The sequence below is a fragment of the Rattus norvegicus genome, chromosome 15, assembly GCF_036323735.1.
Source record: "Rattus norvegicus strain BN/NHsdMcwi chromosome 15, GRCr8, whole genome shotgun sequence".
Classification (NCBI taxonomy): domain Eukaryota; kingdom Metazoa; phylum Chordata; class Mammalia; order Rodentia; family Muridae; genus Rattus; species Rattus norvegicus.
This window is the reverse complement of record NC_086033.1, coordinates 25,852,491-25,924,579: the sequence shown is the minus strand read 5'-3', so window position 1 is coordinate 25,924,579 and position 72,089 is coordinate 25,852,491. Positions and strand designations below refer to the sequence as shown.

The following is a 72,089-nucleotide window of genomic DNA, read 5'->3' as shown; positions in this document are numbered from 1 at the left end:
GTAGCCTTCTCACATATCAAGGATAAACACTGAGAAAAAAAATCATGGAAACCTTTTTTTTATTTGAAGTTATTTCCTTTGGGGGGGGGATATTTTTTTATTTATATTTCAAATGTCATTCCCTTTCCCAATTTCCTGTCCATAAGCCCCTACTTCCTACCCCTTCCTCTATAGGGGTGCCCCCTCTCCAACCATCCCTCTTCCTGCCTCCCCACCCTGAAAGTTCCCTAAATTGGGGAGGGGTGTCCAGACTTGGCAAGACCTAAGACTTCTCCTTCCATTGGTGCCCAACAAAGTCATCCTCTGCTACATATGCAGCTGGAGTCATGGGTCTGTTCATGTGTACTCTTTGGATGGTGGTTTAGTCCCTGAGAACTCTGGTTGGTTGGTATTGTTATTCTTATAGGGTTGCAAACACATTCAGCTCCTTCAATTCTTTCTCTAACTCCTCCAATGGGGACCCTGTTCTCAGCTCAGTGGTTTGCCCTAGCATTCGCTTCTGTATTAGTCATGCTCTGGCAGAGCCTCTCAGGAGACATATATATGGGCTGGATCCCCAGATGGGACAGGCTCTGAGTGGGAATTCCTTCAGTCTCAGCTCCAAACTTTGTCTCCATATCCTGTCCTATGAATATTTTTGTTCCCCCTTTAAGAAGGACTGAAGCATCCACACTTTGGTCCTCCTTCTTGAGCTTCTTGTGGTCTGTAGATGATATCTTGAGTAATTTGAGCTTTAGGGCTAATATCCACTTATCAGTGAGTACATTCCATGTGTGTTTTTTTGTGATTGGTTTACCTCACTCAGGATAATATTTTCTAGTTCCATCAATTTGCCTAAGAATGTCATGAAGTAATTGTTTTTAATAGCTGAGTAGTACTACATTGTGTAAACCTACCACATTTTCTGTATCCATTCCTTTGTTGAAGGGCATCTGGGTTCTTTCCAGCTTCTGGCTATAATATGTAAGGCTGTTATGAACATAGTGGAGCATGTGTTTTTGTTGTATGTTGGAGCATCATTTGGGTATATGCCCAGGAGTGGTATAGCTGGGTCCTCAGGTAGTACAGTATCCAATTTTCTGAGGAATCTCCAGAATGATTTCCAGAGTTGTTGTAGCTTGCAATCCCAACAACAACAATGGAGGAGTGTTCCTCTTTCTCCACATCCTTGCCAGCATCTGTTGTCACATGAGGTTTTGATCTTAGCCATTCTGACTAGTGTGAGGTGCATTTCCCTGATGAATAAGGATGTTGAACATTTCTTTAGGTTCTTCTCAGCCAGTCGACATTCCTCAGCTGAGAATTCTTTGTTTAGCTCTGTACCCCATTTTTAATAGGGTTATTTGGCTCTTTGGAGTATAACTTCTTGAGTTCTTTGTATATATTTGATATTAGCCTTCTATTGGATGTATGATTCATAAAGATCTTTTCTCAATCTGTTGCTTGCCCTTTTTGTCTTAATACCATTATCCTTTGCCTTACAGGAGCTTTGCAGTTTTATTAGGTCTCAATTGTCAATTCTTGATCTTAGAGCATAAGCCCTTGGTGTTTTATTCAGGAAAATTTCCCCAGTGCCCATGCATTCCAGGTTCTTCCCCACTTTTCCTTCCATTAGTTGAGTGTATCTGGTTTTATGTGGAGGTCCTTGATCCATTTGGACTTAAGCTTTGTACAGGGTGATAAGAATGTATCAATTTGCATTCTTCTACATGCTGACCTCCAGTTGAACCAGCACCATTTGTTGAAAATGCTATCTTTTCTCCATTGGATGATTTTAGTTTCTTAGTGAAAGATCAAGTGACCATAGGTGTGTGGGTTCATTTCTGGGTCTTCAATTCTATTCCACTGATTTATCTGCCGTTCACTGTACCAAAACCATAGCGTTTTTTTGTTTTGTTTTGTTTTTATCACTATTGCTTTGCAATACTGCCTGAGGTCAGGGACAGTAATTCTGCCAGAAGTTCTTTTATTGTTAAGAATAGTTTTCGCTATCCTGGGTTTTTTATTATTCCAACTGAATTTGCAAATTGTTCTTTCTAACTCTATAAAGAATTGAGTTGGAATTTTGATGGGGACTGCATTGAATCTGTAGATTGCTTTTGACAAAATGGCCATTTTTACTATATTAATCCTGCCAATCCATGATCATGGTTAGTCTTTCCATCTTCTGAGATTTTCTTCAATTTATTTCTTCAGAGACTTTAAATTCTTGTCATACAGATATGTCACTTGCTTGGTTAGTCACACCAAAGTATTTTATGTTATTGGTGACTACTGTAAAGGGTGTCATTTCCCTAATTTCTTTCTTAGCCTGTTTATTCTTTGAGTAGAGGAGGACTAATGGTTTGTTTGAGTTAATTTTATACCCAGCCACTTTGCTGAAGGTGTTTATCAGCTTTAGTAGTTCTCTGGTGGAACTTTTGGGGTCACTTAAATATACTATCATATCATCTGCGAATAGTGATATTTTGACTTCTTCCCTTCCAATTTGTATCCCTTTGACTTCCTTTTGTTGTCTGATTGCTCTGGGTAGGACTTCAAGAACTATATTGAATAAGTAGGGAGAGAGTTGGCAGCCTTGTCTAGTCCCTGATTTAGTGGGATTGCTTCAAGTTTCTTTCCATTTAGTTTAATGTTAGCTGCTGGTTTGTTGTATATTGCTTTTACTGTTCAAATATGGGCCTTGACTTCCTGATCTTTGTAAGACTTTTAATATGAAGAAGTATTGGACTTTGTCAAATGCTTTCTCAGCATCTAATGAGATGATCATGTGGTTTTTTTTCTTTGAGTTTGTTTACATAGTGGATTACATTGATGGATTTCTGTGTATTGAACCGCACAATCCTATTGACAATAGAAAAATAGAACAATATTCCAAATAAATGTAACAAAGAGGTTGAAAGGCCTGTGTAATCTACAATGAAAACTGTTAAACAGTGAGTAAAGATATCGAATGAAACACTGGAAGACAGAGAGACCTCCTATGAACATGGGTTGGTAGGATTAATCTTGTAAAACATTTTCATTTTCCATAAAGCACTATACAGATGCAATATAATTTATAGGAAAAGTGAGGGAACTGGAAAAATACATTACTTCAGACAATGCTCTCTTGGGGTTGCGGATTTAACTCAGTGGTAGAGCACTTGCCTAGCAAGTGCAAGGCCCTGGTTTCGGTCCCCAGCTCTGAAAAAAAAAAAAAGACAATCCCCCCCCCTCTCTCTCACACACACACACACACACACACACACACACACACACACACACAAATCAAATGCAGCAAGCGGACCCTAGCATTGAGTCATTATCTTTGTGTGTTTAATTCTGAGTACTTTTAGCTACCAGCTAGGGGCCAGTGAGGGGTTCATCAGGGAAGGGAATTACAGAACACTGGTGATATGGAAGTGGCTTAGGCAAAGTTATCTTACCCTGACCTCCTCCTCTCTAGTCACATTTTCCTTTAAACAGTTTCCTTACTGTTTTTGATAGTAGTTTCATTACTGTTTTTTTTAAACATTTATTTATTTATTATGTATACATCACACAGCTTTCTGCCTGCATGTATGCCTGCAGGCCAGAAGAGGGCACCAGACCTGATTATAGATGGTTGTGAGCCACCATGTGGTTGCTGGGAATTGAACTTAGGACCTCTGGAAGAGCAGACAGTGCTCTCTTAACCTCTGAGCCATCTCTCCAGCCCCCTTACTGTTTTTGATAGTGCCCCCGCCCCCACTTTGACTGAGAAAGGGTCCTGATGAATACAAATTATTCTTCTGAAAGAGTGGCCTTCTCTGATATTTTACAAGACCCACTTCATACGTATGGTCTGATTTGATTGCAGTCTTTGGACTTAAAAACAAGTGAAATAAAACAAACAAACAAACAAACAAAATACAGACTTTTTTTCCCTAGGTGTGAGCATGCTCTTAGTCAGCAAGCTGACTGGTGATCTGCAATGTTCTAATATCAACTATTTCAATATGAAGGGATGAAAAGGAGGAATAATGGGGGGGTAGTTTACATGGAGAGGAAAGTAGAAACATAGAACAGAGGAATTTATAGGGGGAGAAATAGCTAACATTAATGATGTTTAAAAAGACCACATCATGGATGGAGAGATATTTCTGCAATTAAGAGCTTCTGATGGGGCTGGGGATTTAGCTCAGTGGTAGAGCACTTACCTAGGAAGCGCAAGGCCCTGGGTTCGGTCCCCAGCTTCGAAAAAAAGAACCAAAAAAAAAAAAAAAAGAGCTTCTGCTGCTCTTGCAGAGGACTTTTTCTAGCACCCTTGTGATCGATATCAATCACCTGGAACTCCAGTTCTAGAGGATCCGTTGCCCTCTTCTGGTCTCTGTCAACCACAAGTGGAACATACACAAGCAGGCACGTGTATCAAGTAAAATGAAATCAAAACATATTTTAAAAAAATTAAATTTTAAAAAAAGACAAGACCCTTGGAAACTTGTTTTACATGCTTCAAATACATATATACAAATATACACATATGTAAATTATATACACATATCATAGAAACACAAAAATTTTAGTTGAAATTAGTGTACCCAAAGTTCTTTGAGCTTTGCAATATCTTTTATATAGACTTTATCTATTCACAGAAACAGCCAACTTTATACATATTTGTTTTTGCTAAGTGTTTGCTCTCTTGTTCGATACTTCAATTCACTGGTCTTATAGTAACCATGTAACTTTGGGGATAAACTGGTGTGCCTTAAAGAATAGTTTCCAACTTTGATATTTTGAACACTGGAGTTAAATGGAAATATCTTTATGAATTTCTTTTGTCTTCCTCTTCTAGGAAGGGCCAGTCATTCCATTTTCTCTGAGGAACGCCACTTCATCATGAAAGTGCCTCCCAGTTTAAATAAAGGAGACACACAGAAAGTTCTCCTTGCAACTCTGAGAAAGATGTTCAGCATTTTAATAACTCCCACTGCAAGTAGATGGCAGGACCGAATCACTCACCTCCTAAATGTCACTGCCTTCTAGAGGCTTCTATATCAAGACGGGAGAAAATATATACTCAAGTTCCTGGCTATGAATGCTTGCCAAGACCATCATGATTTAAGAAGGCTTACACATTTTTAAGATGCGGTGAATCATATTCTGACTGCATAGCTGGTATGTAGATTAAAAATAAGCTATTATGGGGGGAGGGCCCAGGAGCGGCAGGACTTCTGCGCCTGAGACACCGCCGCCGGAACCTGAAAGAAACAGACCGGATAAACAGTTCTCTGCACCCAAATCCCGTGGGAGGGAGAGCTAAACCTTCAGAGAGGCAGACAAGCCTGGGAAACCAGAAGAGACTGCTCCCTGCACACACATCTCGGACGCCAGAGGAAAACACCAAAGACCATCTGGAACCCTGGTGCACTGAAGCTCCCGGAAGGGGCGGCACAGGTCTCCCTGGTTGCTGCCGCTGCAGAGAGCCCCTGGGCAGCACCCCACTAGCGAACCTGAGCCTCGGGACCACAGGTAAGACCAAATTCTCTGCTGCAAGAAAGCTGCCTGGTGAGCTTGGGACACGGAAGCAGAATTTCTCTAGGAGGCACGGTCTGTGTTTACCGGAAGTCCCACACCCGCGGATCCCGGCCTGCAGCAGCTCTCTGCTCCCAGACCCGGTGAGAGAGAGACCCAACCGCCTGGTCAGGTGGGCACTCCTGAGGCTGCAGAGCGGAAGAGACCACCAACACTGCTCACCCCTGCCCACATCCCTGGCCCAAGAGGAAACTGTATAAGGCCTCTGGGCTCCCGTGGGGGAGGGCCCAGGAGCGGCAGGACTTCTGCGCCTGAGACACCGCCGCCGGAACCTGAAAGAAACAGACCGGATAAACAGTTCTCTGCACCCAAATCCCGTGGGAGGGAGAGCTAAACCTTCAGAGAGGCAGACAAGCCTGGGAAACCAGAAGAGACTGCTCCCTGCACACACATCTCGGACGCCAGAGGAAAAAGCCAAAGACCATCTGGAACCCTGGTGCACTGAAGCTCCCGGAAGGGGCGGCACAGGTCTTCCTGGTTGCTGCCGCTGCAGAGAGCCCCTGGGCAGCACCCCACGAGCGAACCTGAGCCTCGGGACCACAGGTAAGACCAAATTTTCTGCTGCAAGAAAGCTGCCTGGTGAACTCAAGACACAGGCCCACAAGAACAGCTGAAGACCTGTAGAGAGGAAAAACTACACGCCGGAAAGCATAACACACTGTCCCCATAACTGACTGAAAGAGAGGAAAACAGGTCTACAGCACTCCTGACACACAGGCTTATAGGTCAGTCTAGCCACTGTCAGAAATAGCAGAACAAAGTAACACTAGAGATAATCTGATGGCGAGAGGCAAGCGCAGGAACCCAAGCAACAGAAACCAAGACTGCATGCCATCATCGGAGCCCAATTCTCCCGCCAAAACAAACATGGAATATCCAAACACACCAGAAAAGCAAGATCTAGTTTCAAAATCATATTTGATCATGATGCTGGAGGACTTCAAGAAAGACATGAACACACTTAGGGAAACACAGGAAATCATTAATAAACAAGTAGAGGCCTACAGAGAGGAATGGCAAAAATCCCTGAAAGAATTCCAGGAAAACACAATCAAACAGATGAAGGAATTAAAAATGGAAATAGAAGCAATCAAGAAAGAACACATGGAAACAACCCTGGATATAGAAAACCAAAAGAAGAGACAAGGAGCTGTAGATACAAGCTTCACCAACAGAATACAAGAGATGGAAGAGAGAATCTCAGGAGCGGAAGATTCCATAGAAATCATTGACTCAACTGTCAAAGATAATGTAAAGCGGAAAAAGCTACTGGTCCAAAACATACAGGAAATCCAGGACTCAATGAGAAGATCAAACCTAAGGATAATAGGTATAGAAGAGAGTGAAGACTCCCAGCTCAAAGGACCAGTAAATATCTTCAACAAAATCATAGAAGAAAACTTCCCTAACCTAAAAAAAGAGATACCCATAGGCATACAAGAAGCCTACAGAACTCCAAATAGATTGGACCAGAAAAGAAACACCTCCCGTCACATAATTGTCAAAACACCAAACGCACAAAATAAAGAAAGAATATTAAAAGCAGTAAGGGAAAAAGGTCAAGTAACATATAAAGGGAGACCTATCAGAATCACACCAGACTTCTCGCCAGAAACTATGAAGGCCAGAAGATCCTGGACTGATGTCATACAGACCCTAAGAGAACACAAATGCCAGCCCAGGTTACTGTATCCAGCAAAACTCTCAATTAACATTGATGGAGAAACCAAGATATTCCATGACAAAACGAAATTTACACAATATCTTTCTACAAATCCAGCACTACAAAGGATAATAAATGGTAAAGCCCAACATAAGGAGGCAAGCTATACCCTAGAAGAAGCAAGAAACTAATCGTCTTGGCAACAAAACAAAGAGAATGAAAGCACACAAACATAACCTCACATCCAAATATGAATATAAAGGGAAACAATAATCACTATTCCTTAATATCTCTCAATATCAATGGCCTCAACTCCCCAATAAAAAGACATAGATTAACAAACTGGATACACAACGAGGACCCTGCATTCTGCTGCCTACAGGAAACACACCTCAGAGACAAAGACAGACACTACCTCAGTGTGAAAGGCTGGAAAACAACTTTCCAAGCAAATGGTCAGAAGAAGCAAGCTGGAGTAGCCATTCTAATATCAAATAAAATCAATTTCCAACTAAAAGTCATCAAAAAAGATAAGGAAGGACACTTCATATTCATCAAAGGAAAAATCCACCAAGATGAACTCTCAATCCTAAATATCTATGCCCCAAATACAAGGGCACCTACATACGTAAAAGAAACCTTACTAAAGCTCAAAACACACATTGCACCTCACACAATAATAGTGGGAGATTTCAACACCCCACTCTCATCAATGGACAGATCATGGAAACAGAAATTAAACAGTGATGTCGACAGACTAAGAGAAGTCATGAGCCAAATGGACTTAACGGATATTTATAGAACATTCTATCCTAAAGCAAAAGGATATACCTTCTTCTCAGCTCCTCATGGTACTTTCTCCAAAATTGACCATATAATTGGTCAAAAAACGGGCCTCAACAGGTACAGAAAGATAGAAATAATCCCATGCGTGCTATCGGACCACCACGGCCTAAAACTGGTCTTCAATAACAATAAGGGAAGAATGCCCACATATACGTGGAAATTGAACAATGCTCAACTCAATGATAACCTGGTCAAGGAAGAAATAAAGAAAGAAATTAAAAACTTCTTAGAATTTAATGAAAATGAAGATACAACATACTCAAACTTATGGGACACAATGAAAGCTGTGCTAAGAGGAAAACTCATAGCGCTGAGTGCCTGCAGAAAGAAACAGGAAAGAGCATATGTCAGCAGCTTGACAGCACACCTAAAAGCTCTAGAAGAAAAAGAAGCAAATACACCCAGGAGGAGTAGAAGGCAGGAAATAATCAAACTCAGAGCTGAAATCAACCAAGTAGAAACAAAAAGGACCATAGAAAGAATCAACAGGACCAAAAGTTGGTTCTTTGAGAAAATCAACAAGATAGATAAACCCTTAGCCAGACTAACGAGAGGACACAGAGAGTGCGTCCAAATTAACAAAATCAGAAATGAAAAGGGAGACATAACTACAGATTCAGAGGAAATTCAAAAAATCATCAGATCTTACTATAAAAACCTATATTCAACAAAATTTGAAAATCTTCAGGAAATGGACTATTTCCTAGACAGATACCAGGTATCAAAGTTAAATCAGGAACAGATAAACCAGTTAAACAACCCCATAACTCCTAAGGAAATAGAAGCAGTCATTAAAGGTCTCCCAACCAAAAAGAGCCCAGGTCCAGATGGGTTTAGTGCAGAATTCTATCAAACCTTCATAGAAGACCTCATACCAATATTATCCAAACTATTCCACAAAATTGAAACAGATGGAGCCCTACCGAATTCCTTCTACGAATCTACAATTACTCTTATACCTAAACCACACAAAGACACAACAAAGAAAGAGAACTTCAGACCAATTTCCCTTATGAATATCGACGCAAAAATACTCAATAAAATTCTGGCAAACCGAATTCAAGAGCACATCAAAACAATCATCCACCATGATCAAGTAGGCTTCATCCCAGGCATGCAGGGATGGTTTAATATACGGAAAACCATCAACGTGATCCATTATATAAACAAACTGAAAGAACAGAACCACATGATCATTTCATTAGATGCTGAGAAAGCATTTGACAAAATTCAACACCCCTTCATGATAAAAGTCCTGGAAAGAATAGGAATTCAAGGCCCATACCTAAACATAGTAAAAGCCATATACAGCAAACCAGTTGCTAACATTAAACTAAATGGAGAGAAACTTGAAGCAATCCCACTAAAATCAGGGACTAGACAAGGCTGCCCACTCTCTCCCTACTTATTCAATATAGTTCTTGAAGTTCTAGCCAGAGCAATCAGACAACAAAAGGAGATCAAAGGGATACAGATCGGAAAAGAAGAGGTCAAAATATCACTATTTGCAGATGACATGATAGTATATTTAAGTGATCCCAAAAGTTCCACCAGAGAACTACTAAAGCTGATAAACAACTTCAGCAAAGTGGCTGGGTATAAAATTAACTCAAATAAATCAGTTGCCTTCCTCTATACAAAAGAGAAACAAGCCGAGAAAGAAATTAGGGAAACGACACCCTTCATAATAGACCCAAATAATATAAAGTACCTCGGTGTGACTTTAACCAAGCAAGTAAAAGATCTGTACAATAAGAACTTCAAGTCACTGAAGAAAGAAATTGAAGAAGACCTCAGAAGATGGAAAGATCTCCCATGCTCATGGATTGGCAGGATTAATATAGTAAAAATGGCCATTTTACCAAAAGCAATCTACAGATTCAATGCAATCCCCATCAAAATACCAATCCAATTCTTCAAAGAGTTAGACAGAACAATTTGCAAATTCATCTGGAATAACAAAAAACCCAGGATAGCTAAAGCTATCCTCAACAATAAAAGGACTTCAGGGGGAATCACTATCCCTGAACTCAAGCAGTATTACAGAGCAATAGTGATAAAAACTGCATGGTATTGGTACAGAGACAGACAGATAGACCAATGGAATAGAATTGAAGACCCAGAAATGAACCCACACACCTATGGTCACTTGATTTTTGACAAAGGAGCCAAAACCATCCAATGGAAAAAAGATAGCATTTTCAGCAAATGGTGCTGGTTCAACTGGAGGGCAACATGTAGAAGAATGCAGATCGATCCATGCTTATCACCCTGTACAAAGCTTAGGTCGAAGTGGATCAAGGACCTCCACATCAAACCAGACACACTCAAACTAATAGAAGAAAAACTAGGGAAGCATCTGGAACACATGGGCACTGGAAAAAATTTCCTGAACAAAACACCAATGGCTTATGCTCTAAGATCAAGAATTGACAAATGGGATCTCATAAAACTGCAAAGCTTCTGTAAGGCAAAGGACACTGTGGTTAGGACAAAACGGCAACCAACAGATTGGGAAAAGATCTTTACCAACCCTACAACAGATAGAGGCCTTATATCCAAAATATACAAAGAACTCAAGAAGTTAGACCGCAGGGAAACAAATAACCCTATTAAAAAATGGGGTTCAGAGCTAAACAAAGAATTCACAGCTGAGGAATGCCGAAGGGCTGAGAAACACCTAAAGAAATGTTCAACATCTTTAGTCATAAGGGAAATGCAAATCAAAACAACCCTGAGATTTCACCTCACACCAGTGCGATTGGCTAAGATCAAAAACTCAGGTGACAGCAGATGCTGGCGAGGTTGTGGAGAAAGAGGAACACTCCTCCATTGTTGGTGGGATTGCAGACTGGTAAAACCATTCTGGAAATCAGTCTGGAGGTTCCTCAGAAAATTGGACATTGAACTGCCTGAGGATCCAGCTATACCTCTCTTGGGCATATACCCAAAAGATGCCTCAACATATAAAAGAGACACGTGCTCCACTATGTTCATCGCAGCCTTATTTATAATAGCCAGAAAATGGAAAGAACCCAGATGCCCTTCAACAGAGGAATGGATACAGAAAATGTGGTACATCTACACAATGGAATACTACTCAGCTATCAAAAACAACGAGTTTATGAAATTTGTAGGCAAATGGTTGGAACTGGAAAATATCATCCTGAGTGAACTAACCCAATCACAGAAAGACATACATGGTATGCACTCATTGATAAGTGGCTATTAGCCCAAATGCTTGAATTACCCTAGATCCCTAGAACAAACGAAACTCAAGACGGATGATCAAAATGTGAATGCTTCACTCCTTCTTTAAATGAGGAAAAAGAATACCCTTGGCAGGGAAGGGAGAGGCAAAGATTAAAACAGAGACTGAAGGAACACCCATTCAGAGCCTGTCCCGCATTTGGCCCATACATATACAGCCACCCAATTGGACTAGATGGATGAAGCAAAGAAGTGCAGACCGACAGGAGCCGGATGTAGATCGCTCCTGAGAGACACAGCCAGAATACAGCAAATACAGAGGCGAATGCCAGCAGCAAACCACTGAACTGAGAATAGGTCCCCTATTGAAGGAATCAGAGAAAGAACTGGAAGAGCTTGAAGGGGCTCGAGACCCCAAAAGTACAACAATGCCAAGCAACCAGAGCTTCCAGGGACTAAGCCACTACCTAAAGACTATACATGGACTGACCCTGGACTCTGACCCCATAGGTAGCAATGAATATCCTAGTAAGAGCACCAGTGGAAGGGGAAGCCCTGGGTCCTGCTAAGACTGAACCCCCAGTGAACTAGTCTATGGGGGGAGGGCGGCAATGGTGGGAGGGTTGGGAGGGGAACACCCATAAGGAAGGGGAGGGGGGAGGGGGATGTTTGCCCGGAAACCGGGAAAGGGAATAACACTCGAAATGTATATAAGAAATACTCAAGTTAATAAAAAAAATAATTAAAAATAAGCTATTATGATAAAGATCTTGAGAGCAAATTGTGGCCTGTGTCTTCTGGAAACAAAGTGGCCACTTGTGTTTATTAACTCTATAAAGTATAATTGGACATATAATAAAGAAAAAGCATATATATCTAGAAGAAAAAAGAAGTCAGCCTATTCTACTGCAGAGTGATTAGAGTTGCCTGTCTAGAGATGAAGTGAATAAGAGTCCTCACTTACAGTGATTGTGAGCATAGTTTTCATCATAATTAAATTTTTGTCATGGAAGTATGAGAATGAGCAAAATGTGGCAGCCAAACCTTTTAAAAATAAATTAAATCATTTTGGATGGAAGAAAATTTAATTCCTCTGGTAGCATAGCATTGAATCGCTAAAAGCAAGATTAGAAAATTTTGTTGCATGATGTTGTATCAGTGGATACTTATAAAATTAAACAAAAGATCATTTCTGAGCAACATTTTTATTTTCAATTCCAGAAATGTCTTCAGCTGTTACTCAGGAGCTATGCTAAAAGCTTTAAATAAATCATCTGATTTAACTCTCACAGTTAAAGAGGTCAGCTAAGTAAAAAGGCTGCTGAGATATGATATTGGTCAAAAAACATTATTGCTACTTGTAACTATTGAGTGATGATTCCATTTTAAGAATTCTACAATTTTGTCATCTAAAAAATGTAACAATGTTTATTAATCATGAAAAGGCAAATTAAATATGTGCACTTAAACAATATGCAAGTATACTTTCTTTTTCATGAGAAAAGCGGAAGCTACTTACATAAAAAACAGTACTAACGGTAATGGCTTAAATTTGGGCATTGATAGTCCAGTAACAGTGAAAGACAAAACAGTGAGGAAGATTGTAGTTTGGAGAGTACAGATCTTTTATACAGCTATGTAAGATGTGAACTTGTGGCTTTATTCCCTTTTGTCATCTTCCTACTTCTGAATGGGTTATGGAGTAAGTCACAGCTACACCGGACATATTATTTCTTCTCTGAAGGCAGAAGATGTAGTGAATGGGAATTTTGTGTTAAGTGCTCAGAAGGGATGCCAAATATTTTGAGAGATTTGATTTAAATTTTATTAAGATTTATTCTTTGGCTAGACATCATAACACTACTTTAACTGTAGGCACATGGTTAAACTGGTAATTCAGATAGAGACCACTTTCAATGTTGTTCATTGAATTGATACATTGGTATTGGCAGAGGATTAAATCTCTCTCTCTCTCTCTCTCTCTCTCTCTCTCTCTCTCTCTCTCTCTGTTAATCTGCAATCAAAAGAGATTTCAATCCTAGTCTCAGATTTTCATGTTACGTTTGTAATATGTGTTTGCATTGCTTTTAAAAACAATTTTGAGAATTGTTAGAAGTAAATTAATGAAAGATAAATAAATAGTGAAATAGTTTAAAATTAATTTAAATTAATGAAAAAATTAATTTAAATTAATGAAAAATAAATAAATAGTTTATTGATTCTATTTCCATTTGAGCATATTCTGAGTTTATGACAAAGACTTCATTCTTTTCGAACTCTATTAATATCAAGAATAACTTAAATGTTACTATAGAAAGATATTTTAGCTTTCTTGGCACAGATCCACCTTGTTTCATATACATATTTAAATTTAAATCACTTTAGGTGAACTTAGAATATTTGTATATAAAATAAGTAAAAATCACATTTTTGAAGATGGATATTATATAAGATTAGATATCCTAATGTATCTATGAATAGACCATCAAAACTATAGATGAAACACACTGTAATTCTACAATGGTTTAATGTAGCAAATGACTCATAGTTTTACCTATAAACATACTGACTTAACTAAAAATGAAAAATTATATTGATGCCATGCAGATTTTTTTAGCTAATTGAACTGAAATAGCATTAGATTATTGTTTACTTGGCTAGTTTGTGACTGATCAATTTTTCTAATAAACAGGCACTTTACTAACAAGTAGGTTACACTTTCTTCAGTCAAAAACCCACAGTGCATTAGTTAGATAACTGGAGATCTGGACTCATTTCTCACATCAGCTTTCATCAACCAAGACCAATTTCTATTTTATTTTCACAACGTTTTTGACATAGACATTAGTAAACAATAAAGTTTTCAAAACCTAGGAGAACTATGAATGGAAAAAATTAACTTTAAAATTATCCAAGTCCTGAAAATATGGTTCTAAATCTCTTATCTTGGTTTAATTCAGTAACTTTGTGTTGCATAAACTGGACCAAAAGAGCAAAACTGGAATATTTTTATTTTTAAGTTTAAAAAGGTTTTGGGATTATAAAATCATGAAATTGAAATTACCTCTAGAGTGTTTACAAGTATACATTTTGATCAGTAATAATTTCATGAGATTAAAAATTTAAATTACTTAATTTATCACTCTCATAGGGACTAGGTGAATTTTCTTGATATCATCATATTCTTTAGATTGTTAATTAAACACACTGTCAGAATGATTGATTCAAAAATAATTCCACTTCTTGTGCATCACAAAAGTCTTTGAGAGCTCACTTTTATTTTCTTTATATGTATTGATTAGCCCATTCCATGAACTTACATGTTTTTATAAATTGCACCCTGAAGCATGGGCATAGTGAGACGAGACAGCTGTTATGAGAGCCTATAATGCTTAACCTGACACATACTGTGTTTGGCTGCTGGATAGATCCAAGAGGCTGTGCCTCTGAAGTGTTACCTATCACTAGTTGCTTAAGTGATCCTAAAAGGAAAGAAACATCTTGTGCCATTCTTGGATGGGCTCTAGGTAGTCAGTGAGTTAGAAAATTGCTAAATAATGTTTTCAGTTCTTCACATTATGTGTTCTCAGGACTGTATTTTTTTTTTGTCTTTTATGACTACAGAACAGAGTCTACAGATAGATGGAGAGGCTTAACCATTCCAGAGTCCCAGAATTTGTGCTACTTGGACTTACTGATTCTCCTGAGCTTCAGATATTCTTCTTTGTGGCATTTTCCATTTTTTACTTAATGACAATGCTTGGGAATTGCTTAATTCTGTTCACTGTCCTGTCTACCTCAAATCTCCACTCCCCCATGTTCTTCCTTCTCAGCAACCTTTCTCTGATTGACATATGCCTCTCCTCCTTTGCAACCCCAAAGATGATCATGGACTTCTTTGCTCACCACAAAACTATTTCTTTTGAGGGGTGTATTTCTCAAATCTTTCTTTTGCATCTTTTCACTGGAACTGAAATTGTCCTGCTGATTTCCATGTCTTTTGACAGGTATATCGCCATATGTAAACCTCTCTACTACTCAACCATTATGAGCCAAAAAGTGTGTGTTGGACTTGTGGTTACTTCTTGGATGGTAGGCTTCCTACACACAATGAGTCAACTAGTTTTTATCCTCTATTTACCCTTCTGTGGTCCAAATGTAGTAGACAGCTTCTTCTGTGACCTTCCTTTGGTAATCCAACTGGCTTGTATAGATACATATGTTCTTGGTATCTTTATGGTCTCAACCAGTGGTGTTATTGCTCTTATAAGTTTTCTGCTCTTGCTCACCTCCTACATTGTGGTGCTTGTCACCATCAGGGGCCACTCCTCAATTGGGTCATCTAAGGCTCTTTCCACCTGCACATCCCACTTCATAGTTGTGCTCATGTTCTTTGGACCATGCATTTTCATTTACATGTGGCCTTTTACAAACTTTCTGTTGGATAAAATTCTCTCTGTTTTCTACACCATCTTCACTCCTTTTCTGAATCCACTTATCTACACCTTGAGAAATCAAGAAGTGAGAACAGCGGTGAAGAAGAAAATAAGTAACCAGTATTTCTCTTTTGGGAAGATAAATCCACATTATACAGTGAAAGGACTGGAAAGATCCAGAGAGTAAGATCATGTTTTACAATAGAATAAGAAACAATTAACCTGTGATCTTCTTTCCATGAAATTTTATCTGAATTTATAATGCTAAGAAGTCAGCGTTGAGAGATACGACTGCTTACTTTAAAACTAATACTGGTTTGGTAGTTTTGTAATCATGGATCAATGTGATAATGTGTTGAAGTTTATAATATATTTTCACAGAAAAGTTATGTTGCCATAATTTCAAACATTGATTTATTTTCTTGTATACATGAAATCTACATACATATATACCATGGTTAATACTCTGCAAGAAGTTTAATACAAACTTTCTTATTATTTCTTATCCAGAGAACTTCTCTTTAACTGTATTGTGATATTTTATGGTGTCTACTTTAACCTAAAACTTTGATAAAGATTTCAAAACATGACAGGCTTTATTTTTAACATTAGAAATTTATTTGGAAATTGATATTATGAAATTATTTTACATAAAACTAAACAATCTTAATCACTGGGTCAAATTGTTGAATCCTAATATGAATTTGAACCTAATAGATTAATACTTTAACTATCTATATTCTCAGTCAGTATGAAGCTTACTGCTATCAGATGAGTAATATAGCAAATAATTAATAAATTGAAGATCTGTGATATTTAAGTCAGAGAAAGTAGATTACTTAAATAGACTGGCCTTAGAACATAGCTATAAATAATAGGTATAACAGACCCATTTACTATTAATTTTTGTGTGAGAATACTATTAGCTGCCAAATTCATGATATACTTTATTTTTTAAATTAAATAGTTCAAATTGGTTTTTAATTTTTACAAAGCTTGCATTTAGTTTTCAATATCATATGATTTGTGAGAAGGCAAATAAAATTAATTTTTAAAATATATGGTTTATTTCTACCCAACTTGGATTATTATCAATAATGTTAAGTAGATTTTTTATATAACATGATCTATTGATGTCAGATAGATGGTCCATTTTCTAAATGGCTGAAGAACCAAAGGCACCAAGAATTTATCCTAATGCAGGCTAACCCCTGATAAGAAGGAAAGCAGATCAGCAAGGCTCACTGGGTTATATCCTGGAAGACTCATTTTACCTTTTTAGCCCTTTTTATCTCTAATATGAGAATTATGAAAAGTATCTTAAAATGTTTAGGATAATGTTTTGTGTAAAGTAGACATGTGATTTCTATTTTCTTGAACTACCTCAACAATGTCTTAATTTATTCAATGTGTTTCTGAACAGTAGCTCTATTCTGGGAAAAGTACTAGCAAAATCACACTTAATGCTCTAATTTTGTTCTGTTTTTAAAACTATGGTCTGTTAAAACATTTTGGTTTTCATTTGTAATCTAGAATGTGTGATGAAGGCAGGTTTGAGTGCCTAATATTTTGATACACTATGAGATTGTTTCTCCCTGATTTAATGGATATAAAAGGAGTTATAAAAGCAAGCTGTTATCAGAGACTTAGAATCCTGCAAAAACATAAGCTTATGCCTTTCAAAGAAGCAAAAACTTCAAAAATACATTTCTAATATATGAAGTTTATTTGTGCCTAAAAGTTTACAAAGAAATGTATTAAGATTAGGTATAAAAATACACATTTAATTTGAGAGCCAGCTTATTTTTAAGTAAATCTATACTCCTTTTGTTAGCAAAACATATAAAAACGTTAGTATACCTTGCTTTATTCTTAAGCAAAAATATATTTATTTAAAATGTGGAATGTAGCTCTAAAGTTTTATTGTTTACTTCAGTAATTCATTGTTGAGCACCTATTGTATTACAAGTTCTTTTGGATGCTACAGGACCATTTAAGTATAAGATAGGCTTCTTTGACGTAGAGAGATGTCTGTTGTAAATCTGAATTGAAACCCCAGATGTTTGTTCTACTTTTAAAACTTTGAGCTACATTTTTAAGTTCTTACCCTTAGTTTCTTCACCTATATATTTGTAGTACTTGTGTGTAATCACTACTGATATTGAAACTAAACAAAAATATGTGTAAGGAATCTAGCAGTAATAAATACTAAGTAATAATATTGTTATTTTTGCTGTTGTGTTAAAAAAGCACAAAACTCAAGGAAGAAACAGAAGACCATTACTTGAACTTTCCTGACATAGTACTATATTAGTAAAAATATGTTATTTTATGTACTATTAGATATGCCAATTACTTTTGTCTGGGTTCATTTGTATATTTATTGTTATGTTTTACAGCTGTGTTTTTCTAAACAAGTATTATATTTTGCAACTTTACCTTAAATTGAAATACCTTCCATAACTGTATGGAAAAAGAAAATAAGTATAATATATCTGACAGGTCAGTATGTTTACAAAATTTTCTTTGTTTCCTTGTTTCTTTTCTTTTTTCTTTTCTTTACTTTTCCTTCTTTCTTCTCTCTTTCTTTTCTTTTCTCATATGTTATATTTCAACTGCAATTTCCATCCATCTAGTCTCTCCCTGCAACCTCTGCTCTTTTCCAAATCTACTCCCTTCTCCAGCTTTCCTCAGAAAAGTATAGGCCTTAGAGGACTAACAACCAAACGTGGCATAGCAAGCTACAATAAAACCAGGCATATACCATCACATCAAGGTTAGACAAAGCAAGCCAGTAGGAGGAAACATGTCCATTGAGTAGCCAAAAGAGTTAGGGACAGCACCTGATCCACTAAACTACTCAACCATAACACATATGCCCAATATTCAAACTATATAAAGAACTCAAGCAACTAGACACTCACAAATTAAATAACCCAATTAGAAAAGGGGACACATAGCTAAGACAGAGAATTCTCAACAGAGGAGCCTCTAATGACTGAGATGCACTTGAAGAGATGTTTAACAACCTTAGCCATCACAGCTGTCAGAATGGCTAAGATCAAAACACAAGTGACAACTGGCAAGGATATGGAGCCTGGGAACAGTCTACAGTGCTGGTGGTAGTGAACACTTCTACAGACACTTTGGAAGACAATATGGCAGTTTCTTAGACAACTGGAAATTAGTCTACATCAAGACCCAGCCATACCTCTCCTGGGCATACGTACCTGAAGAACACTCCATACTATCACAAGGTCAATTGCTCAACTGTCTTCACAGCAACTTTATTTGTACTAGGCAGAAACGGAAAACAATCTTGATGTCCCTTAACTGAAGAATGCATAGAAACTGTGGTACAATTGCACAATGGAGTATTACTCATCTGTTTAAAACAACCATATCATGAAATTTGCAGGTAAATAAATAGAACACAAAAAATTCTTCCCAAGTGGGATAACCCAGATCTAGAAAGACAAATATGGTATGTACTTACTTATAAACAGATATTATCTGTAAAGAAAAGGACAACCACTGAACCCCCAGTGAACAGGATTGTTGCAGGGAAGGCGGTAATGGGGGGAGGATGGGGAGGGGAATACCCATATAGAAGGGGAGGGGGAGGGGTTAGGGGGATGTTGGCCCAGAAAGCGGGAAAGGGAATAACAATCGAAATGTAAATAAGAAATACCCAAGTTAATAAAGATGGAGAAAAAGAAAAAAAATAAATTAAAAAAAAGGACAATCATGCTATAGCCCACAGACACAGAGGGGTTAAATAATAAAGAAGACTTAAGAGAGGATGCAAAGATCTTCCTGGGAATAGAATTCATTTTGTTGTTATTGTTTCAACTTGTACGTACGTACGTATGTATGTATGTATGTATGTATGTATGTATGTATGTATGTATGTATGCATGCATTCTTATATTATATCCTGACTGTAGTTTCACCTCTCTTTACTCTCTCTAGTCTCTATCCCTGACTTAACCCATTTCCCAGATCCACTCTGCCTCCTTTTCCCTTCAGGAAAGACCAGGCCTCCCAAAAATACTAAGTGAAAATAGTATAACGAGTTATAGCAAGACTAGGCACAAAGCCTTATATCAAGGCTTGATGAGGCAAGCCAGTAGGAGGAAAAGGGTCCTAATAAAAGCAACCATAGTGAAGAAGTTTCAAGTATGATTCATGCATTTTGTCTCTATTCACACAAGCAAAGATAGTAATGTAAATGATTTAAAGTTTATATAATATGATTTATTTAAATTTGAATAAGTGATGATTTGTTAGCTAATAACTTTATATCAAACACAAAAATTAAGTATAGGCATGGAGAATTTGAATTTTCAAGAGTATGAAAAAGTTGTTTGAGGAGGTGGTAGAAAGTACTTCGTAGGAAAACTTTAAAGTGGACATTTCTTTCTGAAAAGTAAGTCTCTGAATCCAGAGAATGAGTATGATGGAATATATAGCTTATTTCTGGGTAACAAATTCAGTTCTGAACATCACCTCACAACTGCACAGACTGGATATAGTAAATGGTCCAGCACTCACATGACATATCAGGGAAGCCATTCTTCAACATGTCACTTATTCAAATATATGAGGTTATTTTCTCTTTGAGCCATTATAGATTATTTTTTGTTGAAGTATGAAGGTGAATCAGAATTGGAAGAAGATATATATTGGAGAGAAAATAGATTTATAGTATAGATAGTTAATAAAAATATTCACAAACTTGTTCTATATTTTATTCTCATCCACCCCCCTTTACAATTCCTAGAGACCTCTAAATTTCTTCTTTCACTTTTGTTTTTACACATTTATTGTATTTAGTACTAAGTTTCATAAAATAAATTTGAGTGTATTATACATTTTGATCACACAATTATGTGTGTAAATGTATATATGTATATGAGTATATGTGTACAAGTGTATATGTATACACACATGTGTGTGTGTGCCTATACCCTAATCTTAATCCTAATACTAAAGGATAGCCTACTACTACCAGATTTGTAATTTTTAACTGCATTTTAAATAATAATCTTTATACACACAGATAATCATGACTCCCCTTCCTCATTGAAGAAACATATTTTTACAGAAGAGAAAAGCTACCACAGAAATGCAAACTGGTCCAAGGGCAGAGAACATCTAGCCCCAGGGTGTGCCACTTCATTCTATGCATCTACATTACATACACTAAACCTAAAGATCCGAGAACAACTTAGAAGTGAGGATGTAAAGGTATGAGGAGCCAGAGAAACATTACTGTTTTCAAGCATGACAGTGGAGTTATATCATGAAATTTAGATAATATTGATGCCTAAAGAAGACCAGAGTAATGACAAGACCAGTTGGCATATCAAAATGTTTGGAGTAAATCTACAGGGCTCTACCCTAGATGAAGAACTATAGACAATGGCTCACAAGAGATAAAGAATTAGCCTTTTCTAAGGTTTAGCTCTCTTATACAAATACAGTCCCAACTGATCATCATTCTTAATATTCTCTCATTCTCTCTCTCTCTCTCTCTATATATATATATATATATTATATAAGTATATATATACTTAATATTCTCTGTATATTATATATTATATATATATATAATTATATAATTATCTGTATATATATACTTAATATTCTCTCATTCTCTCTCTATATATATATTATATAATACATATATATATATATATATATCATTTCTTCACCCTTACTTTGCTTCCTTATACCCTAGTCAACTCTCTAACACTAACTCTCCTCCCACCAAGTCCCCAATTCTATGACTTTTCTTTTTTTGTGTGATAAAGTGAAAGTGGGATTAACCAAATCCATTCAATGGACAGTGATATGAAACTACTGATTGCAGTATGAGTGACTTAGCAAAGGTTACAGAACTTAGCACAACTCCCCAGTTTCCAGCAGCTCTCCACTGCCATTAACATTCTTGACAGAGTGATGTCCCATCAATATCCTCCTCCTCCCTCATGACTAAATATTACTTGCTCAATGTTATGCAGATGCTATGAAGGGAACTGAAGATATATGAGTTTATGAGTGCTATGGCCATGTTGTGTTCATAAAAATATAAAGAGATTGGGTTATGTTCTATGGAGGTGTAATGAGGTAAGGGAAAGGGTGTGCTTCAGTGGGCCCATGCTTAGACATCCCTTCCCCACTGAGGGAACAGCCATACAACTGTATAGTATAGAATAGAGTTTATTTAGGGCATGGGGAGGAGATTTTAGAGGGTAGTTGGGGCAGAGAGAGAGAGAGAGAGAGAGAGAGAGAGAGAGAGAGAGAAGCAGAGGAGGAGAGGCCAGCCATAAACACTTGGACAGAAGGGGGAAGTGAATGGGGGAGAAAGGGGACAAAGGGGGAAGAGGGTAAGAACAAGAGAGCAAGAAAAAAGGAGCAAGAGAGTGAGGAGGGGGCAAGCAGCCCCTTTAATAGTGTCAGGCATACCTGGATGTTGGCAAGTAACTGTTGGGCAGAGCATATACAGAATGCTAACATTCCCCAATTTTGGTTTAATTAAAAAATAAAAATTAGAGGTGATGGTGGAGAGAAATAGGGTCACTGTGATCTCTGACTGCTTCATGCTTGTTTTGGGGTGATGTATCTCTAGGGAACCAGGGTCTGTGGAACCACCTGAGGATAGGTCAGAAGGAACAGGTCCAATAGAAGCATCTGTGTCTGAGAGAGAAGATTGGAACAACTGGAGGTCACTTCTCTGGAGCTGTCCTAGATGTAGTAATTGTCTGAACTTGACAAGATGCTGAAACACACACACACACACACACACACACACACACACACACACACGTAAAGAATAAGTACATTTGGAAGAGAGAAAATTTGGCACTGGCCTTGAAAGTGTACCATGGAAGGAATGAGAAGGCTCATAGACAAAGGTACCATATACTGGCAAAGGCTGACCAACCCACTCCAGCTACTGCCCTAAATTACACAAGCCAAAGGGGCCATGTCCTAGGTGACATCAGGAGGGACATTAGGCTGTTGATTGCCTTCATGTCCTCATGTTGCACAGGACAGAGGGACATCACTTATGGAAAATCCTCCAGCTAATCTCCTAGGACTCCTAGACTCCTATGGATGACTGAAGGGACCCGATCTCCCTTGGCCCAACCACTGCCATCACCACCAGGGAGCCCCGGGTAGCCATTATGGTATGTGGGCAGCCCATCTCCTTCTCCTTGGACACTGAGGCCACTTACTCAGTCCTGATGGAGTTTTGGGGACCTACATCTCTCTCCCATTTTCCTAATGTTAGGGTAGGAGTACCACCTTACCTTTCTCACCAGACTCCACCACTTAGTTGCACATTTAGGGGTGTACTTCTCATCCATTCCTGTTTGGTAGTGCCAACATGCCCAGTCTCCTTATTGAGAAGGGATCTTCTAGCTAAACTGGGAGCCTCTATTTCCTTTGCTCCACTCATTCACCTAAACCCAAGCTTACCAACAGTCCCTCTGCTTCTTCTTCTAGGCAGTCAACCTACTAACACTAACATATTATTCCTTTACTTCTTGGGTACACCCCCAAGTCTGGGAGGTCCAGAACCCCTCTGTTGCTAAACAAACAGTCTTTCCAAATAGGGTCCGGAAACTGCACCATGGCTGGATACCAGGAATAGATCCAAATTGCTGTCATCCCTGTATCCATTATCCCATCTAAATGTTATGATCTCTTTACCTGCTTTCTCTTTGACCAGACAGATGATTGTGTAAAATGGCCAGATGAATATGGGGGCTGCCCATATTGGTCTTGTCAGATACATTTGCTAGGATCGCAGACCAATCACTTCTTCTATCAATAATGCAAGACACTCTCTTTTTACATACAAGACCCATAGACTCCCATGTGGGAGACAGGAGTTGTTGGTAAGCTCTACCACAAAAAATCAAGCAGGGTCCCCAAAAAGTACTATCTGCATTCAGAGAAAATATGTCTTAATTGCCCAACCTCTAGATATTGGAAAAGTAGGGGAAATAATAAAACACTCCTTTGAGGTCCTTACCTCTTTGACATCCTCCCTCATAAATGGCACTAACTTGTCATTTTGCCTTTTGCTTCAGATGCTGACCTCAGAGCACCAACTCCTTAATGTCACCTGACCTGGTGGCTTTAATAATTACTGGCTATGTGTACCCCTTAGAACTAGCTCACAACTGCCACTTACAGCCTTTCCGGGGATACTGCCAAGTAACCTTACCTCACCTTTGTCAGCTGCCCTCACTTTGATGTTGCCATGACTCCATACCTTTTCTCTATTCCTCTTTTTGGCATGGCAAACTATTTTAAGACATCTGCAACACATTCTGTAGGAAACACTAGACTCACTAGAGAGCAATAGAACCACAACTCTTGATATCTCATCTCTGCCAGAATGCCCTGCTATCCAAAACGTGTCAATTCTTTGTGGCACTCAGGTATATCATCTCCTACCTGCCAGCTGGTCAGGAGTTTGCACATTGGTACTCCTTTTCCCTGAACTAGAGGCAATCCAGGTAAACGAGTCACTGCAAATCCCAGTTGTAGATATGATAGCTGTCCAACATAAGAGGGCAGTTCAGGTCGTGCCACTCTTGGTCACTGAGGGAATAGCCATTGGCGTGGGCACTGGGATTGCAGGGATAACTACTTCCATGTCCCAATATAATGAGTTCACTTTTCAAGATTGAAAATAGTTTTCAAAAAATGTCTGAAACCATGCTTACTATTCAGAAACAGATTGATTCTTTGGCAGCAGTGGTGCTTCAGAACTGATAGGGGGCTGGATGTCCTGAGGGTTGAAGAAGGGGTCTCTGCTTGTTCCTTCGAGAACAATGCTGTTTCTATGCCAACCATTCTGGGATAGTGAGAAATAAAATACAGAAGCTACAATCAGACATGCAAAATTTCAAGGAATGTGAGGCCTCCAATTCCTGGATTTTTGAAAACCCTATATGTAAGTGGATACTCCCTTTCATAATGCCGTTCCTAGTCATCTTTCTGGAATTACTATTTGCTCCCTGCCTCATTAATCTTGTTTCTACATTCTTTCAAAGACAGATACAGGAAAATACCAACCAAACTATTAATCAGTTCCTATTACAGGATCACCAGCTGCTGTCCATGGAGGAGCCTGATATGAATGTTTACTAAGTCACCCTGATGTTGAAAGTCAGCCATACCCTGAAACTGACTGATGATACCCCAAGACAGCAGGAAGTAGCCTAAGAGACATGACACCTCTACTCCTCTTTCAACATGGGCTTCACCCTCCCCTTTTTCTTATTTTTATGATAAAGAAAAGGGAAGTATGTTGGTATCAGGAACCACTCTCACCTGAAGCAGTGATATTACCTGGTTACCTATGCATCTGTTGCCATGGCAACAATCATACTTACCCACCAAACTTTTCGTTCAGCTCCCACCTTCACCTGGGAGTAGTTATGTCATATTTCAAATAAAAGGCAGACTCTATATGCTCCTTCCTCTTCTCTTTCTTCTCCCTCTCTTGCCCCCTCCAGCTCCACTGTCACTGATCCCAATAAACCTCCTCCATGAGGGACCATGTTGGCCTGGTATTGTTTGTCCGAACACAAGCCGTGATTTCTATCCCAACACATGTAATGTTCATAAGACAACATTCCAGGCCTTAAAAACCAGGAGATCTACAGTAACCAAAGAGACAGGTGAGAATCTTGCCCAAATCCCCGTGCCATCCAGGACACCCACACAACCCAGCTGACACAGGACCTACCCCATCCCCCACCCCAAGAGCTACATCTTCCTTCCAGCCCCCTTCCTCACTATGGTCAAACCAGTGTCTATAGCCTGTGAGCCTCCCAGGAGGCCTGCGGTAAACAAGGACACAGGACGTCTATAGCAAAATGGGGTAGAAGAGGTCCATAGTAACCAAGGACACAGGAGGCCTGCTCTAACCAGAGACACAGGAGGCCCACCCTAACCAGAGATAGCATTGCCTGCCTCATTGGAACAGGGGAAAATTTTCCTTAACAGAACACCAATGGCTCAGGCTCTAAGATCAACAACTGGTAAATGGGATGTCGTGAAACTGTAAAGCTTCTGTAAGGCAAAAGGCACCATCAGTAGGACTAATCAGTAACCCCTACAAATTGGGAGAAAAATCTTTACTAATCTTACATCTGACAAAGAGGTAAAATCCAAAATATTTAAAGAACTCAAGAAGATAACCTCCAAACAACCCAATTAACAAATGGGGTACAGAGTTAAACAGAGAATTCTCAACAGAACTTCAAATAGACTAAAAGCACTTAAAGGAATGTTCAAGATCCGTACTCTTTAGAGAAACATAAATAAAAATGACCCTGAGATTCTACCTCACACCAATCAGAATGGCTAAGGTAAAAACTCAAGTGACAGCACATGCTGGTAGGGATGTGAAGAAAGAAGATCACTCCTCCATTGCTAGTGGGATTGCAAACTGGTACAACCACTCTGGAAATCAATCTGGTGATTCCTCAGAAATTTGGCAATAATTCTACCTAAAGTCCCAGCTATACCACTCTTGGGCATATACTCAAGTGATGCCCCACCATGCCATAAGGACACATGTTCCACTATGTTCATAATAGCTTTATTTGTCATAGTCAGATGCTGGACACAACCCAGATGTCCCTCAACTGAATAATAGGTACAGAAAATGTGGTTCATTTACATAGTGGAATATTGTTCACCTATTAAAAATATGAATATCATGAATTTTGCAGGCAAATGGATGGAACGAGAAAATATCATCCCAAGTGAGGTAACTCAGACTGAAAAAGACATGCATGGTATGTACTCACTGATAAGTGGCTATTAGCTACACAGTACAGAATACTTACAGGATACAACCTACAGACCATAAGAAGGGTAACCAGCAGAAAGGCTCAAGTGAGGAGGCTTTAATCCCACTTAGAAGTGAGAAGGAAATAATCACTGGGGGGCAGAGGGAGATAAATATAACCTGCACAGCCTGTATAATGTTACTTGCAAGAAAGTTTTCAGGTATGAACATTTGCTGTTTGGTAACCAGTTGGTATGCTCTCTTCTGGGGAAGATAATTTCTCCCATTGACAGCACTCAGCAGTTACTCAAATGTACTTGGTGTAGGGTGGAGGAATTGTCAGCTTTTCTCTATCCATTTTAGCATGTCTGTTGTTGTCCTTGTTCAAACAATGATGATTCTTTTATATGTAACTTGATGCTTTCTCTTGTTTTCAGATTATTTTTGGTTTCACTGTTTTAAAACAAAAAATATGGTTGACTATAACATACATTGAAGAAAACCTTTTTGTGGTCAACTATTTTAATGGTTTCAGGGGCTTCTCTGACCTGCATATCTTGTCTCTTCGTGAAGTTTACAGCTATCGTTTTATTTTTTATTGATTATTTAGAGATATTGTGGCAGCTATTAGGGACAGAAAGTGCTCCCTGGTTATTTTAATTTTGTAACTGATTTAAATGGACTCACCAAACAAAGATAGCTATTACAGAAAAGGAAGAATGATTCAGAGAACAGAATCTGAAATTAACTACAACTGCAAAGGAACCCAAATTCAGTCCTTCACTAATGAATAGGGATTTTGTAAATATACCCTTGGAGTATAGCAGTAGAATCAGAAGCCAATTATTTGGAGCATGCCTTTCAGTTCTTTGTTTGAACTAATGCAACTATCTGAATGTAGGGCGGTGGGCTATGAAAGGTAGGTACCCTGATTCCTGGTCGAGATAGGTCGAATCCCTGTGGACCCTAAAAAGGACAGCAGGTGCATTCCCAGTCTCCCAGGAGATCAGAACCCTCTCAGTTAGCTGCATCACCCTGTAGACAGATCAGTCACATAGGGCAATGCTCCAAGCCCCTACTCCACAGGTGAGGACAAGACCACAGGTTACATAGGTTCAAGATAGAGCAGATGGAGAAGCAGGACCACACCCCCAAATATGTAGATGACATCTTCCCAAGCTCTCAAGCCAAACCAATAGGAAGTACCTGCTGTCATACATGGACCCACCCCAAAACTATATTTAAGAATCGTGTTCAGAAGTATTAAAAGTGTGCACGCTTTATTCTGTCGTCTGAGAGCTTCTGTCATAAGAGCTGTTAACACCACTACTTGGGGAAGAGAACTGCTCTCCCAAAATCACCACCAGAAGCTCCCCAGCACCCCTTGCCAGCTAGTTAGTCTCCTGCTGGCTAAGCCCGGTCCAAGCAACCAAAGTGCTGAGGACCAGCTGTGGAGACATCAAAAGCTATTCTTCCCTGTCTGAGTTCTCTCCTCCTTGCCTGAACCCAAGCATCTAGCTGGGCCAGAGATCTCCATGGAAAGCCACAGGCACGAAGCTCCACATTTGAATATTGTTCCACTTGCATATATTGTGTGGTTGGGGGTAGAGTGGAGACTTTCTTCACCCAGAGGAATTTTATAAATATCTGGAGCTAATATGTAAAACATAATCCTTGAGATCTAGCTAAATTCTGATAGGATTAGATTTTTACAATACTTAAGTTGAACAGCTATATTCCTGCATAGTTAGAATATAAATAATTACATTCAATAATATATTCTATTGCTATAGTTGTAATCAGCATAATTTTAGTGATTGTATCTTTATTTACTTGTAAATTTATTGGCCAATATATGGATGAAATATGGGATGAGTACAGAGCTGAGTTCACGAAAGATTTCATTCTATTGGAATACTTCTCTATGTAAAGAAGGGTTAGATTAGTAAATGATAAAATAGCACTTTAAAATATAAAGTAGCAATACCATGGGGACTTCCATTCACCTGCTACCTCTCCTTCCCTTTCATCAAACACCTGAACAATGCAGGTTAGCTTCCCTTCTCCCACCCATCTTCTCTGTTCTCTAAGCCCCTTCAGCCAAGCCAAGCCAATCTACCCAAGCAGCCTGCCCTCACCGGGGGACCTCCATTCTCCTATTACTTCTCCTTTACCTTCATCAGACCTGAGGCCCCCTAAACCATACAGTGTCGATATCTGCACCAGCACAGCACCCAGATCCAGGTGTAAGCCTGCAGGATTAAAAAACACACATATACGGGTCATTCGTGTTAAGAGAGAATGTCAATTCTGTAGCTTTATTCACTGAATATATACCCCAAGTTCACTGGGTGGAAAATTCCAGGAAGCACAGTGGGAAAACCCAATTTAAGGCTTCAGGAACAAAAGACCAAACATGTGTCCCAAATTTACTGGGGAGAAATCCAGGAAAACCAGCCTAAATCTCAGGAACAAAGACTGAGATCAAAAGACAGGGATGAATGGATCATTGCCCAGGTATATGCCCAGGTGTGTCGCTACTGGGCTGGCATTCCTTTGTTAGGAACAAAAGGCTTCCACATGCATCAGCAGGGTTCAGCAGGGGCCAAACACTGCAGGGGACCCAGAATGGTCCAACAAGTGGGTCAAACACTGCAGGGGACACAGGAGAGTCCAACAATACAGGTTAGCTTCTTTTTTGCACCCATCTTCCCTGCTGGCTGACCCCTCTGTGCTAAGCCAAGCTGTACTGAGCAGCCTATTAGCCAGGTAGATTCTCCTGCCACTTCTCCACTCACCTTCATCAAATATGAGGCTCTTGAACCATACAGGCATACAAGTTTGGGACCATAGAGCCCAGAGCTGTCTATCAGAAACCTGCCATACTAGAACCATCGAGGTTGACGCCACCCTCACCCAAGTACCTACTACAACAAGAACATCCAGGGACCAAAGCCATACAGATACCTAAAGGCTCTCAAAAGAGCACAGTCAACAAGACCCAGAGTGATAAGACAACTCCAAAGCACAACTGCCCAACTTCAGCAACCTTGTATATCTTAACACAACTGAAACACAAGAATATGACCTTAAATCCAATATTATAAAGAGTATATAGACCTTTAAAGAAGAAATGAATAAGTCTCTTAAAGAAATATAGGAAAATATAATCAAGGAGATATAGGCCTTTAAAGAAGAAACAAATAAATTCTTTAAAGACATACAGGAAAATACAATTAAACAGGTTATGGAAATAAATAAAACTGCAAGACCTGAAAGTAGAAATAGAAGCAATAAAGAAAACACAAAGTGAGGCGATCCTGGAGATGGAAAACCTACGAAAGGGAAGAATAGCAACAGATACAAGCATCACCAATAAAATACCAGAGATTGAAGAGAGACTTTCAGGCATGAATCATATAATAGAAGAAATTGATACATCAGTCAAAGAAAATGTTAAATCTAAAGAAATTTCTGAACAAAACATCCCAGAAATCTGGGACACCATGAAAAGATCTAACCTAAAAATAATGGAAATAGACAAAGGTAAAGAGTCACAGATCCAAAGCCCAGAAAAAATTTTCAACAAAATCATAGAAGAAAACTTTCCCAACTGAAAAAAAAGTTATCAGTAAACATACAAGAGGCTTATAGACTGGACCAGAAAAGAAAATCCTCCTGATATATAATAATCAAAAAACAAAATCTACAAAACGAAGAAAAAATGTTAAAAGTGGCAAGAAAAATGGCCAGGTAACATACATAGGCATACCTATCAGAATTACACCTGACTTCTCAACAGAGACTCTAAAAGCTAGAAGGGCCTAGACAGATATTCTTGCAACATCTTAAAAAAATCACAGATGCCAATCTACTACTACATCCAGCAAAACTCTCAATCACTGTAGATGGAGAAAATAAGACATTTCAAGACAAATCCAAAGTCAAACAATATCTCTCCTCAAATCTAGTCCTACAGAAAAAAACTAGAAGGAAAGCGCCAACCTAAGATGGGTAACTATATCCAAAGGGGGGGGGAACAGAAAAAAAGTAGTTTCATATAAGCAAAAACAAGGAAACATATGCACACACATATGGGCACAATAACACTACTAACATCAAAATAACAGGAAATAACAATTACTGATAATCTCTCAACATCAATGGACTCAGTTCCCTATTAAAAAGACAAAAACTAATAGAATGGATTACAAAAACAGAATCCATCATTTGGCTGCATACAAGAAACACACCTCAGCAGTAAATATAGACATTACTTCAGAGTAAAGGGCTGGAAAAAAGTTTTCCAAGAAATGGAGCAAAAAACAAGCTGAAGTAGCCACTCTAGTACCTAATAAATAGACTTTCAACCAAAAGTAATCCGGAGAGACAGAAAAGGATACTTCATATGCATCAAAGAAAAAATATACCAAAATAAATCTTAATTCTGAACATCTATGCCCCAAACACAAGGGCACCCACATTTGTAAATGAAACATGCTAAATCTTAAATTGCACATCAAACCTCACACATTAATAGGGGGAGATTTTAATATCCTACTCTCACCAAATGCCAGGTCAACTAGATGAAAAACTAAACACAGAAATAATGGAACAAACAGATATTCTGAATCAAATAAACCTAAGAGACAGCTATAGAATATTTCACTCAAATGCAAAAGAATAAACCTTTTAAGCACTTTATTGATCCTTCTCCAAAATTGACCATGTAGTTGGTCATACTGCAAGCCTCAACAGACAGAAGAAAATTGAAGTAAAGCCATATATTTTACGAGATCACCATGGGTTATTTCTGGACTTCAGCAACAACAGAAACACTGGAAAACCTACAAACTCATGGAAATTTAACAACTCACTTCTCAATGATCTCTGGTTTAGGAAAGAAATTAAAGACTTTCTAGTATTCAATGAAAATGAAGGCACAACAGATCCAAACTTATGGGACAAAAGAAAAGCAGTGCTAAGAGGAAAGTTCAGAGCAATAAGTGCCTCCATAAAGAAATTAGAAAATTCTCATATAAGCAATTTAAAAGCACCTGAAAGTATTAGTAAAAAAGAAGCAAGAATAACAGTGAGGAGCAGAAGGCAGGAAATGATCAGAATCAGGGTTGAAATCAATCAGTAAGAAACAGAAAATTATACAAGAATTAATGAAACTGAGACCTGTCTCTTTGAGAAAATCAACAAGATAGACAAATCCTTAGCCAAATTAACCAAGGGACAGAGAGAAAGTACCCAAAATAAACAAAATTCGTAATGAAAAAGGAGGCATAACATCAGACACTGAGGAAATTCAAATCATTAGGTCTTACTTCAAAAGAGTGTACTCTACAAAATTGGAAAATATTTAATAAAATTGACTATTTCCTAGACAGATATCACTTACCAAAGTTAAATCAAGATCAGATAAACTATTTAAACAGCCCCATAACCTCCAAAAAATCGAATTAGCCATTAAAAAACTCTCTTTCTCTCTCAAAAAAAAAGAAAAGAAAAGAAAAGAAAAAAGACCAATGAATGATGCAGTACAAATGAAAGATCTACATGTCTAAGAAAAACTACATGTATTATCTTTTAGTACATTCATATGGTGAGTTACATTTATTTATTTACATGTGTTAAGTGAACTTTGCATCTCGGGGATGAAGCTAACTTGATCGTGATAATATTTTTGTGTCCATTAATTCAGTTTGCAAGTATTTATTGAGGATATTTTCATCTAAATACATACAGAAATAATGGTCTGCTTTTTGATTGGGTTTTGTGTGATTTTCATATCAAGGTAATCATGGCTTTATAAAAAAGAATTTAAATTTTTTCTTAAGTGTCTACTTTACAGAATAATTTAAGGAGTACTGTCACTAGTTTTTCTGTGAAGGTCTAGTATAATTCTAGGTGAAATCCATATTGGTTTCAATTTTCTGTTTGTTTGTTTTGATTAAAGAATTAGGAAATATTGATTTTATATAATATATTATGGGTCTGTTTGAATTGTTTATTTCATCTTGACTTAACTTTTGTTATATAAATCAAGGAATGTATTTATTTTAGTTTTTCTGGTTTGCTGGAATACAGATTTTTAAAGCATGTCCTTATGATTCTCTGAATTTTCTCAGTGTATGCTGAAATATCTCCATTTTAATTTCTAATTCTATTAATTTGGAAACTTCTTGATCTATCTTTTAGTTAGTTTGCCTAAAGCTTTGGAGTTGCTTTATTCATGATAGCCAGAAATGAAAAACAGCCGAGGTACACCAACTGATGAATAGATAATAAAAATGGTACATTTATACTGCAAGATGCTACTCAATCTATTGAGAAAAAGGATACTTTGAATTTTGTAGCTAAATGGATGAAGATGAGTGAAACAACCTAGGATCAAAAAGACAAACTACATTAGTCAGGGCTCTCTACAGTAACACTTCTGGTGGTACCTGCATAATATACAGAACCATTAGTAAGCAAAGCACTTGTCTTCTCTTCCTTCAATTAACCAATCATAGGACGCACCACATGAAGCTATAGATATATGTTTGGCAGCAGATGTTATTGTAATGGGAATAGAAACTGTAGGCACTTGGGCAACTCCATCAAGCAATTTGTTTGCTCTTTCAGGACCTGTTCTGTCCTGATCACATATATACTACTCCATTTGATAGTAGATTGCTGCTGTGCATGCTCTATTTTATGACTGACATGATGGGTTGGATAACATGTAGATTATGATAGGCAGCTCAGGTGGCATAGTAACTTGGTGGTCCATTGTCAAAAAATAGGTTTCCACAAAAGGGAGAGTAGTTGTCTGCAGATGAAGGCATAGCCTGGTTCCAAAATTCCAAAAATATTTTTCTAGTATTCACACAGAGGGGCCTGCCAATGACCCAAATCAGCAACCCTATGTTACCTCAAGTAACATCAAGTCTTCTGGATCACATGGTTCAAGTAATAGAGCAGCCTGCACAGCAGCCTGGACCTCTTTAAGAGCCTTCTTCTGTTCCTACCCTGTAGTGACTTGAATATGCTTGGTCCATGGAGCAACATTATTACAAGGTATGGCCTTATTGGAGAAAGGATGCCGCCGTTGAGCATGTGCATTAAGGCATTCATTATAGCTGCCTGGAAGCCAGTCTTTTTCTAGCAGTCTTCAGGTACCACGTAGAATTCCTAGTTCCTTCTGCACCATGACTGCCCGGGCACTGCCATGCTCTCACCTTGATGATAATGGACTGAACACCTGAACCTGTAAGCTAGCCCCAAATAAATGTTGTCCTTTTAAGAGTTGTCTTAGTCATGGTGTCTGTTCATAGCAGTAAAACTCTAATTAAGGCATACCCCTACACAAATCTGGCAGCTTTACTACTCACTTGGTTTATGGGCTGGAGTAACAAACCCAATGAAGAATGTGTTGTCTCCAGAATTCAAATAGATCCACTAAACATTGTGCTTTTTCCTTGATGGTGGGAGGAACCAGGTGCAATATTATATCCTTCACCTCAGAAGGAATATTGCTGCATGTCCCCATACCACTGAACTTCTAAGAATTTTATTGATGTAGAATGCTCTTGAGTTTGGTTGGACTACTCCCTCAACCTCTCTCTCATGTGCATATGTATTACCAATAGGTCAAAAGTGGTTGTTACTTCCTGCTCACTTGGTCCAATCAGTATAATGTTAGTGATATAGCGGACCAATATGAAATTTTGTGGAAGAGTCAGATGATCAAGATCCATTGAGAGTCTGTGTGTGTGTGTGTGTGGGTGTGTGTGTGTGTGTGTGTGTAGGCATGTATGTATGTGTGTATATGTATATATTTGTGTGTTATGCATGTCATGTATATATGTGGGTATGTGTGTGTGTGCATGTGTATGTATATATGTATGTATGTATGTATGTATATATTTATATCCTTGAAGTTAAACTGTAAAGGTATGCTTCTGGTCTTTTCCATTGAAATAAAAATGTTTCCTGTGGTCCTAATAGACAGGCCCTGTGAAAAATGAATTTGCTAGATCAATTTCTGCATACCATGTACTAAGAGGTGTGTTAATCTGTTCGAGTGAGGATGCCATATTTGCTTCAACATCTGTAATTAGAATCACTTCTTGATTGAGTTTTTGATAGTCAACTGTCATTCTCAACAATTCCTTCATCTTCTGCACTGGCCAGAGAGGAAAGATAATGGGAGATGTGATGGGAACCACCACCCCTGCATTTTTCAAGACCTTAAAGGTGAAACTAATTTCTACAATTTCTCCAAAGATGTGGTTCTGGTTTTGATTCACTATTTTCACTGGAAATGGCAACTATAAAGGTTTCTATTCATTCTTCCCAATCATAATAGCTCTCACTTCACACATCAGAGAAGCAATGTGGGAATTCTGCCAGTTTCTAAATATATCCAACCCAAATTATACAGTCTTCTACTAGAGAAATAAGCACCGATGAGTTTGGGGGGCCATTAGATCTACTCTGAGCTAGACAAGAGGCACAACTACATTAATTACCTGATGTCCATAAGTTCCTACCTTAACTGGAGGGCTAAAGCATTGCTTGGAGTCTTTTGGTATCAACATCAATTTAAAACAAGTATCTAATAGATCCCAGGAATTCTGATTGTTTCCTTTCCCTAGTGCTCTGCAACTCTTGTAAAAGGCTATAGGTCCCTCTGGGGAAGGATTAGAGAATAAATAATGGTAAAAAATCTTAGGTATTTTACCAAAGTACTGTTTTAGGAATGTGACCTTCACTTCCTTCAAGGGGTTCTGAGTCTACAAACTGGCTCAAGTTAGGAAATTGGTTCGTGAGTGAGATTACCTTTTTGCAATGATCCAATGTAGCCTTTCTTTCATTTGTCTGAGAAATTGTCTGCTTGTACAAATCAAACAAAAATGCAGTAGGCTTCTTATCCATGTCATGCCAGCAAATACTATGTGTGGTCAGCCAGTACCAAAGGTTCATGTAAAGCACAAAAGTCAATTAGCCTCTGCTGCCCATTATGATACTTGCAATCACTTTCCTTTAATGATTCAGTGTTGCTACTTTCTCCCTGCTACTTCAGAGCTCAATTAAACCCTTTTTTAATTGAAATAAATAGCAGAATCTCTGACTCTAATATCTGTCAAGACAAAGCTTGTCAAATATGTTAGCACTCCTCCTATCATTTAGAGTTTTATAGATTTAGTGATGGGCCTGTTCTCTGGGCATTCCCATTGTGGAGGATTATATTTTATATGGCATACACAACAAACCATTGCAATTTTCTTGAGCTTTAAAGTCCCTTCATTAACACTAAGTCAAGGGATATCAAACATCTCCAATTCCTTTTCAGCAGGCTATCTGTTGACAAATGCTTCAGTCAATCATTCAAACAAACTTTTGACACTTTTTTCTTTTTTAAATGAGGCATTTTTAATTTACATTTCAAATATTATTCCCTTCCCATTTCCCGTCGAAAAGCTTCCTATCTCAACCCTCTCCCCTTCTTCTATAAGGCTATTCCCCTTCTCAAAACACCCCCCTTCTGCCTTCCCACCCTGACATTCCCCTACACTGGGGGTCCAGTCTTGGCAGCATCAAAGGTGTCTCCTCCCATTGGGGCCCAACAAGGCCATTCTCTGCTACATGTGTAGCTGGAGCCCTGGTTCTGTCCATGTTTAGTCTTTGGGTAGTGGTTTAGTCCCTGGGAGCTCTGGTTGTTTGGTATTGTTGTTCTCACGGTATTGCAAGCCCCTTAAGCCTCTTCAATCCTTTCTCTAACTCCCCCAATGGGACCCTGATCTCAGTTCAATGGTTTGCTGCTAGCATTCACCTCTGTATTTGTCACACTCTGGCTGAATCTCTCGGGAGAAGGCTCTATCAGGCTCCTGTAACCATGCACTTCTTGACTTCATCAATATTGTCGAGTTTTGGTGGCTGTACATACATTTATTTGTCTGTCTGTCTGTCTGTCTGTCTGTCTGTCTGTCCGTCCGTCCATCCATCCATGCATCCGTCTGTCCGTCCATCCATCCATCCATCCATCCATCCACATCCATCCATCTATCTATCTATCTATCTATCTATCTATCTATCTATCTATCTATCTATCTATCTATCTATGGGTAGAATCCCCAGGTGGGGCATGCTCTGAATGGCCATTCCTTTAGTCTCTGATCCAAACTTTGTCTCCATATCCCCTCTTATGAACATTTTTATCTCCCCCTTTAAGAAGAACTGAAGCATCTGCCCTTTGGTCCTCCTTCTTGAACTTCATGTGGTCTGTGGATTATATCTTGGGTAATTTGAGCTTTGGGGCTAATATCCACTTATTAGTGAGTGCATACCATGTGTGTTTTTTTGTGATTGGGTTACCTCACTCAGGATGATATTTTCTAGTTCCATTCATTTGCCCATGAATTTCATGAAGTTATTTTTTTGTTTGTTTGTTTTTTATAGCGGAGTAGTGGTCCACTGTGTAGATGTACCACATTTTCTGTATCTATTCCACTGTTGAAGGGCATCTGGGTCCTTTCCAGCTTCTGGCTGTTATAAATAAGGCTGCTATGAACATAGTGGAGCATATATCTTTGTTATATGTTAGAGCATCTTTGGGTATATGTCCAGGAGATGTATAGCTGGGTCCTCAGGTAGTGCAATGCTCAATTTTCTGAGGAACTTCCAGACTGATTTCCAGAATGGTTGTACCAGTTTGCAATCCCACCAAAAATGAAGGAGTCTTCCTCTTTCTCCACATTCTCACTAGCATCTGTTGTCACCGGAGTTTTTGATCTTAACCATTCTGATTGGTGTGAGGTGGAATTTCAGGGTTGTTTTGATTAGCATTTCCCTGATGACTTATTTAGCCTTATTTATATTACCCAGAAGCTGGAAAGAATCCAGATGCCCTTCAACAGAGGAATGGATTAAAAAAAAGTGGTACACCTACACAATGGAGTACTATTCAGCTATCAAAAACAATGACTTCATGAAATTCATAGGCAAATGGAATGAACTAGAAAATATCATCCTGAGTGAGGTAACCCAATCACAGAAACACACTTGGTATGTACTCATTGATAAGTGGATACTAACCAAAAAGCTAGAATTACCCAAGATGCAATCTACAGACCACAGGAAGCTCAAGAAGAAGGATGACCAAAATGCGGTTGCTCCCACTCCTTTTTAAAAGGGGAAAAATATCCATAGGAAGGAATATGGAAGCAAAGTTTTGAGTAGCAACTCAAGAAACTGCCATTCAGAGCCTGCCCCACATGTGATCCATAGATATACAGCCACCAAAACTAAATAAGATTGATAAAGCTAAAAAAATGCATGTTGAAAAGAAACTGGATATAGATCTCTCCTGAGAGACACAACCAGAGCATGTCCAATACAGAGGTCAATGCTAGCAGCAAACCACCGAACTGAGAACAGAGTTCCCTTTGGGGGAATTAGAGGAAGTATTGAAAGAGTTGAAGGAGCTTGCGACCCATGAAAACAACAATGCCAACCAACCAGAGCTTCCAGGGACTAAACCACTATTGAAAGACTATACATGGACTGACCCAGGGCTCCAACTGCATAGGTAGCAGAGAATAGCCGTGTTGGGGCACTAGTGGAAGGGGAAGCCCTTGGTTCTGACAAGGTTGGATCCCCAGTGCAGGGGAATATGGGGGGAAGGTCAGTAAGGAGGATGTATAGGGGGAATTCCCTTATGGGGGAGATGAAAGGAATGGGGGCTTATGGACAGGAAACCAGGAAGGGGAATAACATTTGAAATGTAAGTAAAGAAATATATCTAATAAAAATTTTTGAAAAGCCATAATCATTTCTTTACTTCTTTTTGTCCCTTTCTGATACTGGCCAGATCTTTAAGTATGCCTTTTCTGGTACTTGGTGTTCTCTTATTCTTTCTCAAACTCCCATCCTCAGTGTGGCTGCTTGTCCACCATGTGGCCGAACTTCATGTAAGCTTACTTACAGCCCTGCTCCTTCCTTCTCTTCTCCATTCCTTTTAAAACTAAAAAGCAGTTCAACTCCTAGAACTACCCGAGTTCTGTGTTCTCACGAAATACAATATAAGGCTACAACAGAGTAGAATTAAAGTTAAGAAGAAACTCAAAAATATACTGACCAATTTTTCCAAAAGGATCATCCTTGAAAGGATCACATGAGACAAAAAAGTAAAGAAAAGAAAACAGACTATTATTTATATTGTGGAAATATAGATTGTTTTTAAAAAGGAAAGTTAAACAATAACAATGGTTTCAACAATTCTACCTCGATGTTGCAATATTTTAATGCAACGATTCTACTTCAATAAAATCATGCTATTCACCTTATGCAAGATTTAAAATAAAAAGTAAATGCTCAACTCAATACACATCACATGGTGGTTTAAATGGGAACTGTCCTCCGTAGTCTCTGGCCTTTGAATACCTGGTTCACAGTTGGTATCAATGTTTGGGGAGGTTTAGGTTTGGCTTTGTTAGGTGAAGTGTGTCATGGGAGGCAGGCTTTGAGAACTCAAAGACTTTGACTTTTAATGTTTGCTCTCTGCTTCCTTCTTCCTGCTTCCTGTTTCCTGCTTCCTGCTTCCTGCTTCCTGCTGCCTGCTTCCTGCTTCCTGCTGCCTGCTGCCATGCTGTCCCTGCAATTACAGCCTCTAAACCTCTGAACAATAATCCCAAATAAACTCTGACTTCCATTAAAAAAACTCTCTGGTATTTGTAGAGATACAGGCAAGTAGATCAATGGAATAGAATTGAAGACCCAGAAATGAACCCACACACTTAGCATCACTTGATCTTTGACAAAGGAGCTAAAACCATCCCGTCGAAAAAAGATAGCATTTTTAACAAATAATATTGGTTCAACTGGAGGTCAGAATGTAGAAGAAAGCAAATTGACCCATTCTTATCTCCCTGTACAAAGCTTAAGTCCAAGTGAATCAAGGACTTCCACTCAAACTAATAGAAGAAAAAATGGGGAAGATTTTCAAGCACATGGGCACTGGGGAAAGTTTCCTTAATAGAACACCAATGGCTTATGCTCTAAGATCAAGAACAGACAAATTGGACCTCAGAAAATTACAAAGTTTTTGTAGGGCAAAGGACAAAATGGCAACCAACAGATTGGGAAAATATTCTAAATCTGATTGAAGGCTAATATCCAATAGATACATAGAACTCTAGAAGTTAGACTCCAGAGAATCAAATAATCCTTGTTAAAAAATGAGTTATAGTGCTAAACAAAGAATTCTCAACTGAGGAATATAGAATGACTGAGAAGTACCTAAGGAAATGTTCAACATCCTTAGTCATTAGGGAAATGCAAATCAAAACAACCCTGAGATTCTATCTCACATCAGTCAAAATTGCTAACATCAAAAAACTCACCTGACAGCAAATGCTAGCCAGGGTTTGGAGAAAGAGAAACACTTTTCCACTGGTGTTGAGATTGTAAGCTGGTACAACCACTCTGCAAATCAGTTTGGTTGTTCTTCAGAAAATTGGACACATTTCTACTTGAGGATTCAGCTAAACAACTCCTGGGCATATATCCTAAAGGTCCTCCAATGTATAACAAGGTCACATGTTCTACAATGTTCATAGCTGCCTTATTTATTATAGCCAGAAGCTGGTAAGAACCCAGATGTCCTTCAAGAAAGGAATGGATACAGAACATGTGATCCATTTGCACAATGGAGTACTACTCAGCTATTAAAAACAATGACTTCATGAAAACGTTAGGGAAATTGATAGAATTATAAAATATCATCCAGAGTGGGGTAACCCAATCACAAAAGAAAGAACACTTTCTAGGCATTCACTGATATGTGGATGTCAGTCCCAAAGCTCAGAATACCCAAGATACAACTCACAGACCACATGAAGCTCAAGAAGAAGAAAGACCAAAGTGTGGATGCTTCAGTCCCTCTTTGAAAGGGGAAATACTCAAGGGAGGAAATAGGGAGACAAAGTGTGGAGCAGAGACTAAAAGAAAGGCCATCCAGAGACTGCCGCACCTGGAAATCCATCCCATATACAGACCGAAAACCCAGACCCTACTGGTGATGCCAAAACGTGATTTTTGGCAAGAGCCTGATATAGTTGTCTCCTGAGAGGCTGTGCTAGAACCTGACAAATACAGAGGCAGATGCCCACAGCCAACCATTGGATTGAGCATGGGGTTAGAGAAAAGACTGAAGGAGCTGAAGGTGTTTGCAACCCCATAGGAAGAACAACAATATCAACCAACCAGACCCCCTGGGAGCTTCTAGGGACTAAACCACCAACCAAAGAGTACACATGAAGGAACCCATGGCTCCAACTCCATGTGTAGCAGATGATGGCCTTGTTGGGCATCAATGGAGAGGCCCTTGGTCCTGGACAGGCTCTATGTGGTTGGGTAGGTAAGAGAGCACCCTTATAGAAGCAGGGGAAGGAAGGATGGGTAAGGGGGGTTCCAGAAGAGAATCCAGGAGAGGGGATAACATTTGAAATGTAATAAAAAATCCAATATAAAAAGAAAAGATACCCATTTATGATAATCTGAAAGAAAATAAAATATCTAGGGATAATTTATATAATAATTTATACATAATGTGTTGTTATATAAAATATATTTAAATTTAAAATATATGACATGTTATTATAGATAATATAATTAATATATTGTAAACTATTATATAGTAATGTAATATATAGTTATGTAATAGTAATAATTTTTAAAATATTAAATCTACTTTACATTAATAAAGTTAGGAATAAACCTAATGAAGAACTTTACAATGAAAACTGTAAATATACAAGAAAAAAAGAGAGAGCAAAATGGACTACAAAGGGGATCCCATGTTTATGGGTTGGTAGATATAATAATTTGATAAAAGTGACACTCAATAAAAATCTAACAATATCAACCAACCAGACCCCCCCAAAACTCCCAGGGACTAAATCACCAACCACAGAGTACACATGGGGGAACCCATGTCTCTAGCTGGATATGTAGCAGAGGAGTACCTTATTTGGCATCAATGGGAGGGGAGCTTCTTGGTCCTGTAGGCTCAATGACCCAGCATTGGGGAATGCTAGCACACTGAGGCAGGAATGGGTGGGTAGGGGAGGTCCCTCATAGAGGCAAGGGGTGGGAGAAGGGGATTGAAAGTTTCTGGAAGGGAAACTGGGAAAGGGAATAACATTTGAAATGTAAATAAGTAAAATAACCAATAAAAATATGGAAAAATAAGAATCTATTCAGCACAATACCATTCAAAAATCTCATTTCATTCTCCACACAAAGAAAATCTATCATACAATACATACAGGAAAAGACCCCAGATAGCCAACATGATCCTAAACAAAAATATAATTCTAAGAGATTACCATTCTAGAGTTTATATAATATATAGTCATAGTAAAAAGAGTATGTTACTGGCACAAAAACAGATATGTAAACTAGTGGAACAAAATTGAAGACCTCAAAATATGTAAATGTAATCTCAGCCGTGAAATTGAAAAAGGTGCTAAAAAATAAAAAAGGTAAAGAAACCATCTTCAACAAATGTTTCTGGGGAAATTGGATGTCCATACAGAGAAGAATGAAATTAGACTTCTATCGATCACCTTGCACAAAAATTAACACAGGATCAAGTAAATACCTAATTCAGAAATCTTAAATACTAAACTTTTTAGAAGAAAACAGAAAATACCCTACATGATGTAGGTGTAGGAGATGTCTTTCTGAATAGGCCTCCATTGACCCATGAATTGAGGCCAATTGACACTTGGAGCTTCATAGAATTCAAATGCTTCTGCAGAGCTAAAGAAATAATCAACTTGCTGAAGAGAAATCACACAGAATCAGACAGAAGTTTTGGCAGCTATGCATCTAACAGAGGATCGATATCCAGGACATATTGCAAAATAGACTATGCAGGTTACATTTAGGAAAATATATAAGGAATGTATGCATGTACACATACATAAATGCATACAACAATTAATTGGAAAAGAAGGCATAGATTTGAAAGAGAATTAGAAAGGGTATATGGAATGGTTTGGAGGGAGAAACATGTTAACAATTATATAATAATATTACTATCTTGAAACTAAAATAAAATCAACTTCTTAAATATTTATTTTTTGTATACTTTACTGTGTTCCATTTATCAGCTTGTATAGTATTTGGAAATAATAAATATATTGATTACTCTTGTTCCTTTATTGTTTGAAGTAGAAAAATGAGAACAGAAAATTTGTTCTAAAATAGTTTCAGTAATTGTAAGTTATTTTCACTTCCATGTAAATTTAACTGAATTTATCTTTACCTAAAGTCTGATGAACATAATGACCTGCATGGTGTTCAGTATATACAACGACAGTGATTGAAATATCATCTTAATGATGTTTTATCTTCATGGTCATTGGCATAATTACCTTCCTTCTTCATTTGTATTCATTCTATTTGTCCTGAGACCAGAGAGATAAATGGGAACAGTTGTGATGAGACAAACTGTCAACATAGTTGTCACTTCTGTTCAAAGTATGTGGATCAAACTAAGCCATGCCACTTTGCTGCATTTAGAAAATACAATGGCACTCTGCTCTTTCAAGGCAGAGTAAAATCTCTAATGGAGGGGGCCATATATAAAAAAATAGTCAAATTTTGTTTTGACTTTTATATCTGTTCATTTGATAATGTGTATGTGTTCTATATGTGTGGACAATTTTATGTGTGTATAAGCATATATATTTATGCATGCCTGTATATGGAAGTCAGACAGAAGTCAGCATTGAAGTCAACCTTGATCACTTTGCTGCATTATATCTTTTGAGGCAGGGTTTCTTATCAAACCTGTAGTTCACCGTCTCAGCTAGATTGGCTGGCCAGAAGGTCTCAGGGGTCCTCCTGTCTCAGTATTTCCAACAGTGGGATTGCAAACAAACAAGTATGTGCCACTTTGATCAAATTTAAATGAATCCTTGATATCTGTCTATATCCTTCCATAACAACTATTTATTAACTGAGCCATCTTCAAAGCCTGACAATTTTTATTTTAATAAATTCAGTCTACTGCAAGGACTTTTACTTGATAAGTCAAATTATTCACAACAGTAGTCACTTAAAATTCTCATTTTATTCATGGCCACATTCATATTAATACTTTAATCAAAATTACCTACTATACTTATTTAATTAATAGTTACCTGCCATACGTTTCTTTCTGAGGAAAAGAAATTCTTTCTGATAATTATTTGGGTGAATTCACACATAAATTACTGCTTTAGATGGTCTGAGTTTTTCTTGCAATTTAATAATAGAGCATTGTAAGACATTTGTCTTTTGTGTAAGGTCCATTTTCCTCATGATCCCTGGAAAATAGTTTCCATACGGGACATGTTTCATTGCACTTTCCCAATTATTTTATTGATGTCCAAATCCCCAAAGAGCCCAACATTACTTAAAGCAGAGTTGAATGTTCTTGATTTGGTTTCTATCACTTCCATACAGGGTTAAATAAACAGGGGCTGTGATTACTTTCCTTGGTATTTGCTTTTTGAAATGATGATTTCTCCATTTTCCATTCTGACCCCCAAACCACTTATGTCCAGGTAAAAAAACAGCCTTTGTAAAATCCCTTAAGATTCTTGAATTCTCTTTGTGAGCTCACTACTTCTGTCTTTTTTTTAATGAATCCCTTTGCAAGATAATTTCTTGGTTTATTTCCAGTTCCCTCCAATATTGGTTTATTCTACAGTTCTTGATCATCTAATGGCTCAGCAAGGTCACTCATTTGTGTTTAAAATCACCTCCCAGGGGAGCACAGAAAGAACAGACTTAGTACTCAATAATTGAAGAGCTTGTGTTCTGCCATAGATTTAGTAAGTTGTTTTATGATAAAAGACCTCTTTTGACAGACTTAATTGCTGGTCCTTTTCCAGCCTATCAATAAAAGGATGTATGTATATTGGTATATACCATAGGAGCATTCAAGCAGAGAATTGACAAAAGAGGTATATTGATTTTTAAACACTTCCCTTTAAAATATATGTGACTTATCTTTTAGGAGCAAAACGTAATTTCAAATTTCACACTTCCGTATGTTTGTTGGAGGAAAAAAACTCATATTTTAGTAAGAGTGAAATTGTGGGGGGAAAAGATGTTCATTTGTTTTCATTGATTGTAAAGGGTAATGTTCTTCCACTGGACATCCATGTACCATTGTAAATAGGATCCCATCAGTACAATTAAAGCTAGTCTTCTCAGTATTTCTGCTGAGATTCAATCAAGAAACTCATATTTATAAATATGTCAACAGTTCTTTGGATATTTATGACTTCTCTACAACTGTTCTATGAAGTACCATTGTGTTACTTAAGATAACTTACATGCGATATATTTTTATTTGATTTTTCAATAAGGATGTCTTTTAATGACTGTATTTGCAGTGACTCACTGTATGTTTGTATCCAAGTGTGTGTTTCTCTAAATATGTTTCATTGTCAGCATGAAAGAAGTTCTTACAAAACATCAGCCATCATCATTATTATTCAGATGGACAAATGTATGATAGTTCTGTTTACATTACTTGCATTTGACTAGTATTAGCTGCAAGGGAAGAGTGATGTTTTCATTACATTTATTTAAAGACCATTTTCCTCACTAATGTTGTATAATCTTCTCTAGAGTCAACATATTTGATAAGGTATAGAAAAAGTATACTGAGAATAAATATATATTATATGAAGAGGCTTCTACCTATCAATCCAGATGATGACTGTGGCTAATAAGTCTATTGTGACTGAATTTGTCTTGCTGGGACTCTCTAATTCCTGGGAACTACAGATATTTTTCTTCATAGTGTTTTCAGTCTTTTATGTGGCAACAATGGTGAGTAATAGCATCATTGTGGTCATTGTCATATCTGACTCTCACCTACACTCTGCTATGTACTTCCTGCTTACCAACCTTTCTCTCATCGATATGTCTCTTGCTTCCTTTGCCACTCCCAAGATGATCATAGATTATCTAACTGATCATAAGACCATCTCTTTTGATGGATGCATTGCCCAGATATTCTTTCTCCACCTGTTCACTGGGACTGAGATTATTTTACTCATGGCCATGTCTTTTGACAGGTATATTGCAATTTGTAAACCTCTGCGTTACGCTTCGATCATTAGTCCCCAGGTGTGTATTGCCTTGGTGGTGTCCTCATGGATTGTGGGGATCATGCATTCAATGAGCCAGGTCATCTTTGCCCTCACATTACCCTTCTGTGGTCCCAATAAGATAGATAGCTTTTTCTGTGACCTTCCTGTGGTGTTCCAGCTGTCTTGTGTGGATACTTATGTTCTTGGTCTCTTTATGATTTCGACAAGTGGCATCATTGCACTGTCTTGCTTCATTCTGCTATTTAATTCCTATGTTATTGTGCTGCTTACTATCAAGCACCATTCTTCCAAAGGATCATCTAAGGCTCTTTCAACCTGCACAGCCCATTTCATTGTTGTCTTCATGTTCTTTGGGCCATGTATCTTTATCTACATGTGGCCACAAAACAGCTTTGTGATAGAAAAGATCCTGTCCGTATTTTACACCATATTCACTCCCATTCTGAACCCAGTCATATATACTCTGAGAAACCACGAAGTAAATTCAGCCATGAGGAAACTGGGAAGTAAGTTTCTAAATTTCAGTACAGAAACTCCTTCCCATTCTTTTTAGTTTTAAATTCTTCATTATTAAGTGTAACAGGTTCCGTAAAACAGCAACACTTTGTTATGTATGCATAAAAGATACATTTGAAACTTTAAAGGGGAATTAATTGAAATAATTGATTCCAGGAAAAAAAACTAGTCTATGAAACTAATAGAATTTACCGTTTAAAATTAGGATTTACTGTTTAAAATTTGTTGGGATGTTGAATAATCAGGTTAATAGAAAAGAGGACCAATTAATAGGTACATCTTAAAGAGAGATTAAGTGATTATGGGAAATGATACCAGTTATGTACACAGAGAAACTCCAGACACCACCTAAGGCATGAAAAATGAGCAGGGTTTCTACCATCTTTAGGAATCTGGCACTGCTGTAAAAAATTAATTTCTGTCCCAAACCCGTCATTTTCTACATACCTGTGTAATTTCTACTTCACATTTAAACCAATTTATAATGTCTGGAATTAGAGAAGTCCTGGTTTATGTAAGTATGAAAATGTAGATAAGGCGTAAAGAAGTTATGTGAATGTCATTTCTCCCTAACCGCATCAGCTACATAGCATCAGTATCTCTCTCTCTTGTTAATGGTAGCCACCACCATTAATCATCACAACTGCACTGCTTTGGTGCCTCTCTATGACAGTGACGATTTGCAGGGCCATACAACCATCCTGAAAACCAGACAATGCTATGAGTTGCAAAGATGATTGTTTGTGTTTCAGCAGGTCCACGAAAGTCAACATTAGAATTAAATTCAGAAGGATAGCCATGATAATAATCAAATTCATTGAGAGTAATGTGTAACAGCAAACAATTTTATTTATTTATTCATTTATTTTTTATTTATTTATGTATTTGTGTATTTATATATGTATGTATGTATTTATATATGTATGTATGTATGTATGTATGTATGTATGTATGTATGTATGTATTTTGGGGATAGTTTCGAGACAGTGTTTCTCTGTGTAGCCCTGGCTGTCCTAGAATCCCCTCTGTAGACCATGCTGGCCTTGAATTCACAGAGACCCATGTTCCTCTGCCTCCTGAGTGCTGGGATTAAAGGGATGTCCCACCAATGCCTGGTTTAACTCTAAGTTATTGAATTGCTTTAACTTTTGGTTTAAAGAATTATTTCTGCTTAATATTTGGGAAAATAAGTTTTTGTTCCTGTTTCTTAGTAAACTCTTAGCTTAATAAGTGTGTCTTATATGCACGTACATTTTGTTAGGTGTTTTAAACATTAGCATTTTTGTACAATAAGAATGACTATCACCCCACTGACAGTGATTCAAATTGCAAATATTAGGAGTTGGAAAATATTGTTATAATGTTTTCTATACATTGCAAATGATCATTTAAAATGATAGTAAACATTGAGTAATTCACTATTATTTGTAATTTTCTAAATTATAGTTTTAAAGTTTGTGTCTAATATATTTTCCAAAATGTAACCACCAAAGTTAGGATATGTAGCAAACACATATAAATATTTAGCTGTTTTTATTTATTGAAATTATCAAGCAAATGAAGAGAACCAAAAATTATATATGAATTAGAGTATTATATATGAGGCAAAATAAGAATAACAAATCGCTAACTTTTCAGTTTAGTCTTAATTTTAAGAGGGATATACTGCTTTTCAACTTTATGTTTTTTTTCATTAAACATAGAAAGCTAATAAGTAAACAAATTTTGGGTAAAAGTGTGAGATATTGTGTTTAAGATTTTAAGTCAGTTTTGAAATTAACAATAAAGACTTTGATGGTATTTACATGAGCAGAGTTCACATTATTATGTAAGCAAAAGAACTGTATAGTTGTAATTAAAATTGTATTATAAGTTAATAAGTTTTAGCTATGTACTCTTTGTTGTAGTTACGTTAAGATTCAATAATCTGATTTATTTACACTACATTAGCAAATGATTTAGTAATAGTTCCAATAATTATTTCATATAACATGAAATTGTATTTCCTTGTATTCCTTGTATTTGTTCAAGGATCTTTTAAATGAACTGCTTTTTGTTTTTTTCTTCTTCTTTTTTTTTTTTCCTTTTTTTTTTTTTTTTCAGAGCTGGGGACCTTGTGCTTGCTAGGCAAGCGCTCTACCACTGAGCTAAATCCCCAACCCTTGAACTGCTTTTTATACTATAAAATATTCCTCATTTGCTGAAACATCTATGAAGTGGCCACAATGTAAATTGTAATTTTCATGGTAATAAATTCAATATACCTTTAGTTGAACTGTTATTTAAAACTTAGACCAAAAATGAAGATTAGAAATAGTAAAACAGCATTCAAAATAAATTTAAATATCAAAAAGAAGGAGTAAAAATGTAGAGAAAAAAACCCCAATCAACAACAACAAAACAAAACGAAACAAAACAAAAAACCCAAACCAGGAATTTGGAGAAAAATGAAAACAGAAACAAAAAACAAAAAGCAAGGATTACTTAGAGGGAGGAAAGGGAAAAGAGAAAAGGTGCAATTATGTGATGATAAAAACTTAAATTATGAAAATATGGAGTGTTTTGGAAGGGATATTGTCAATATTCACAGCTTATGTGGAGCTTTCTCAAACTTAAATGCATATACTCAAATCCTTCAGGAACATAAACCGCCAGGACATGGTTTTGCACTGATAGTCATTGGTATGGTTGAGTACCATAGATTCCGTAACTGAGAATGAAGAGCACTGTACAGTGGATAATTGTGAAAACCTAGTCACAAAAAAACCACACATGATATGCATTCACTAATAGGTGGATATTAGTCTAAAAGCTCGGAATACCCAAGATACAATTCACAGACCATGTGAAGCTCAAGAAGAAAGAAGAACAAATGTGGAAGCTTCAGGACAGAAGAGGGAACAAAACACTCATGGGAGAAAATACAGAGACAAAGAGTGGAGCAGGGACTTAAGGAAAGGCCATCCAGAAACTGTCCCACCTGGGGATCTATCTAATATGCAGCCATCAAACCCAGTCACTATTTCTGATGCCAAGAAGTACTTGCTGACCGGAACCTCTTATGAATGTCTCCTAAGAAACTTTGCCAGATAAAGATGAGGATGCTTGAAGCTAACCATCGGACTGAGCACAGGGACCCCAACGTGGGAATTAGAGAAAGGACTGAAGGAGCTGAAGGGATTTGCAACCCCATAGGAAGAACAACAATATCAACAACCAGACTCCCTGAGCTCCCAGGGACCAAACCACCAACCAAAGAGTATGCATGGAGGACCCATGGTTCCAGCCGCATATGTAGCAGAGGATTGCATTGTCTGGCATCAATAGGAGGAGAAGCCCTTGGTCCTGTGAAGGTTCTTTTCCCCAGTGTAGGGGAATGCCAGGGTGGTTAGGTGGAAGTGGGTGTGTGGGAGGGGGAGCATCCTCATAGAAGCAGGGGGATGGGGATGGGAGAGGGGGGAACTGGGAAAGGGAATAACACTTGAAATGTGAATACATAAAATATCCAATAAAAATGCAGACACAAACAAAAAAAGAAAACTGACCACTACTTTCCTTTGTCTATCAACATGAGAAGTCTGCATGCAAGATGCCTTGAAGTGTTCCCAGAAACACTTAAACCTCTGAAACAGAATCTGTAGAGGGTGATTTTATCATGTTTTTTTTTCTAAATAAGCAGTGAATTCCATATAATGGACCATTCCTGCATCCCTGGGATGAAGCCTACTCCATCATTGTGAATGATCATTTTGCCGTGTTCTTGGGCCTAGTTTATGAGAATCTTATTGAGTATTTTTTTCTTTTTTTTTTTCTTTTTTCTTTTTTTTCCGGAGCTGGGGACCGAACCCAGGGCCTTGCGCTTGCTAGGCAAGCGCTCTACCACTGAGCTAAATCCCCAACCCCGAGTATTTTTCCATCAATATTTATAAGGGAAATTGGAAGTTCTCTTTCTTTGTTGGGTCTTTGTGTGGTTTAGGTGTCAGCATAACTATGGATTCATAGAATTAATTGGGTAATGTTGCTTCTGTTTCTATTTTGTGAAATAGTTTAAGTAGTGTTAGTATTAGGTCTTCTTTGATGGTCTGATATAATTCTGCACTAAAACCATCTGGCCCTGGGATTTTTTGGAGACTTTTAATGACTGCTTCTATTCTCCTTAGGTGATAAAGAACCGTTTAGATGGTTTATCTGACCCTGTTCTAACTTTGGTATCTGATATCTGTTCAGAAAAGCCCCCATTTCATCCAGATTTCTCACTTTCGTTGAGTATAGACTTTTGTAGTAGGATCCCATTTTTTTTTAATTTCCTCTGTTTCCGTTGATGTGTCTCCCTTTTCATTTCTGATTTTGTTAATTTGGATACTTTCTCTGTGTCTTCTAGTTAGTTTGGCTAAGAGTTTATCTATATTATGGATTTTTCTCAAAGAACCAGCTCTTGGTTTTGTTGATTCTTTGCATAGTTCTGATTGTTTCTACTCAGTTGATTTTAGCCCTGAGTTTGATCAGATCCTGACATCTACAGTCCTCTTGGGTGTGTTTGCTTCTTTTTGTCCTAAATCTTTCAGATGTGCTGTTAAGCTACTAGTGTATGATCTCTCCAGTTTATTTATGGAAGCACTCAGAATTATGAGTTTTCCTCTTAGCACTGTATTTCTTGTGTCCCATAAATTTGGATATGTTGTGCCTACATTCACTAAATTCTAAAAAGTCTTTAATTTGTTTCGTCCTGACCAAGTGATCGTTGAGTAGACAGATGTTCAGCTTCCACGAGTATGTGGGCATTCTGTTGTTTTTGTTGTTATTGAAGACCAGCATTAGTCCATGGAGGACTGATAGAAATGGTATTATTTCAGTATTCTTGTATTTATTGAGGCTTGTTTTGTGTCCAAGTTTATGGTCAGTTTTGGAGAAGGTACCATGAGGTGCTGAGAAGAAGGTATATTCTTTTGTTTTTGGGTGAAATGTTATGTAGATACGTGTTAAGTCTATTTGGTTCCTAACGTCTGTTAGTTCACTGTTAGTTTTGTTTATTTTCTGTTTCCATGATCTGTCCATTGATGAGAGTGGGGTGTTGAAGTCTCCCACTGCTCTTATGTGAGGATTGATGTGTGTTTTGAGCTTTAGTAACATTTCCTTTATGAATGTGGGTGCTGTTGCATTTGGGGCATAGATGTTCAGAGTTGAGAGTTCATCTTGGTGGATTTTTCCTTTGATGAGTATGGTATCCTTCCCCATCTCTTTTGATAACTTTTGGTTCAAAATCTATTTGTCTGATAATAGAATGGCTACTCCAGATTGTTTCTTGGCACCATTTGCTTGGAATTATTTTTCCAGTGTTTTCTTCTGTGGTAGTGTCTGTCTTTGTCACTAATGTGTTTCCTGTGTGCATCAAAAAGCTGGATCCTGTTTTCATATCCGGTCTGTTAGCCTATGACTTTTTGGGGGAAATTGAGTCCATTGATGTTGACAGATATTAAAGACCAATTATAGCTGTTTCTGTTATTTTTGTTATTCGTGTTGTTATTGTTTGTGTGGCTCTCTCTCTCTTCTTTTGAGTTTGTTGTGAGATGATTATTTTCTAGGTTATTCTTATGTTGACATTTTCCTTCTATTGTCTTGTTTAGGGCTGAAGTTTTGGAAAAATATTGTTTAAATTGTATTTTATCATGGGATATCTTGTTTTGCCCATGTTTGGTGATTGAGAGTTGGCTGCATATAGTAGCCTGTGCTGGCATTGTTTTTCTTTTATGGTCTGCATGACATTTGTCTTTTAAAGTTTCTGTTATGAAGTCGGGCATAATTCTGATAGATCTGCCTTTATATGTTACTTGGTCTTTCCCCCTTACTACTTTTAATATTCTTTCTTTATTCTATGCATTTAATGTTTTGATTGTTATGTGATGGGAGCAATTTCTTTTCTGGTCCAATCTATTTGGTATTCCGTAAGCCTCTAAGACATTTATGTCCATCTCTTTCTTTAGGATAGAGAAGTTTTCTTCTACGATTTTGTTGAAGATATTTCCTTGCCCTTTGTATTGGGAGTTTTCTCTCTCATTTATTCCTATTATTCTTAGGTTTGGTTTTTTCATTGTCTCCTGAAGTTCCTGGATGTTTTGAGTTGGAGTTTTTTGCACTTGGTATTTTTTGACTATTGTGTCAATATTTTATATGGTATCTTCCATGCCTAAAATTCTCTCTTCTCTCTCTTGTATGATGATCCTTGGTGATGTTTTTATTTGTAACTCCTGATCTCTTTCCTAGGTTTCCAATTCCAGGTTTGCCTCCCTTTGCAATTTCTTTAATGCTTTGCTTTCCATTTTTTTAACCTGAATGGTTTTTTCAACTCCTTCCCCTGTTTGTGTTTTACTGTCTCTTTAAGGGATTTATGTTTTCTACCTACTTACCTATGTTCCCCTGTATTTTTTAAGGGACTTATTTATGTCCCCTTAAGGTCCTCTATCACCTTCATGAGATGGTATTTTAGGTAAGAGTTTTGTTTTTCAACTATATTAGTGTATTCAGGACTTGCTGTGATGGGAGACAGGGTGCTGATTGTTGCCAAGTGGCACTGGTTTCTGTTGATTATGTTATTGTGTTTGCCTCTAGTCCTCTGGTTATCTTGGGAATTAACTGGCCTTGCCATCTCTGACTGTCCCTCCTGTGAGCCTGTGAGCCTGGTTGTGACAGACCTCCTGGGAGTCAAGTTGTCTCTGGGTGGTAGAGAGTCTGGAGTACCAGATCTGCCCCAGGTTAAATTGTGAGCTGGAAGAAAGATATGTCTCCATCAGGGCAGGGTGCATAAGGCCTACCTGTGCTGGGCTCTGTGGGGGATCCTCATTAGGCCAGGTATTGGGGTAGGATTGTTTCACCTGTGAGCTTGGTTGTCATGGATCTCCTGGAAGTCAAGCTGTCTCTGACTGTGGGAAGGTTTCTGAAGGACTGGCTCTGCTCCAGAATGAGTTGTGAGCTGCAAGGAAGTCCCCCATTCACTTTCTCCATACCAAGTTTCATGGGGATTACCCTGAAGTGTTATGCCTAGTGCCACTCTATTTAAGAAAATGGAGTTTTCCGGTCTCAGCAGCTATCATTTTGGAATAACCACTTGGTTAGTGATGGAACTTTGTGCCTACTTCTTTTTAATGCTGGTATTTTTTCTGTCTTGAGCTTCTGCCGGTCTTATTCATACTGTCATAGTCTCTGAGTTCATATGTACATCTGCCCAGCTGTGTTTGGAAAACTGGCTCCTTAGAATTAAACACTTTCTGTGGCTCATCATCTTTCCATCACTTCTTCTGCATGGATTCCCAAGCTCTGAGGAGATGGGTATGAAGAAGACATTCCACTTTAGAATGAACACTCCAAAGTCTTCCACTCTTTTCACTCTTTTCAGTTATGTGTCTCTTTATTAATTTCCATCTAGTGTGAGAAGCTTCACTAATGGGGGCTTGTATAAGTGTGAGTCCTGGGAAGAAGTCAGGGTGTGAGCAATCCTTAGGCACTGGGAAGTGACTTAAATCGTCTCCATGAACTGAACCAATTCAAATCTTTCAGAACTGATATGATCACAAGTTGAATGTCTATGTTAGACCAGGATTGATCAGGAGGATGTGGAGACAGAAGAAAGGAACAAACAGACCCCCCAAAGGAGAAGATTTTCTTTTAATCAGTACAATGAGGGGGTAACAGTTTTGCCATGGGTTTATGAGCACATTGTACAGAAGCCTTGGGTTTTATGGACAACAAAAGTTCTTGGGGTTGAAGATTCTATCTTCGGTCTGTTCTCCTGACTCTCCTGCTATCTCCAAGTCATAATTACTAAAGAAGTCAGAGGTCCAAGAGAATGGGTGGAGAATGAGGTGGGAGGACCCTCTAAAAACTACCAGCGATCTGGGAGATGAGAGACTTTTAAGATTCAGTGGGGGTGACCTTAACCAAATTGCCCAATATTTAATAGAGGGAACTCAAAGAGTCAACTTCCAGTAGATAGACAGGACCTCAAGTTGAGGGACTGTGTTACTAACCCACAGCCAAAATTTCTTACCCTGAATTGCTCTAGTGTAAAAGAACTGCAAGGACAAAAATGAAGAAGGGACTGCAGGAAAGGCAGTCCAATGACCATCCAAACTTAGGATCTATCTCATGGGGTGGGGAGAAAGGTACTGAGGCCTGACATTATTACTGATGCTATGATGTGCTTATAGACAGGAGCTTGGAATAAATGCTTGTCTTCAAGTCCCTACCAGCAGCTGACAGAGAAAAAGGCAGATACTTATACCCAACCATTAGACTGAAATTGGGAACCCATATGGTAGATTTAGGGGAAGGATTGAAAAAATGGAAAGGGAGAGTGACCCCAGAGGAAGATCAGCAGTCTCAACTAACTCATTTTAATGTTTTGACAACTTCATATTGTATTTTCATAGTTTTTACCCTCTGTCTCCCCTGTCCAACTCATCAAAAATATCCCCTTCTTCATACTTTCTATCAAATTCCTGAGCTTGTCTTTTAAGTTTATTCCTGAATAAGTTTCTTAATAACTATTGGAACAATCTCTGCTTAGGAGGGGCAAGTCTCTTTCCATCTGAGGTGATTATAAACACCATAAATATTTATAGCCCAAAACAGTAGCATGATTCAAAAAAGTCCAACCCCTAATATTCCCTGGCCTCATTTCCTCAAGCCTGGATCCCCTGAGGGATCTTTCTTCCACATTGAGATTTACCTGGGCATAGGTAGCACTCCAAAGTGATGTCTCTCGAAATTTGGAATATAACACCTGGATCTGAGGAGTCTAGCAGTTTTTGCGGCTCCTGGGTGTGTGCCTTGGTGAAGATCTGAAGCCAGTCATCTTCCCAGACTTGCAGGAAGGATGGGTCTGAGTCCAGGACCATCCACCACCCTTGACTATTTTGTGTGATCAGTTCTTGCTTTGCCCAGTTAATCACACTCAAGCTGTGTTCTGGGTGTTCAGGTTAACTGGGATGCAAGATTACTAAGACTTGGAGAAGCCCAACTGGTTCTAGAGCCAACACTTGGGCAGCCAAGTCAGCTGCTCTATTGTCTCTGGCTTCAAAGGTATATCCTTTTTGGTGTCCTTTGTAATAGACAATGGCCACCCTCTTGGGTAAGCAGAAAGCTTTCAATGAAACTAAGATTTCTTCTCTATTTTTCCCCTGCTGAAGTTAGTTATAACCATGATGAAACCATATTGCCTATCAGTATGTATGGTGATAGATTTGCCTTTTACCCAGTGAAGTGCTTGATTCAAAGCTCAAAGCTCAGCTTATTGAGCTAGGGTTCTTCACCTGCTTAATGGTTGTGCCCATATAATCATTTCTTGAGTCACCACCACTGCTCCTGCACACCCAATCCTGTTTTATATTGCCAATAGCACATCAGTCAAATCAGGCCTGATTTGGATCAAGTCTGTTACATTGAGACAGTCATGCAGAGATTCTGTGGGGTCATTGTTCCACAGGAGACTGCCAGAATTGAGGGCTGATGTCTTAAGGAAACAGGTAGAGGGGTTGATCCAGAAGCAAAGTTTGGTATCGGATCATCTATTCACTAGGCATCCATCTCTTGGGGGCCCTCCTCAAGAGGGCCTCAAAAGAGTGTGGGGATGTCAGGAATAGTACTTTCCCTAAAGTTAATTTGCCAGCTTCTTTACCAACAGGAAGGTAGCAGCTATGGCCAACAATCTTCCTGTAACTGGGTCAAGTTTCTTAAACAAATAAGACACTGGTCTTTTACAGGGTTCAGGATTTTCGTGAGGACTCTCTAGGAAATGACTTAACTACATCCAAGTGGAATGGTTTAGTAATGTCTGGGAGGCCCAGAGCCAGCACACACATGACAGAACATTTACAAGGCTTCTAAGATCCTCTGCTCAGTCTCAGTCCATTTCAAAGACTGCATAGCCCTGGTGCTAGCATAGAGGTGATTGACTATATATGACAGTATTTAATCACCCCAAGAATTTCTATACTTTTTATCCCCATGTTGGAGCAAGGACTTGCAGGATGACTGAAGTACAGTCATTGGAAAGCATCTGATTTCCTTCTTTTGGTTGTACTTTAAGTATGTGACCTGGGGGATACACAAATGAGCCTTTATGGCCAAGATTCTGTACTCAAGAACTTGGAAATAAAAATTCCTGAAGAAAAATTAGGTGTATAGCATGAATTGATTCTCAAAAGAAAATGTAGAATGAAAAAAAGCTACCTAAAACAAACAACAAAACAAAACTTTTGTACTTGGAGACCATGTGGCATAAGAGATGGCTCTGCCATTATTATTAAGTGGTGCTATTGACTTATAACCATTAACACCTCCAGTTTTAGTGAGTAGCTTGATTCCTGTATCGTTGCTAACATTACTTAAGAAATGGATTGGCCTAGGACCTTATCAATAGATGAATAGAAATATGGGACATACACATAGAAGGAATGAAATTATATTTTTTGCAAGGAAGTGAACAGAAATTTAGGACATAGTATTAGGCAAAATACACCAGGCACTGAAACACATCTGTCACATGATTTCTCTAATAAGTGTAAGGGTGGGACACTGAAAGTATGAGGATATGATTAAAAAAATAAATGGGGTGTTTAAATACTGTCATCTATGGATAGTCAATCACCTCTATGCTAGCACCAGGGCTATGCATCTGGAAAAAAATAAAAGGAGTAATTTTTTTCCCTGCCTCATCTTTATCATTTATTTTTTTATATTACTTCTTTTATTAACTTAAGTATTTCTTATTTACATTTCGAGTGTTATTCCCTTTCCCAGTTTCCGGGCCAATATGCCCCTAACCCCTCCCCTTTCCCTTCTTTTTGGGTGTTCCCCTCCCCATCCTCCCCCCATTGCCACCCTCCCTCCAACAATCACGTTCACTGGGGGTTCAGTCTTAGCAGGACCAAGGGTTTCCCCTTCCACTGGTGATCTTACTAGGATATTCATTGCTACCTATGAGGTCAGAGTCCAGAGTCAGTCCATGTATAGTCTTTAGGTAGTGCTTAGTCCCTAAAAGCTATGGTTGCTTGGCTTTCTTGTTCATATGGTGTCTCCAGCCCCTTCAAGCTCTTCCAGTTCTTTCTCTGATTCCTTCAACGGGGGTCCTAGTCTCAGTTCAGTGGTTTGCTGCTGGCATTCGCCTCTGTATTTGCTGTATTCTGGCTGTGTCTCTCAGGAGAGATCTACATCCGGCTCCTGTCTGCCTGCACTTCTTTGCTTCATCCATCTTGTCTAATTGGGTGGCTGAATATGTATGGGCCACATGTGGGGCAGACTCTGAATGGGTGCTCCTTCTGTCTCTGTTTTAATCTTTGCCTCTCTAGTTCCTGCCAAGGGTATCCTTGTTCCCCTTTTAAAGAAGGAGTGAAGCATTCACATTTTGATCATCCATCTTGAGTTTCATTTGTTCTAGGCATCTAGGGTAATTCAAGCATTTGGGCTAATAGCCACTTATCAATGAGTGCATACCATGTGTGTTTTTCTGTGATTGGGTTACCTCACTCAGGATGATATTTTCCAGTTCCAACCATTTACCTATGAATTTCATTAAGGCATTGTTTTTGATAGCTGAGTAGTATTCCATTGTGTACATGTTCCACATTTTCTGTATCCATTCCTCTGTTGAAGGGCATCTGGGTTCTTTCCAGCTTCTGGCTGTTATAAATAAGGCTGCTATGAACATAGTGGAGCACGTGTCCTCTTTTGGGTATATGCCCAAGAGAGGTATAGCTGGATCCTCAGGTAGGTCAATGCCCAATTTTCTAAGGAACCTCCAGACTGATTTCCAGAATGGTTGTACCAGTTTGCAATCCCACCAACAATGGAGGAGTGTTCCTCTTTCTGTGCATCCTCGCCAGCATTTCTCGTCACCTGAGTTTTTGATCTTAGCCATTCTCACCTCTAGTGTGAGGTGAAATCTCAGGGTTGTTTTGATTTGCATTTCCCTTATGACTAAAGATGTTGAACATTTCTTTAGGTGTTTCTCAGCAATTCAGCATTCCTCAGCTGTGAATTCTTTGTTTAGCTCTGAACCCCATTTTTAATAGGGTTATTTGTCTCCCTGTGGTCTAATTTCTTGAGTTCTTTGTATATTTTGGATATAAGCCCTCTATCTGTTGTAGGATTGGTAAAGATCTTTTCCCAATCTGTTGGTTGCCATTTTGCCCTAACCACAGTGTCCTTTGCCTTACAGAAGCTTTGCAGTTTTATGAGATCCCATTTGTCGATTCTTGATCTTAGAGCATAAGCCATTGGTGTTTTGTTCAGGAAATTTTTTCCAGTGCCCATGTGTTTGAGATGCTGACCTAGTTTTTCTTCTATTAGTTTGAGTGTATCTGGTTTGATGTGGAGGTCCTTGATCCAATTGGACTTAAGCTTTGTACAGGGTGATAAGCATGGATCGATTTGCATTCTTCTACATGTTGACCTCTAGTTGAACCAGCACCATTTGCTGAAAATGCTATGTTTTTTCCATTTGATGGTTTTGGCTCCTTTGTCAAAAATCAAGTGCCCATAGGTGTGTGGGTTCATTTCTGGGTCTTCAATTCTGTTCCATTGGTCTATCTGTCTGTCTCTGTACCAATACCATGCAGTTTTTATCACTATTGCTCTGTAATATTGCGTGAGTTCAGGGATAATGAATCCCCCTGAAGTCCTTTTATTCTTGAGAATAGTTTTAGTATCCTGGGTTTTTTGTTATTCCAGATGAATTTGCAAATTGTTCTGTCTAGCTCTTTGAAGAATTGGATTGGTATTTTGATGGGGATTGCATTGAATCTGTAGATCGCTTTTGGTAAAATGGCCATTTTTACTATATCAATACTGCCAATGCATGAGCATGGGAGATCTTTCCATCTTCTGAGGTCTTCTTCAATTTCTTTCTTCAGAGTCTTGAAGTTCTTATTGTACAGATCTTTTACTTGCTTGGTTAAAGTCACACCGAGGTACTTTATATTATTTCGGTCTATTATAAAGGGTGTTATTTCCCTAATTTCTTTCTCGGCTTGTTTCTCTTTTGTGTAGAGGAAGGCTACTGATTTATTTGAGTTAATTTTATACCCAGCCACTTTGCTGAAGTTGTTTATCAGCTTTAGTAGTTCTCTGGTGGAACTTTTGGGATCACTTAAATATACTATCATATCATCTGCAAATAGTGATATTTTGACTTCTTACCTTCCAATTTGTATCCCTTTATCCCTTTGACCTCCTTTTGTTGTCTGATTTCTCTGGCTAGAACTCCAAGAACTATATTGAATAAGTAGGGAGAGGTGGGCAGCTTTGTTTAGTCCCTGATTTTAGTGGGATTGCTTCAAGTTTCTCTCCATTTAGTTTAATGTTAGCAACTGGTTTGCTGTATATAGCTTTTACTATGTTTAGGTATGGGCCTTGAATTCCTATTCTTTCCAGGACTTTTATCATGAAGGGGTGTTGAATTTTGTCAAATGCTTTCTCAGCATCTAATGAAATGATCATTGTTCTTTCAGTTTGTTTATATAATGGACCACGTTGATGGTTTTCCGTATATTAAACCATCCCTGCATGCCTGGGATGAAGTCTACTTGACCATGGTGGATGATTGTTTTGATGTGCTCTTGGATTCGGTTTGCCAGAATTTTATTGAGTATTTTTGCGTCGATATCCATAAGGGAAATTGGTCTGAAGTTCTCTTTCTTTGTTGGGTCTTTGTGTGGTTTAGGTATAAGAGTAATTGTGGCTTCATAGAAGGAATTTGGTAGTGCTCCATCTGTTTCAATTTTGTGGAATAGTTTGGATAATATTGGTATGAGGTCTTCTGTGAAAGTCTGATAGAATTCTGCACTAAACCCATCTGGACCTGGGCTCTTTTTGGTTGGGAGACCTTTAATGACTGCTTCTATTTCCTTAGGAGTTATGGGGTTATTAACTGGTTTATCTGTTCCTGATTTAACTTCGGTACCTGGTATCTGTGTAGTAAATTGTCCATTTCCTGCAGATTTTCATGTTTTGTTGTATATAGACTTTTATAGTAAGATCTGATGATTTTTTGAATTTCCTCTGAATCTGTAGTTATGTCTCCCTTTTCATTTGTGATTTTGTTAATTTGGACACACTCTCTGTGTCCTCTCGTTAGTCTGGCTAGGGGTTTATCTATCTTGTTGATTTTCTCAAAGAACCAACTTTTGGTTCTGTTGATTATTTCTATGGTCCTTTTTGTTTCTACTTGGTTGATTTCAGCTCTGAGTTTGATTATTTCCTGTCTTCTACTCCTCCGGGGTATATTTGCTTCTTTTGTTCTAGAGCTTTTAGGTATGCTGTCAAGCTGCTGACATATGCTCTCTCCTGTTTCTTTCTGCAGGAACTCAGAGCTATGAGTTTTCTTCTTAGCACAGCTTTCATTGTGTTCCATAAGTTTGGGTATGTTGTACCTTCATTTTCATTAATTTCTAAGAAGTCTTTAATTTCTTTCTTTATTTCTTCCTTGACCAGGTTATCATTGAGTAGAGCATTGTTCAACTTCCACGTATATGTGGGCATTCTTCCCCTATTGTTATTGAAGGCCAGCTTTAGGCGGTGGTGGTCTGATAGCACGCATGGGATTATTTCTATCTTTCTGTACCTGTTGAGGCCCGTTTTTTGACCAAGTATATGGTCAATTTTGGAGAAAGTACCATGAGGAGCTGAGAAGAAGGTATATCCTTTTGCTTTAGGATAGAATGTTCTATAAATATCTGTTAAGTCCATTTTGTTCATGACTTCTCTTAGTCTGTCTATGTCTCTGTTTAATTTCTGTTTCCATGATCTGTCCATTGATGAGAGTGGGGTGTTGAAATCTCCTACTATTATTGTGTGAGGTGCAATGTGTGTTTTGAGATTTAGTAAGGCTTCTTTTATGTATGTAGGTGCCCTTGTGTTTGGGGCATAGATATTTAGGATTGAGAGTCCATCTTGGTGGATTTTTCCTTTGATGAATATGAAGTGTCCTTCCTTATCTTTTTCGATGACTTTTAGTTGAAAATTGATTTTATTTGATATTAGAATGGCTACTCCAGCTTGCTTCTCCCGACCATTTTCTTCGTAAGTTGTTTTCCAGCCTTTCTCTCTGAGGTAGTGTCTGTCTTTGTCTCTGAGGTGTGTTTCCTGTAGGCAGCAGAATGCAGGATCCTCGTTGTGTATCCAGTTTGTTAATCTATGTCTTTTTATTGGGGAGTTGAGACCACTGATATTGAGAGATATTAAGGAATAGTGATTATTGCTTCCTGTTATATTCATATTTGGGTGTGAGGTTATGTTCGTGTGCTTTTCTTCTCTTTGTTTTGTTGCCAAGACGATTAGTTTCTTGCTTTTTCTAGGGTGTATCTTGCTTCCTTATGTTGGGCTTTACCATTTATTATCCTTTGTAGCGCTGGATTTGTTGGAAGATATTGTGTAAATTTGGTTTTGTCATGGAATATCTTGGTTTCTCCATCTATGTTAATTGAGAGTTTTGCAGGATTCAGTAACCTGGGCTGGCATTTGTGTTCTCTTAGGGTGTGTATGACATCTGTCCAGGATCTTCTGGCTTTTATAGTCTCTGGCGAAAAGTCTGGTGTGATTCTGATAGGTCTGCCTTTATATGTCACTTGACCTTTTTCCCTTACTGCTTTTAATATTCTTTCTTCATTTTGTGCATTTGGTGTTTTGAGTATTATGTGATGGGAGGTGTTTCTTTTCTGGTCCAATCTATTTGGAGTTCTGTAGTCTTCTTGTATGCTTATGGGCACATCTTTCTATAGGTTAGGAAAGTTTTCTTCTATGATTTTGCTGAAGATATTTACTGGTCCTTTGAGCTGGGAGTCTTTTCTCTTTTCTATACCTATTATCCTTAGGTTTGATCATTGAGTCCTGGATTTCCTGTATGTTTTGGACCAGTAGCTTTTTCTGCTTTACATTATCTTTGACTGTTGAGTCGATGATTTCTATGGAATCTTCTGCTCCTGAGATTCTCTCTTCTATCTCTTGTATTCTATTGGTGATGCTTGTATCTATGGCTCCTTTTCTCTTCCTTTGGTTTTCTATATCCAGGGTTGTTTCCATGTGTTCTTTCTTGATTGCTTCTATTTCCATTTTTAATTCTGTCAACCGTTTGAATGTGTTTTCCTTGAATTCTTTCAGGGATTTTTGTGATTTCTCTCTGTAAGCTTCTAGTTGTTTATTTATGTTTTCCTGCATTTCTCTAAGGGAGTTCTTCATGTCTTTCTTGAAGTCCTCCAGCATCATGATCAAATATGATTTTGAAACTAGATCTTGCTTTTCTGGTGTGTTTGGATATTCCATGTTTGCTTTGGTGGGAGAATTGGGCTCCAATGATGCTATGTAGCCTTGGTTTCTGTTGCTTGGGTTCCTGCGCTTACCTCTTGCCATCAGATTATCTCTAGTGTTACTTTGTTCTGCTATTTCTGACAGTGGCTAGACTGTCCTATAACCCTGTGTGTCAGGAGTGCTGTAGACCTGTTTTCCTGTTTTCTTTTAGCCAGTTTTGAGAACAGAGTGCTCTGCTTTCGGGCGTGTAGTTTTTCCTATCTACAGGTCTTCAGCTGTTCCTGTGGGTCTGTGCCTGTGTTCACCAGGCAGGTCACTTGGAGCAGAAATGTTGGTCTTACCTGTGGTCCCGAAGCTCAAGTTTGCTCTTGGGGTGTTGCTTATGAGCTCTCCACGGTGGCAGCAACCAGGAGGACCTGCGCTGCTCTCTCCGGGAGCTCCCGTGTACCAGAGTCCCAGATGGCATTTGGTGTTTTCCTCTGGAGTCAGAGATGTGGGCAGAGTGTAGTCTCTTCTGGTTTCCCAGGCGTGTCTGCCTCTCTGAAGGTTTAGCTCTCCCTCCCACGGGATTTGGGTGCAGAGAACTGTTTATCCGGTCGGTCCCTTCAGGTTCTGGAGGTGTCTCAGATGCAGCGATCCTGCTGCTCCTGGGCCCTCATCTATGGGAACCCAGAGGCCGAATACAGTTTCCTCTTGGGCCAGGGATGTGGGCAGGGGTGGGCAGTGTTGGTGGTCTCTTCTGCTCTGCAGTCTCAGGAGTGCCCACCTGTCCGGGCGGTGAGCTCTCTCTCCCATGGGGTTTGGGAGCAGTGAGCTGCAGGCAGGGAGCACGAGATTGGGACTCCCACTAAAAACCAGAAGTGTCCGGTCCTAGAGGAATTTTGCCTCTGTGTGTCCCGAGGCCACCAGTCAGGTCACTTGCAGCAGAAAAGTTGGTCTTACCTGTGGTCCCGAGGCTCAAGTTTGCTCATGGGTTGTTGCTTATGAGCTCTCCGTGGGGGCAGCAACCAGGAGGACCTGTGCCGCCCTTTCAGGGAGCCCCCATGCACCAGAGTCCCAGATGGCATTTGGTGTTTTCCTCTGGAGTCAGAGATGTGGGCAGAGTGTAGTCTCTTCTGGTTTCCCAGGCGTGTCTGCCCCTCTGAAGGTTTAGCTCTCCCTCCCATGGGATTTGGGTGCAGAGAACTGTTTATCCGGTCGGTCACTTCAGGTTCTGGCGGTGTCTCAGACACAGCCAGTAGTTATTTTAATATCTAAATTTATATGGAAGAGTTAATTTGTTTAGATCCAATTTAATATTTATAAAATATGAAAAACTTGACAAAGAAACTCAGTTGTCATTACAGCCCACATTTATTCTTTTGAAATAATTTTTATTGAATATTTTTATTTACATTTCAAAATTTATTCTCTTTCTCTGTTTCCCATCCCTAAGCTCCCTATCCCATCCCCCCAACTCCTTCTTCTATGAGGGTGTTCCCCCTCCCCAACCACTTGCCCTTCCCTCACCCACCCAACCTGCTTTTTCTGCCCTGACATTCCCCTACACAGCATGCGGGGGGGGGGTGTCTCCAGCCTTGGCAGGACTGAGGACTTCTCCTTCCATTGGTACCCAACCAGGTCATTCTCTGCTACATATGCAGCTGGATCCATGGATCTGTCCATGATTGCACACATTTAAGACCCTTCTCATCACCCAGGCAACCCACCCACACATTTAAGTAAGCATATGCACATTAAAAATGTTCTTATGGCAAGTTGGAACTATCCTTTAAGGGAGATTAGTATTTATTTTTGTCACATATGATGCTGAAGCCTCCCTTGAAGTTGTTGGCCGCTAAACTGAGAGGATAAGGGGATAAGGATTTGGTTGGGAAGCTGTGGATATGACCTAAGCCATGAGAATGACCTAAGGAGACTGCTGCAGTGAGATGACTCTACATTATAACTTTAGGGATATGATATATAAAAGCAGTTTTAGGTTTAAGGGTGGAAACGGCTAACTGGTCATAGCTAGTGATCAGAAAGGGCAGGAAGCCAGAGTGGGGCATGTGTGCTGGGTTATGCAGCCTTTCAGAAAGTCCTGTACAAGGTTACATTTCATGCAAGGCCAGACAAGACCAGCCATCTATGTTCAGGGACACTCTCCAGTCAAAGATAGGCAGAGACATAGAAGCCCCACTAAGAAAGGAAAACCCCCACTTTGCACCAAGCTTAAAAAGTCATCCGGTCATGGGGGACTGACACCAGAATAGGTTCCCTAACACAGATGTATTCATAGTTTTCTTCCTTCAAAATAGCAAGAATTGGAAAGAACTCAGATATCAACTCCAAATGGACATCTAAATGATATATTTTTATAAAGAAAACCTATAGCAGTAACAAAACTATATTAATATCTAAGGGTTGTTCAAAACAAATTAGTGGGGAACAATAAATATAAACACTGATTCTATTTATGAACAGTTAAATAGGAAAATACAGGGTGTGTATTCCAGTGTGGACGTATTTGGTAGTAATGCTACCCATGAAATATAGGGGCATTAATACAAGCTCAAGTTATGAGTTAATGATATAAAACTGTATTTTTCCTTACCCCATATTTTTGTGTCAGCCTCTAATATTTGGAGGTGCTCTGTACTTGGAAACCCATTGGCTATGCCAACCAGGAATTCAGGTAGGTGATACTCATTGTCCTTCTAGTCCTCCACTACAATTTCCCATTCTCATCTCTAGATCTGAAATGGACTATCTGCAGGAGACTGTCTTTTCCCTCTAAATCCATTCCTTGATGAATTCAAGATCCTAATGCAGACACACCTTTCTCCCTTCTAGTGGACCCTAACTCCCCACCCCATAGCCCCTACCCTCTTCCTTCCTGTCAGTCCCTAATATCTGGAAACACTTTTACTATGAACCCTCATTGGCCACACATAGCATGGACTTATAAGATTTTCATTCTAGGCAACACCAACAGTCTCCTTAGATCCAAGAAGAATGACAGAAACCAAGAAAGGTAACATCTATACAATAAAAACAAGAGTACCTGTCAATAACTAGAATTACAATCATCCCAAACACAGGTGACTAGATATCAGAGGAAAAACACAATAACATCAAGGGAAAATATGGCTCTACCAGAACCCAGAAACCTTACTGCAGTAGGCCCTTGGAAATATAACTTATTTGAATCACAAGACAAAGACTTTGAAATAGTTGTTATGACTGTGTTCAAAGGCCGTAGTGAGATCTAATAGATGTAAAGGTTCATCACACTTTTTAGGAAGATGTCTTGTACTTCTATTAACTGATTGCAAAGTTTTGGTGAGTAAAGTAGTTGTAAATGTCCTATCCCACACAAACGCTTTTATTCAGCAGGGAGAACAGAATAAGTATTATTTTCCACAGAACAAACTCCACCCTAAAGGGCAGTCATTTAACAAACTGAAGGGTGTAATGAGAACTAGAATTACAATAAGAAACATTAGTGCAAACAATACTCAGACCATGGAGGAAAGGATACTGTTAACATGAGCATCAGCCACAGCTTTTAAAATTAGTGGGACATGTTCCATTTTGTCCCCTGATATTTTCATATGTAATCCTATTCCATATAAATTTCTTTTTAAGACCCTGGACATTGAGGGATCTCCTCTGATACAGCAGTTTCCTTGTTGGCTTTCTAGTGCTAGATGGAGTCAGAGGTTATACCCTATATGATTAGTTACAAGCAGGGTTACTCTGTCTATATTATATTCAATTGAATTGATCAACAACCCTTCCCTTTCCCCTGTTATTTAACATAACTTATAAATTTCATCATTTGAAACTTTTGAAGAATATTTGTGTTAAGTATGTGTTATTTATTAGGATTGATCAATAAGATTAGTCCATACCAAGTATCTTCCATCCATCTGCCTAAAACTATTTGTTTCACTGCTTTTGTTCAAACTATGAGCCCTGGTGAATAAAAACAATATTTTGCATGGCACGACAATATCTATGTTTCCTATGGTAGGGGTGGCCTTTTTCCTCTGTAAATATTCATTTAGATTCTATTTGCTTAGGTTGAAAACAAGACAGTAAAATTATATTAACCATAGGACAATCTTGGCGTAGATCCCAACAGCAAGAATATGGTATTTAAAGGTATGTAGTTAAACCTTAGAAAGTTTGAGTTTTAATGGTTCTTTTTCACTTAATATCTCTGGGGATTAGGCAGCTTTTCTGAGGGTTCCACTCAGGTACCTTCTTGAGGTGTGCATAATGAGTGGAAGTGGGTTAGCTGCAACCTTAACAGCAGTAGGCATGTAGAGAATCACAAGTTTGGACCAATATAAGATCTCTAGGTTGAAATGGATGGTGAGGCAGGTGGTACCCAATAAGCTGAGCAGCCTAAATCTGAGGAGAAATCTTTTTTAAAATAATTATTTTATTTTTATCCCAAATGTTGTGCCCCTCTTGGTCCTACCTTGTATAGTTCTTCCTCGCATGATCTCTCACCTTCACCTCTGAAAGGATTCCCCTGACTTTCTCCAAACCAGGGTTTGGTACATCCCCTCTTACTGTGACTAAACAAGACAGCCTGTGCTACATATGTGCCAGGGGTGTGGGGGTAGGGGTTGCACCAGCATGAGCATGCTCTTTGGTTGGTGGCTCAGTCTCTGGGAGATCCCAAGTTTCCAGGTTATTCCACACTGTTGGCTTCCTTGTGGGGTTGCCATCCCTGTCAGTTCCTTCAATCTTCCCCTTAACTCACAGGAGTTCCCAACCTCCATCTCATGCTTGGCTTTGGGTATCTGCCTCTATCTCAGTCAGCTTCTGGGTAGAGCTTCTCAGAGGAGCGCCATGCTAGATTCCTGTCTACAAGCACAACATAGCATCAGTAATAATGTCAGGGATTGGTGCCTGCCCATCAGATAAACTTCAAGCTGAGCCAGGCACTGGTCAGCCATTCCTTTAATCTCTGCTCCATTTTTGCCCCTGCATTTATTTTAGATAGGAGAAATTTGGGGCTAAAAATTTTATAGGTGGTTTAGTGTCCACAGCTCTCCACTGGGTGGTCTTATCTGGCTATTGGAGGTGGTCTCTTTAGGTTCTATATCCCCATTGATGGGCAATGGTCACTTGCATTGAGCCCTGGGAAACTCCCCCATCCCAGTTCTCTAGGATGTCTTAGAGGAGTTCCCTAGTTCTACTCCCCACACCCAGCAGCTCCATTCATACTCTTGATCCTCTGGAATCCTGTCTCTCCCCATATCTATTCTTGTCCCCTCCCTTTACCTCCCATGACTATTTTCTTCTCTCTTCTAAGTGGGATTTAAGCATCCTCACTTGGGGCTTCCTGACTGTTTAACAACTTACTGTCTGTGAGTTGTATCATGGGTATTTTGTACTTTTTTGACTAGTATCAACTTACCAGTGAGTACATACTATAAATGTCCTTTTGGGTCTGGGTTACCTCACTCGGGATGATATTTTCTATTTCCATACAGCTGCCTGTAAAATTAACGAAGTCCTTGTTTTAAATGAAACACATTTTTCTGTATCTATTCTTCAGTTAAGGGACCTCTGGGTTGCTTCCAGTTTCTGGATATTATGAATAAGAATGCTATGAACATAGCAGAGCACATGTCCTTATGGTACTGTGGAGCATCTTTTGGGTATATGCCCAGGAACAGTATAACTGGGTCTTTAGGTAGAACTATTTCCAGTTTTCTGAAACCCCCAATTGAATTCCAGAATGGTTGTACAAGTTTGCAAACACACCAGCAATGGGCGAGTATTCTCCATTCTTTCTCCAAATGTGCTGTCACTTGAGTTTCTAATCTCAATTATTCTGAAGTGGAATCTCAGGGTCATTAGGTGATGACCAAAGATGGTGAATATTTCTTTGTTTTTTGGCCATTCCAGATTCCTCCTGTTGAGAATTCTCAGTTTAGCTCTGAACTCCATTTTAAATCAAGTGATTTAATTGTTTGCTTGTTTCTTTGTTTGTTTTAGTCTAATGTCTTGAGTTCTTTATATATTTTGCATATTAGCCCTCTGTTGGACCCAGGGTTAGTGAAGAGCTTTTCCCAGTTTATAGGCTGCTATTTTGCCTTATTTAAAGTGTCTTTTGCCTTCAGAATATCTTCAGTTTCAAGAGGTCCCATTTATCAATTGTTGATCTTAGAGCATGAGTCATTGGTGTTCTGTTTGTATAAAGGAGGGTTACTGATTTCTTTGAGTTAATTTTGTACCCACCCATATTGCTGGAGTTGTTTACCAGCTTTGGCAGTTCTCTGGTAGAATTTTGGGGGTTGCTTATGTCTATTGTCACATCATCTGCCAAAAGGGTACTTTGACTTCTTCCTTTCCAATTATATCCTCTTGATCTTCTTTTGTTCTCTTATTGCTCTAGCTAGAATTTCAGGTACTGCATAGAATACACAAGGAGAGAGTGGAAAATCTGTTTTATCCCTGATTTTCATGGGATTTCTTCATTTCTGATCATTAAATTTGATGTTGGCTATTGGCTTTCTTTATTTTTCTTTTATTATATCTAAGTATAGGCCTTGAATTCCTGATCTCTCCAAGATATTAAACATGAAGGGGTGTTGGGATTTGGCCAAATGCTTTCTCAGCATTTAGTGAGAAGATTATATGATTTTTTTCCTTTGAGTTTGTTTATATAGTGAGCTATGTTGATTTATTTTCATATATGAGCCATCCCAGCAATTCCTGGGATCAAGCCTACTTGATCCTAATGAATGATGTTTTTGATGTGTTCTTGGATTTGGTTTGTAAGACTTTTATTGAGTATTTTTGCATCACTATTCATAAGGAAAATTGGTCTGAAGTTCTTTTTCTTTGTTTCGCTTTTGTGTGGTTCAGGCATCAGGGTAAATGTGGCCTCATAGAATGAATTAGATAGTCCTTCTGTTTCTATTTTGTGGAATAGTTTAAGGAATATTGGTATTAGTTCTTCTTTGAAGGTCTGGTAGAATTCTGAACTCCATCTGGTCCTGGGCTTTTTTTGGTTGGGAGTTTGTTAATGACTGTTTCTACTTCCTTGTGAGTTATAAAAGTGTTTAGATAGTTTACCTGGTATCTATTTAAATTTGGTACATGTTATCTGTCTAGAAAATCATCCTTTTTTAATCTTTCAGTTTTTTTGAGGATAGGCCTTTGATATAAGTCCTGATGATTTTTTAAAAATTTGCTCAGTTTCTGTTGTTATGTCTTTCTTCATTTTTGAATTTGTTAATTTGAATACTAACTCTGTGCCTTTTAGTTTGGCTAAGGGTTTTTATATCATATTGCTTTTCTCAAAGAAACAGCTCTTATTTTTCTCGATTCTTTGTATTGTTCCCTCTCTTCCTAACTAGTTTATTTCAGCCCTCAGTTTGACTATTTCCTGCTGTTTACTCCTCTTGGGTGCGTTTGCTTGTTTTTTTTCTAAAGCTTTCAGGTATGCTGTTAAATTGTTAGTATGATAACTCTCCAAGTTCTTTATGAAGGCTCTTTGTGCTATGAATTTTCCTCTTAATACTGCTTTTATTGTGTCCCATAGTTTGGTTATTTATGCTTTCATTTTCATTGAATTCTAGAAAGTCTTTAATTTTTTCACATTTGTATAAATTTTATCTAATTTTTCAAGCTTTTTATTTCTTCCCTGACTAAGTTATCATTGAATAAAGAATTGTTCCATTTCTATGAGTGTGTGGACTTCCTGTTGTTTCTGTTATTGTTGAAGTCTAGCATTAATTTGTGGTGATATGATAGGATGCAAGGTCTTATTTCAATTTTCTTGTATCCCTTGAGGCTTGTTTTGTGTCTGATTATATGAACAACTTTGGAGAATGTTTCTTGAAGTGTTGAGAATGTATACACTTTTGTTTTGGGGTGAAATGTTCTGTAGATTTCTTTTAAATTCAGTTTGTTCTTAACTTTTCTTAGTTTCATTGTTTCCTATTTTGTTTCTGTGTGGATTACCTGCCCATTAGTGAAAGTGGGGTATTGGAGTATCACCCTATTACTGTGCCATGTTTAATGTGTGTTTTGAGCTTTAATAAAGTTTCTTTTATGAATGCAGGTGCCCTTGCATTTGGGGCATAGATGTGCAGAATTGACACTTCCTTTTTGTTGATTTTTCATTTGATGAATATCAAATGTCCTTCCCCACCTCTTCTGATAACTTTTCATTGAAAGTATATTTTATTAGATATAAGAATGTCTACTCCAGGTTGTTCCTCAGGGCTGTTTTCTTGGAAAACCTTTTTCTAGCCCTTTGCTCTGAGGTAATGTCTATCTTTGTAGCTGAAGTGTGTTTCTTGTATGCAGTAGAATGATGGATCCTATTTATATATCCAATCTGTTACCTTGTGCTTTTTGTTGGTGAATTGAATCCATTGATGTAGAGAGATATTAATGTCAAATGATTTCTAGATCCTGTTATTTTGTTGTTGGAGGTAGTGCCAATTCTCTTCTTTGGGGCTTGTTATGAGGTGATTTACTTCTTGTGTTTTCTTAGGTGTAGTCACTATTCTCTTGGAGTTTTCCTTCTAGTATCCTCTGCAGGGTTAGATTCATATACAGATATTATTTAAATTTGTGTTTGACATGGAACATCTTAGTTTCTCCATCTATGGTGATTGAGAGTTTTTCTGGGTATAATAGTCTGTGCTGGCATCAGTGGTCTCTTAGGTTGTGTAAGACAACTGTTCAGGATTTTCTGGCTTTTAGACTCTCCATTGAGCATTCATGTATAATCCAGATAGGTCTGCATTTATATGTTACATGTTCTTTTGCCTCTGAAGCTTTAAATATGCATTCTTTTTTTGTACATTTGCTATTTTGATTTTTAGGTGGCAAGAGGATTTTCTTTTCTGGTCCAATCTATTTGTCATTCTGTATATTTCTTGTAGGTATTTTCTTTGACTGCTGTATAAGTTTTTTCTATTGTATTTTCTGCCCCTGAAATTCTCTCTTAAATCTCTTGTTTTGTGTTGGTGATGCGTTCTTGCATGTGCAGTTAATGTTGTTTTTCCTAGATTTTGCATCTTCATAGTTGACTCCATTTGTCTCTTTTTACTGTTTCTAATTCCATCTTTATGTCCTGGACCATTTTTCTTCAATTTCCTTATGTTTCTGATTACATTTTCCTGTAGTTTTTAATTGGACATTTTTTATTTACATTTCAAATGATATTACCTTTCCTGGCTTCCCGACCACAAGCCCCCATCACATCTCCCTCCCCTTCCTTATGGGTGTTCCCCTTCCCCAACCACCCACATTTCTTACCCCCATTGATATTCCCCTTCACTGGGTTCCAGCCATTGCAGGACCAAGGGCTTCTCCTCCCATTGGTTGCCAACAAAGCCATCCTTTGCTACATATGCAGCTGGAGCCATGGGTTTAGTCTATGTGTAGTCTTTGGGTAGTGGTTTAGTCCCTGAAAACTCTGGCTGGTTGGTATTGCTGTACTTATGTGCTTTCAAGTCCCTTCAGCTCCATCAGTCCTTTATTTCCTCCAACAGGGACTGCGTACTCAGGTCAATGGTTTACTGCTAGCATTCATCTCT

The 72,089-nt window shown here is 38.4% G+C and overlaps 2 protein-coding genes across 3 annotated transcripts; both read left to right on the top strand.

The window, feature by feature from the left end:
• Positions 1-14,917: 14,917 nt before the first annotated feature.
• On the top strand, positions 14,918-21,923 carry Or4k6 (olfactory receptor family 4 subfamily K member 6). Of its 2 annotated transcripts, XM_017599769.2 has the most exons (3): positions 14,918-15,808; positions 15,886-15,904; positions 21,901-21,923. In XM_017599769.2, the coding sequence occupies exons 1-3, from the start codon at positions 14,918-14,920 to the stop codon at positions 21,921-21,923; spliced, it is 933 nt and encodes a 310-aa protein (XP_017455258.1). The 2 variants fall into 2 exon arrangements, with proteins under 2 accessions (XP_017455258.1, NP_001000973.1); NM_001000973.1 differs by lacking the exon at positions 21,901-21,923 and having other exon boundaries at positions 14,918-15,898.
• Positions 21,924-45,310: 23,387 nt separating this feature from the next.
• Or4k2 (olfactory receptor family 4 subfamily K member 2) lies at positions 45,311-46,264 on the top strand. The gene has a single exon (NM_001000093.1). It carries the CDS (start codon positions 45,311-45,313, stop codon positions 46,262-46,264), a length of 954 nt encoding a protein of 317 aa, NP_001000093.1.
• The last annotated feature ends 25,825 nt before the right edge of the window (positions 46,265-72,089 follow it).

Bases quoted from the DNA above. Each gene is read 5' to 3' on its own strand.
- Or4k6 (NM_001000973.1), top strand. From the start codon at position 14,918: ATGGAGAGGCTTAACCATTCCAGAGTCCCAGAATTTGTGCTACTTGGA.
- Or4k2 (NM_001000093.1), top strand. From the start codon at position 45,311: ATGACTGTGGCTAATAAGTCTATTGTGACTGAATTTGTCTTGCTGGGA.